The 71,749-nt window shown below is 40.5% G+C and overlaps 2 protein-coding genes and 1 long non-coding RNA gene across 5 annotated transcripts; 2 read left to right on the top strand and 1 right to left on the bottom strand.

The window, feature by feature from the left end:
- Positions 1-3,288: 3,288 nt before the first annotated feature.
- TFAP2B (transcription factor AP-2 beta) lies at positions 3,289-32,450 on the top strand. 3 transcript variants are annotated; one of them, XR_004245727.2, is made up of 10 exons: positions 3,289-3,348; positions 3,775-3,911; positions 7,009-7,035; positions 8,281-8,739; positions 13,460-13,520; positions 20,894-21,113; positions 22,806-22,924; positions 24,988-25,129; positions 27,935-29,295; positions 30,542-32,349. XR_004245727.2 is itself a non-coding variant. In XM_032141075.2 (9 exons), exons 2-9 carry the CDS (start codon positions 3,831-3,833, stop codon positions 28,233-28,235), a joined length of 1,410 nt encoding a protein of 469 aa, XP_031996966.1. In that variant the 5' UTR covers positions 3,289-3,348; positions 3,775-3,830; the 3' UTR covers positions 28,236-29,312. The 3 variants fall into 3 exon arrangements, 2 of the variants coding, with proteins under 2 accessions (XP_031996966.1, XP_031996968.1); XM_032141075.2 differs by lacking the exon at positions 30,542-32,349 and having other exon boundaries at positions 27,935-29,312; XM_032141077.1 differs by lacking the exon at positions 7,009-7,035 and having other exon boundaries at positions 27,935-32,450.
- A 3,011-nt stretch (positions 32,451-35,461) lies between these two features.
- LOC131382121 (uncharacterized) lies at positions 35,462-45,650 on the top strand. The gene is made up of 3 exons (XR_009211311.1): positions 35,462-35,666; positions 37,497-37,587; positions 45,543-45,650. It is a non-coding gene; the product is annotated as an uncharacterized LOC131382121 (long non-coding RNA).
- On the bottom strand, positions 42,028-42,435 carry LOC116460336 (small ribosomal subunit protein eS17-like). The gene has a single exon (XM_032753985.1). It carries the CDS (start codon positions 42,433-42,435, stop codon positions 42,028-42,030), a length of 408 nt encoding a protein of 135 aa, XP_032609876.1.
- Positions 45,651-71,749: the final 26,099 nt, after the last annotated feature.

Below are 71,749 nucleotides of genomic sequence, written 5' to 3' on the forward strand. Positions count from 1 at the left end.
CTTATTGCAAATCCCTGGTTGTTAGAAGCCTCCACTTTCCTGACCCCCCGCTAAGTGTTTTGAGACAATGATAAGTTAAATTGTTTACGAAGCAATAGTACCACATATATTTTCCCACAGATATTATTTTAATAAATTTTCACAATCATTTCCATTTTGCAGTTCAGTACACTGAACCTCAGGCTATTAAATAGCCTGCCCCACCGCCTTGAATGAGAAAGGCCAGGGTGCAAACTTGACACAATAATTCTAATTCTTGACTTTTCTAATTTTATTATTTTTGTGGGTTGGGTAGATGGAAAGGGGAAACCCAGGGAGACTGTGTAATGGATAAAGAAAAGGTGGTACAGTGGGCATCTGCCAAGGAAGATAGCTCATGGAGTCTTAACCCACAGGTGCAAAAGTGAGGGCTAGTGGAAGGAAGGAAGTCAAATAAATTTAGATAATTCATAATTAGATTTTTAGAAGAAAGATGAAAGAAGACATGAAAGTGCTCCTAGTTGACCTTGATTTAATAATGATATTTTTCTGTTACATTTTTTAAAAAACAGTCCCGAACCTACTTCGAAAATCACCAGCAGAGGGCTTCATGCTGGGTGCATTTGCTTTTAATTATAGACTCCGACACTTACTGAATAATATTCCCTCTAAATAAATAATATTCCCTCTAAAAAAAAAGAGAGGGTATCAATAATTCTTTTCTTTGCTGTTTTAAACTGAAATAAATGCAAATGAAAGAGGAAAGTACGAGTGTTAACTATCTGGGATGTCTGAAGTGCGGTTCCACCTAGGAGTGCATGTGCGTATCCTGAAAAAGAAATATGGACATCAGGCAAGATAACGAGGAAAATGCATATTTTACTCGTTTAATTTCCTTCAAATCCAGAATTTGTTTTGCCTTTGTGTTTCCATTTATTGAGTTATTGCGGGAATATTTTCCCTACGTCATGTGATTGAGCGATAACGCGAAAGGCAATAGAAAGTAAAAGCAAGAGAGGTAGGTTCAAGTTAGGAAAAATTTTCTCCGTAGCGGCTGAGCTTTTATTGTGCGTTTCTTCCGGCGTTTGAACTTTTTAGATGCTAGAACGATCGTTTCTAAAATTAGTAAATATTATAAGAAGTGAACTTTAAAAGTGTTCCTCTCAATAACAGGTTTTCAAGAACGGAAAGAAACCTTTGCCGAAAAAGAAGTCAAGGAGCCTTGCAGGGTTTGCGTCTATAAAATTCCGACAGAGGGCGCTGTTGCCCGTTCAATGACAGGGAACGCTCCATGGGAACGGTTAACCTTGCAATGTCTAGGACTTTTCGAATAACGCCCACGTTAAAAAAAAATTAACTAGGATTTTAATTATGGTTATGTATTTTGAAGGTATTTCTCTATATATATGTGTATATTTTTAGGTTTATGCTTCATTCTTAATAAAACCAGGTTTGTTAATTTTCAGGTTTCCTAAAGAACTTAAATTTTAACCAAATATCTCAAGATATTTCCATTTTAAAAAATACCTAATACTAGCATAAAACAAAATTACATATAAAAAGTTTGAAATTATTCATATATAAGGCTATAAAATCGTTATACTAACACAATACATTACATTATTTTAATTTATGTGTAAAATTATCTCTTGCAGGTTTTGTTTTGTTAAATCTCAGAGTTTATTTATTTTAGACTAGGCAATAATATACCAAAAAGATATTAAAAGGTGTTAAAGGCATTTAGAGAAAAAAAGTAAGATTTTTCCAAATGCATTTTATTTGGGTTGTAATGATCTTTAGGTAATAACAACGATAGAATTATTGATTTGAAAGGGAGAAAACAATTATTTCCATTAATGAAATGTCTTGTGTCTGGAGAATCTGAATTTCCAAGTCTATAATATTTATCTTTCAGAGTATTGATCTGGCACTGATTTTAGTTCTAGAAGTCAGCGGGTGTGGAACCCGTTTCAAGTCCCACCACACAATAAGATTAAGAAAAATCCCTTCCCATCTCCTAACTAGCTCTGGAAGCAAAGAAGAAAATCTTTGCTGATGCTCCTAGTGAAAAATCTGTATAGATTGTGTATGATTTAAGGTTAACATTTAAAGGGAAGAAAGGAATGGAGAGAGAAAGGAAGGAAGGAAAAGGGAAATGAAGGAAAAAAAAAGGAAAACAAAAAGAACGGAGGAAGAGGAGAAAAGGAAAGACGAAACATAAAAAATTCAACCGGAAATAAAGGGTTTATTTCTGAAGTTCCTTCTGAAGCACCTTCTTTGTGTTCTTTTCCTTTGACTTATCTTTAAAAATTAAATTAAAAATCTGCAGAATTGTTTATTCTGCACTTCATGAAGCTTCTCCTTGGTTTTGATTGAATCGACGTCCAACACGGTTGCCCGGAGCCCTCTACTCAAACAGCGTCCATCCCTGTTCGCGCAGAGCTGCACACAGCAGTCCTGGATTTAAAGACAATCACCCTTTGCAGATTCACTCTCACCAGGCTTAATAACTCCCACCCCAAATTGCCCCATCCCTCCTCGGTCCCTCCTGGCATTTCTCGTCTGTCTCAGGGACAGAGATCTTCTTCTGGGCGTCTGTTCTGGCTACGAGGAGCTCTCACAGAGGGGATGGGAAAAGGGGGAACAGGGGAACAGATGAGTATTCATTTCATGATAAAATTCAGAATCCCTGCGCCTTAAATGGTGCCCATTTTCTAAGTCTGGTTAATATTGTTCTTGTTGCTGATGATGTTTTCCTTTTTAAAAAACTGTATGAATCACCTTATTAAGAAAAATTATACAAAAAAAAGAAACTCCACATGCACTAAAATATTTTTCACTATCTCTTTGAAGACATTCTGCTTAAACCTTTTCAAAGATTTGGGTGGCCCTTTCTTGACTCTCCATGATTAAAACTACTTACAAGTCATACACAACAGATGCAAATATAAAATGTCCTTGGCCTCTGCAAAGAAGGCTCAAAATTAACCTTGTGTGAACGTGTGCGTACGTTGCTTCCAACATCTGAAAAAAACTTGATAAAATGGAGACTCCAGCCAAGAGGAATGGTGCATGGAATCCGTTGAAAATGCACACAAACAACAGCTAAAACAACAAGCAGCACAAACTGAGGTGTATTTAAGTTTCCAAAGGTGTTAGGCAAAATGACCAGAAAATATTAGAAATGGTCACCAATGGTGGCTAGCTTTTTTGTTCTATGGTGACAGAGATAAAGTTAAAAAAAAAAAAAAGTTGTGTAGTCATCAACACAGAGAGATAGTCCTTAAAATCCCCCATATCCAGCCTTTCAAAATACTCTCTTCCGGGACATACATGAATAGGAGGGAGCTTTTGTGTTTAAAAATCTTGGTAAGTGTCCCCCTTTAAAATCTACATAGAAAATAGGGGACTGATGGCCCCTGGTTTCTCATTATGAATTGCAAAGACTTCAGTTAGTGGCTACAATGATTTGTCATTTTCGGTATAGAGGTTTTAAAATGTATGTATTATATTAACCACCCTGAACAACTCTCTGTTAAATGCACATTTGGAGTCTGCAGACTGTGTGACCCAGAGGTGCTTATATAACTATATGTGGGTGTCTGGGTGTAAATACGGGTTTATGATTTTTATAATATATATGTCTGTGGGTTGCATCTAACTCCTGTGTGTGCAATAATGTTTTTTCTCTTTGCTGAGGCTAACTTGTCCAGCCTATTGTTTGAGACAACAGATATAAGTTGCGATGGGAGAGGAGCGTCGGATTTGGTGTGTATCCCCCATTTCCAATTATAGATGGATCATTACAGACAGCGGAGTCCTGAGAAGCCAGACATCTGCTCCTCACATGAATGCACTCACCTCCTAGAGACCAGGCTGCCATCATGCTCTGGAAGCTCGTGGAGAATGTCAAGTACGAAGATATCTATGAGGTGAGTCGACACCCCCAGATGCATCTTAGAGCTTTGCAGATAGAGAATTTGAGCTTCTTGATACCCCAACTGATATATATTTTTAAGCTATTTACTCGTAGCTTTCCGGTCGGTTTTCTCAGCTTTCTTTAACTTTTAGAAAAGCTGGCTAGGGAAGGCTTCGCTGTTCTGAAAAGGGACTTTAAGGTTGAAATCTGACAACTTTAATTTAGTAATGTTTTTATTTATTTTATTTTTCTTTCTCTTTTCCTCACCTCCCCCCACCCCACCCTTTTAAGCTCTGATGGGGAATGTGGTGCTACTGAATATGGGCACGCTGTCAGAGAAAATCGAGATTCTGATAAAGGCAGGGGCTTTTCACGTTTTAAGTGTGGAAGAGAATTGGGTTTTCAAGCCTCATTTTTAACAGACTCGGGCTTTTAATTTTTATTTTCAATAAAATTTCTGAAATTGATAACAAATGGTTCCAAGTAGAGGACAGAGAATTAGCGGGAAAGAGGTAGATGGATGGAGATACGGATGGATAGAGCAAAATCGAAGAAGTCGTAGCAGTTTGTTATTTTCTGTTTTCTTGTGTTTTGCTTCCTTGAGGGTCACTGTGTCCGAACAGAAATCGCAGCCGCCCCGTGTGGGCATCTTTCACGGAAATTTCTGCCCACGTTCAATGAGCACGGGTCTCTAGCACTGAGGCTAGCTCAACTCTTCGGGGCAGAAGTTGCGCCCAGCCCGGAGGAGGCCAGCCGCCTCCGGGGCCGGGATCGCCCTCGCCAAAGCCCTTTTCCGGCTCGGGCGAGGGCTGACGCGGAGGCCAGGCGGCTCCGCTACTCGCGGGCGCGGCGGACGAGGCGGGCGAGGCGGGCGAGGCGGGCGAGGCGCGGGGCGCGCGGCGGGCCGGGCTGGGGACCGGGAAGCCCGCGGAGCCTCGCTCTTAAGCGAATGGCCTGGGACAGCCCCATGTGGTTGCCAGGGGAAGGGAGGAAGGGAAGGCTCTGCTGAGACGTCGAGGGAGGAAATAAAAACTTCGGAAAGGCGAAGCGGAGTTAGAAAAGGGAGGAAGTGGAGGCGGGCGAAGCCGGCCGTGGAGATTGCTAAGAGGAAAAGTTGGAGAGAAAAGGAAGGAAGAGAAGCAGACTCCCGGGTGGCGGGCGCGGGCCGCTAGGTCAGACCAAAGGTGGAGGGATGCAGACGCTCCCCAAAGAGCCGAGAAAGACACGCGACCCCTCCGGATCGGGACAGCTCCTGAAAGCCCGGCGGGGAGCCGCCTCGAAGATCCTAAGAGTGGGCCACTCACAGGCGCGGCCGGCAAGCCCCTGGGGGACTCGGGCTCCGACGAGCGCCCACAGGCAGCGCCTGGCGCCCACACCTCCTGCGCGCCCCGAATCCTAATGTTGGGGTGTGTGTATATGTGGAGGTGTATAGGAGAGAGGAGGAGGAGAGAAGAGAGGAGAGGGAGAAAAGCAAGAGAGAGCGCGAGAGCGCAGAGAGGAGAGAGATTCGTCTTGTTGCTGAATGATGCTTGGGGTTTCCTTTCCTCTTTGTGGTTGTGTATCGACTGTAACGAAGAGCCGCGCCTAAGCGCCTGGTGGTGATTGTTTCGGTTCGGCCTCCTTTTCTTTCCTTAACAGGCGGGATAATGGTAAAGTCGAAGGCGCTAGAACTATCCTAAAGAATATTAGCTCCCAAAGTGGGCATGACATTAGCAAGCGTGGGGCCATGGTGAAAACAGCTCAAGGTATATGTATGCAGAGGCATTTCAGTGGGTTCTAAAAAGTAACCAGGGTAACACTCGTTCTTTACAGAAAGTAAAGTAGCCAAATGGAAAAGGAAGGAGGGAGAGAAAAAAGGAGGGAGGGAGAGAGGAAGAGGGAGGGGCGGAGTGGAAGGGAGGGAAGAGAGAAGAGAAAAGAGGGGAGGGAGAGAGAGAAAGAGAAAGAAACAGGGAGAGAGAGGGAATATTGCAGGTGGTCCTGTCTGCCTAAATTTTCTGCTCAAAAAACAGAATCCGCAGCTCGGTGGAAGGAGCCTATTTAAGTCTGGACTAAGGTTGAACTTTAACAGAAATGGCAGTCAGGCCAGTTGAACGGGTTCCTGAAACATCCAAAAAGGTTTTCTGTTGCCTCTGGCTTTGCCTGGAAAGGATAAGTTTAGTGTATTTGAAGATTGATGGCGTGTGTTTTAAATTGAGGTAAAAATCGCAAACTATGTGAGCACTAAACAGGAAAAGGCTGCACAAGGAATGAAAAGCCTCCATCTCGCTTCTGTCCTTTAACAAATGAGCATAATCTTCCACATTTAGCAAAAGTCTGCGAAAGTCACTGTAAATAACCAGGCCCACCAATTTTCTTTTCTCTCGCCTCCAAATGATGAAGCAATCTTTTTTATTTTGTTTTTGTAATCCTCACACAAAGCACCCAGGGCGATCAATTCCTCCGGATTAGGAAAGTCTCTCTCCAGGTAGGAGGACACCTCCATTCTATACAACCTCCCAGCACTGTTCTACCTCACTGCCTTATCCAAAGGGGCAGGGGCTGCTTTACTCGTGTCCCCGGCACAGTTAATTGAAGTTCTGCCTCTTTCCTGCTAAACTTTTTCCCCAGTCTGCCTTTGCCAGCCCCCTCGTCTGATTACATCTAGTAATTCTCCACTGAATGAACGTCATTTACAATAGTAGGGGAGCTCTGCGCTCGCTGCTGCTTCACGCTCCATTTGTCCTCCATTCTCCCTTTAAAGTACTCGTGTAATATTAATAGTCATGAATATCAATTATTATGAGGCGGTGTAGGCAAGCGGAGGGAGGAAGGGGCGCCCGAGCAGTCTGAGCCCAGCTTCGGGTGGAAGAGGACTGCATCTGGAGCCCCGAAGAACGGCAGAAGAAAAGAGGCCAAAAAGACAGCAAAGAGACAGATGAATAGTTCTGTCTGTGTGTGACAGGCATCGGGGGGGGGGGGGTGTAATTTTTTTTTTTTTTTGATGGCTTGTCCTGGAAACACATCAAGCTCAGCTCCTGTGTCCAGCTCGCTTCTCTGCTGGACTCCTTGATTTTTTTTTTTTTTAATCATTGTTTGATTTTGAGCAGTAACCAGGCTTTTTTTTCCAGATGTTAGTCCACACCTATTCATCCATGGTGAGTTTGGATTCACGTGTTACCAGAATTGCATGCTCCCTCCTCTCACTGTCTCTCTGTCTCTGCGTCTCTGTGTGTGTGTGTCTCACACTCTCTGTCTCTCTCTGTCTTCCTTTGAGCGCCTTTGGCTTGGTAATTTAGCACCATAATTGGACGAGGCTGCAGCTGCTTCTCTCTGCATTGTGTGTTCTCCGTCTGAGCTCCATGAGTCAGCTGGGAAGGGAGAGGCCGAAAAGAAAAACTTTTTATTTGCCATTGCAGTTTGGAAATTTAGGTGACTATTTCTGTAGAAAGAACCATGGGGAGTTTACCATGGTGTTTCCAGAGAAGAGAGGGAGAAACAAAGTCCACCTCCCTCATATACACACCTCCCCCTTCTTCTTTCACTTAGTTCACACTCCAGATAGGACCAGGAATAAGTTGTCTGGGCTTTTATTTCCCCCCACCCCAACTTTAGGTCCTTCATTTTCACACCCTGAGTATAACAGCATTAGATATAGAAAAACAGTCTTAGAAATAACTCCTGTGAACCACAACTCAACTTAATTCAACATTGGCTTAGGATATGATTTCGCATGAGATCCATTTCAATGAAACACTATTTAAGTTATTTAATTTCTCCTGGGGAGGGAGGAGTGACTGGGAACTCAGACCAGGAGGATTCCTTGGAGCTCTTGGAATGGTCAGGTTGTGTGGAAAGCTCCTCCTGATCAGACAGCTGCATTTCCAGCTAAGGCAGAAGTTGGATTTTAATCGGGGGAGCAGCACAGCAAATACTATGAAGTTTTATTTGTTGTGATTTGTACCTCTGTAAGTCAGAAAAAAGTAGTTAAAAACACCCAGAGGAGCAAACACCATATGTAAGACTCCTACAATTTTAATTAAGGCATTTAGAATCTCCATCCATACACACTGTTCCTGTACCCCTGCCTTTTGCCTGCTTTGCACTCCCCAAAAGGCGGCTAAAATGTTATAGTTAAGTGGGTGATTCCTTTCCCATTTTCTCCCCAAGCCTGGGGTTTGAAATTGCTGAAATCATGTGGCCCTCTGAGTCAACTTGGGGGTCTAAGTTTCAGATCCTTGCTTCCCTTGTCCCGGGAAGAGCGTACAAAAGCCGGGCTTCTCCATTTGTCACTTGTATTTTTTTTCTTCCTCTCTGCACTCTCTGTCTCTCTCTGCCTCTGTCTCTCTCTCTTTCTCTGTCTCCTTCTCTGGCTGTCTGTCCCTTCCTCTCTCCGCTCCCAGGACCGGCACGATGGTGTCCCGAGCCACAGCTCGCGGCTCTCCCAGCTGGGCTCGGTGTCCCAAGGACCCTACTCGAGCGCCCCGCCGCTGTCCCACACCCCGTCGTCGGACTTCCAGCCGCCCTACTTCCCACCCCCCTACCAGCCGCTCCCCTACCACCAGAGCCAGGACCCCTACTCCCACGTCAACGACCCCTACTCCCTGAACCCACTGCACCAGCCCCAGCAGCATCCCTGGGGGCAACGGCAGCGGCAAGAAGTGGGTTCGGAAGCCGGCTCTCTCCTGCCCCAGCCTCGGGCCGCCTTGCCCCAGCTCTCGGGCCTTGACCCCCGGAGGGACTACCACTCGGTCCGCCGGCCGGACGTGCTGTTGCATTCGGCGCACCACGGCCTGGACGCGGGCATGGGTGACAGCCTCTCGCTGCACGGCCTCGGCCATCCCGGAATGGAAGACGTGCAGGTAACCACAAACAAACAAAAAAGACCACGAATAAGGAATGCTTCTGGAGGGGGGAAGGGCAGGAGAGGGCAGCTCTGTCTCTTTTTGGGGGAGTTTGTTCCCATGTTTAGAACAGGACTAGACAGTCATATAGAACTGTTTATGTGTGTCTGTATGTATGGCTCTATAGTGGCGATTTCCAGAGATCTAATTATGATAATCCAAACCACGAGAAATTAAATCTTGAAGAAGAAAAATATGTATTTGTTTTGATACCTTAAGATTATTAGAATAAAGGCGAATGCTTTTGTCCTGCCTCAGCTACCACCTCCTGCATATTCTCTAAGTGCTTTGTGGAAGCAAGCTTGGTACCGCTTCTTTACCAACACACACACCCCATAGTGGGGCTGTCCTGCTGACTTGGCAGGTGAAAACCTGGCTGCCTAGAGGCTAGAGCTTCAGCATGAAGGTCCAGGGGCCTCTGTATGCTCCAGAGGTTGCTGCTGGATTTGCAAAGATTTTGCTAAGCATGACAATGAGCTATGATCATCTAAGCCAGGTCTTGCTTTGAATGTCTCATAAGACACAGAGCTTTTTCCCAAGATAGAGTTGCAGTCCTCATCTGAGAAATAGAATATATGTGAAGGAGAAACTCAGAACGCCGTAATTCGGGAGTCCATGATGGTAGATACCATTTTGGAAATTCTTTTCACTTTTTGGTTCATTAAGTGACTGTAGTGTAATATCCTCCACCTCCCTCTCCTGGCCTCTGCCTATATTAACACTCTTCTCTCCCCACTGCCATCATCCCAGTTGAGAGGCATCACGTGTTTATTTCTTAAAACAAAAGGCTCAAAACACTCCCCCTACCCACCCACTATCCCATCTGCAGTCTACACAATGGAGCCTGATTTGGTTGAGAATACTTGGTTAAACTAAACAAAGACACATCAAAGAAATGATTCCTAAAAACTGTTTGGGTGATTCTAAGCAGGTCTGCTTTTTCACCCTAAGTTAAATAGTCGGCAGAAAAGATAAATATAGTTTACAGGTATGTAATTGACACTTCAGTTTCATTGGCATAGTTGTATTTATTATGCATCCTTTGACATACCTCTGAAGCAAAGGAAAATAAAATGGGAAAGAGAAGAGGGTGCACAAGTCATTCTTCTGTACCTTGCTGAAAAAAAATAGTTTTAAATAGTTAAAATGTGGTGACAGCATCAAATGCTGTCTCTGTATGGTCTATGATTGTTTATTGTTTTAAAAGAAATTCAGTTATTTATTTTTTAAAAAAGGACAGAATTACCAGATTTGTGCCTGGATTTACTGATAGTAATAAGAGTGATGATGGTTTTGTTGATTTAACTGAGCTTGACTGTTCCTGTCTAGAGATATTGCTCATTTCTGAATATCATATGAGAAAGGAAGTATTTAATAGTTTTTTTTTAATGCATTGGGGTAATATGTGTCTCGGGGGGAAAAGTTTTTAAATTAACCTTTCTGAGTATGGTTCAAAGTGCTGGATAATGAAAGTAGATCAACTCATCACCATTACTGTTGGTGATGCTAATGCCGGCCCTGTCACCACCACCCTACAGGCCAAGTGACTCTAGCGAAGGAACTCAGAAATTTTTCTCCCAGAAGAAGGAGCAGATTTCTTTAGTTAAATGTTTTTAAAGAAATAATTGAGAGAGTTTTTTGTGTTTGGTGAAATGCAACGTCTGAGAGAAAAACAGGGCCAGATCAGTGCACATTTGGGAGAATAGTCTTGTCAAAGCGTCGGAAAGGATTTAGTGTTTGTGTGAACAGAGCACCTCGGGGCCAAGTTGTTGCTGTCGGGCATACAGACCACAGAGGTGGAGAGCTGAAAGGAGAAAAGCAGCAGGCAGCACATGGAGCCACTTGCAGGCTCCCCACTCACCCGACCCCCACCCGGTTCCTCCCCTGCTTTATCTCATTTCGTCACCTGCCGGGAGGCCTACGGGACCTTCTTGGGACGACCCCTATAGTGCAAGGGACACACCCTGCTCCTGTCCCTAGAGGGAAACAGCAAAGACAGGGATGGTCTCTGCCTCCGCAGAGATGATAGACCTCCTGAGGCCAGGGTGAAGTTGACTGATGGAGGGCAGGTGACAAAGACCAGGGGTTATGTTTCCAGGACCAGAGTCTCGATCGAATCCAAAGGCTTCCAATCATCTGCTCAACACAGAAGGATCCACTTTCGAGTTAGGGATCTGGGGTGCGGGGGCTAAAGTTACACAAGCAGGTTGGGATTTCAGCGCTCTTCCTGCAGCTATCGAATGGGTGGCCTGCACTGGTCCAGTCTTTAAAAGGACCAGAGAGTGCTTAGGCCTGGACCTTAAAGTTACTTGTTCCGATCTCAAGGACCTCGTGTGTGTTCCAGATCCCCCTGAGTCAGGGAGCTGGCAGACCCTGAGGGTGCTGCCCTGCCTATGGGTCGAGGGTTTTTTTGTGTGACCCAGATGCACCACACTCAGGGCCACAGCCCCCACCATGAGAGAAGAGAAAGAGGAGAGCTAATTAACCAAATGCTTCTAATATTTTTTTTAAATGAAACTATAAAACCCTGTCAATTTCTATTTCAATTTACTCACAGGGGCTATTAAACTAGCAAATCACTGTTTGGGTTCTGGGTATGCTACATTTCACCCATTGTGCATGCGTGCGCGCGCGTGTGTGTGTGTGTGTGTGTGTGTGTGTGTGTCTGGTTGGGGAGGGGGCTACAAGTGTTAAAAACTCAGGAAAACACCTACAGAGAGAGAGACAGAAGGAGTGAAATGACACCTAGTTTGGGATTTCTTTAGTTGCCATGTACACCTCTTTTCTTCTTCCCATCTTTGCTCTCTTACCTCCCATCACCTCTACCACCCATGAATATAAACATATAAGGATATTCAGTCAACTCCCCCCAAACACATACACACACTCAAACACACCCGAGTGTCTTAAAGCAACCCCTGGTATCACTTTTAACTAAAGAAGTCTAGTAATTACGAGTCTAAGTTGTTTTTCTGAGCTTCCGCATGCAGTCCTAATTAAATCTTTACGATCCTCCCTGTGACGATTAAGCGCCAGCATGCTGCGTGAATATCCTGTACAAAAACCCAGCAGGCGGCCGTAATTAGATAGAAAATCAGACAAGAGCCTTCTCATTAACTACCACAACTACCCCACGTCGCTGATGAGGCGTTTATACATATTTACGTACAAAAGTGAGGGTAAGGTGTGAGGGCTCCCAGGTCCAGGCCAGTGTAAGTCAGGGTCTGGCTGCCCAAGGCACAGGAGAATATTTCTGTTCTGCCTGGACACATTGTCACTGTATACACATGATCATAGAAAGGTGTGAATCGTGTGTGTTTGTGTGTGGCAGGGTCCCCTGAGGAGTTATGAACAAGTTACATGAAATATTTTTAAAACACCTTTTTACTATTAAGATGTGCATGGCTTGTTGCAGCAAGGATAACAGTTCCTATGGAGAATAACAATTTTGCTCACCTCTCTGAGAACAAAAGAGTGACTATTAAACATGAAAAGAAACAAATTAACATGCCCCCTCTATGATTCTATCATCTCATTTCTAAAGTTTTGCTTGTTTGGGGTAGACAGTCCTTTCCTTGTGATGAACTCACACTGAGAGGATGCAGCATGAGTCGGTGTGAGTGCTGTGAAAACAGCTCCTCACGCTCAAGCCCTTTGCTTTTTACTTCTCTATAAAGTTGATAACAATTTGGTCCCAACTTAGGTTTTGAAGGGTCAAGAAAGTAGCTGTAGATTTTAGAAAGACCTAGCACTTATTTTCTTGGTGGGGAGAGAAAGGGAATCTACTGCTTTTGGACGCCCTGGGATGCACAGCCAGAACTGTTCATGTGTATTCTGACAGTAAGAAACTTGCTCCAACGGCTGTTTCCTCTCAGAAGTGCTACCAGTGCTCAGAGTTGAAACTTTCCTTCTCTGGAATGAAACTGTGGCAAAGAAGATGAACGTTCCTTGTGATTACCTAGGTGCTGACTGGGAGGATCTAGACCTTTGTGGGTGTCTGCTTGTCTGTAGTTACTGCCTTCCTAACAGGTGTGCTCCTTGCTGGGAAGCAGCATCAGCAGGACTGGGAGGAAGGGTCAATGGTGAAGGTTCCTCCAAGAGACTGTCATTGTGCAGCAGGAAGCTCGTAGTTTACAGGAACGTGTATGGGCTGTGATGGGTGTGCAGTCCTAGAGGCTCGCAAACATGCTCCTATGTGTTGCTGTTTGCATTCCATTCCAAATCGCTCAGACTTTAATTAAAATCCCATAATGTAAACTATTATGTATTGTAAAATGGCTCTGGGTTTAAGATGCACTGGGATAGAATGGAAAACACAAATTGCTCTTACTAATATTAGTGAAAATCTGTCAGCTGTTGCCAAATTTTTACAATTCATAAGAGCAAATAATATAAAGGTTTATCTGTCTAATATCTACGTTTTATATAGTAGCTAAACCAATGTTGCATCCCAGATGTCTCTCAAAGTTTTCTTTCTCCACTTCTTCCATTGGAAAAATTTATAATTTGAGTAAATTTCATTTCTATGTCGATTTGGAGGTAATAATAATAATAAAACAGCCCTTTGTGAATTAATATAAATGGAAATAACAGAAACTCCAGTTTGGAATAACATGATTTATGTGTGCAATTCTTTAATATCCAGTCAATTTGAATAGTGATATTTTTATATTCACAGTCAGTTGAAGATGCCAATAACAGCGGCATGAATCTATTGGACCAGTCTGTCATTAAAAAAGGTATGGATTATTCCCCCAAAAAGTAAGCAAAGTTTTCTCATGCATTAACGTCCTTATGATGAGTTTTCACTTTGGGGGAATTCATTATTTGGCAAGACATAAATGTTTGTTCACAATTATAGGACAATGGCTGTCAGATTAGGGGAAAGGGCATGTTGGGAAGACGGAAGTTGGGCAAGGGGGAATGAAAACCTCAGACACAAATTCAGATGAGTGAGACAGACTGTTGCAATTTTTCTCATGGCATATTTGGTAGCCATTTTCGATACATCTTAAATAATTGAGCTATCATCATGTGTGGAATTGGCTGGTAAACACTGGTTTCAAGAAGGTGCTACAATTATTTCAGTGATAACTGGAGTTTGCTGAGTTAAATCCTATGTTATTGAGATAGCTCTTTCTTCATTTTGTATTTGATTTTTTTGGTGATAATTTTGTTTCCAGTTCTCTATGTTTTATGAGTTGTTTTTAATTTATTTTTTCATTGTGCCAAATGTGTTGCTAAATATGCGCATCCTGAGAAGCTGAGACAGCCTATGCACATTTCTAAATCTTCCTACATATGCATTCATGATTTAGTGTGACTGTGGAATCACCCCATACTGTTAAAGGGCATGTGATATTAACAAATGTTTGCAGTCTCTTGTACAGCTGTAAGCAAAATAATTAACTAATTAAACTAATTAAATGTAATTACAATAACTCATTTTGGTCGTATTGCAGCTGCTTAATTTTTTCTCCTTTTCTCTGACAGTCACTGAGAGAATGCCTGGCGATTAGCGTAGCTGCTGAGAGGCCTGAATGTCACTCACATGCCACAAATTTAGGAGCTTAAATGTGTAAACAGTGCAATCTTTAATTATCACAGAAACTGGCATTGAAGATAAAATTTTAATACTGTAACCCTTTCTTATGGATGTTGGAGAAATTCTGTCCCTATATTTAGTGTCAACAATCCCCAGCTTTCAATCATTTATGATTCACTTGAGCCACTTGACATTCAACAAAAACAGTTAAAAGAAAAAATGCTTTGGGAAGTAATTCATCCAGACTCAAATGGGATAGTAGGAGGGTTGTGGAATAAGGATTCCAAACAGGGTGAGGTATTCTAAATTGTCTTCTTTTACAAAGGCAGGAAGAGTAGCTTTGAAAGGTGGGTGGGGGAAGCTGTACTTGAAATGATGCCATTCGGCCTTGGAATGAATATCTTAAAGTATAGTAAGGTTTGGGGCATAACTATTTATTTTAGTGGTTGCTTAAAACATCTCTCTCTCTCTCTCATCTTTAAATAATATTGTTTTGGCTTTTAATGCCAGCTTTTGGGTTTGCTAGGATACCCAGGCTCGGTGCTTAAATTTGCAACTGTGCTGACTGACAGCTCACTTTTCCCGTTTTCTCTTGGGTCTCCTCTTTTCGGTTAATTGCTGGTTGATTAGGGTGGGGTCGGGGAGGAGCTTCTCCATTGGCTTTTTTCGGTTTGTTTTAGTTCCTCCTCCCTTTTCATGGAAAGCTAGAACCCCTTAGCTCAGGGTTCTGTATCCTAGCAACATCATTTGGGCTGGTAGGGGAACATGCCCAACAGATGACCAATCAGAAATGTTATTAATAGCCAGTCCAATAAAAATATTTGTAACTTAGCTTGCCTAGCAAAACAGAGCTGAAGATTTTCTTAGATGTGGGATGCTTTGGTTTCAGAGCTTCTATATGTTTGTCAGCGAAATGTGAATATTTATGTGCAAGGTTGTCTCCAGGAATAAGAAAAGGAAAATAATGGCTAAAGTTGATGGTTCTGTTTTTAGAAACAGAAGAGTACATTTTATGTCCCCCCAAATGTACAGCTTTTTAAAAAATGTGCAGCTTAAAATATTTAAGTAGCATCCCAGTTACTTTAATTGATTCAGAGGGTGTGGTATGAATATGATGAAATGGTAGGTCAATTGCATTATTTAGTATTTGACATATTTGCTTTATTACATGAAGAAAAGATCCTGTCTTTTTTTTTCTTTAGAGAGCCATAGGCAAAATAAGAATACGAGGTTGATTTACTTTTCTAACTCACTATAAGCCACTTAAAGTTGTGGTGGGTTCATTAGCCCCTTCCCTGCACCCTAGTCTCTTTGCTCACCATCTCCCCAATTATGAGAGACGTTTCCAAGAGATTAATTTTGTAAAAGAGGTGAGAAAGCCTTGTGAACTAAATATTCTAAATTTCAACACATGGAAGAAGGCTTAGTTTCTTAATATATTTTCTAATGGGCTTTTAGGCAGATAAAAAAATTCTACCTCATTAGTAAAAGATTGGCAAGTGGTCTAGGTTTGGGGGTCTCTGACTCTGTGTTTACGAAGCTAGAAGACTTAGGCATAAATGACACATGTCTCTATCTCTACGTCTCTTTCTCCAGTTATGGTAAGGCCCCTTCTAAAATTTAACCAGTCTAATTTTTCACCTGTGTTTATATCACCCCATAGCTTATGGGCTCCCTCTCTTGTTATGTTTGCTATCTGGGCTTAGCTGACATTTCTGAAGTAATTTAGTTAAGGGGAAATGAGTTGTTCCCAGTAGAGAGAGCAAACGAGTGGAGTGAAGGTAGCCAGCGTGATAAATGGCTCTTTCATTTGAAGATCTCCAGAGCTCGTTTACGGCTAATTTTCTGTATTGGCCCCCTTTGAGCTATTAATGCAATCGGCAGGGACCGTGGCCCCTCTCCTCTTAGCTGCCCCATTAGAGCTCCCATTAAGCTGCCTAGTCTCAACTCCATGGCGGGAGTGGGCGGGGGGACTAATGAAAGGTGCTTTTTAAACTCTCCTAATCTAAACCGGCAGAGGGTGGTTAATACGATTTGAAGGGGGCTGGTCAATGAGCAATCAATAAAGTAATAATGAGAAGGATTTGGTACATTAACAGTCTAAAAATCCAACGAGACATTAAAAAATCATTCTTAACTCTCAGTTCCATTAAGATTAGAAATCTGGGGGGAGGAAGAGAGTGTACCCAGCTAATAAAAATGATCACTGCCACCATCATGTTGCTTAACTCAAAAAAAGGCTCACTTAAACTTTAAGAAAAGGTTTTTGGTGCAATAAGAGGCCAATATGCAATCTGTTTAACACCTTAGACAGCAGAAAATATGCCGGGATTTCTTGGAAAGGCTAGCGTGGCTGGAATCCAAGGTTCAAATGTTGTGACTGTGGGGCATTTTCATTGGTCTTAGGGATATCCTGTTTGGTTAGTTTCAGTTCAACCTCCATTCTCTCCCACTTTCCTTCCCGTTAGTTCTGGCCCCTTCCCCACATAAACACTTTGATTGGTGTGGATTTTCTTTCATGGGAAATAAAGAAATTGCCAACTTTCTATTACAATTGATTCTGTTGGGATTCTTCTGACCTAGAAGGTAAAATGCTCTGAGAGTCTGTCAGAGTCTCTGAATGGTATGGGTTTCCTCTCAAAAGGAAGAAGTTCCCATTTCCAGGTTGGACTTGGATCCCAATAGCTATTTATCAACTAGAGACCCTGAGAAACACTGCAGCCACTCTTTCAAAGTCAGGCAGGTTAGACATTCTTCTTCAACACTCCAAGTGCTGAAACTGAGACAGACAGTAAATGACTTTCTCAAGGTCCTATACACCATGTAAGTGATGAGACCCAACTCCGTTTCCAGCCTTTTAGCCTTTTAGACTCTGTCCCTATAAGATGCCAATACTGGATGTTTGAGTTTTTTAATATCCCTGCTTTATTTGTGGAAATTATTTAATTTTTCTTTCCACAATTTCAGTCCCCACACTTATACATGCACTATAGTTGTGGAATAAAATTTTACGCTCAGGTACATGAGGAAGTGTTTGGATCTGAGGAAAGGGTGCTTTGCTGGTGAGAAAAAGAGTGCTAACTTTTAGGGGCCACTTTGAGTCAATGCTAAGCCTCCTGGTTGTTTCCCAATGTCATTTACATCTTTAGGTCAAGAGGGCCTTTCGAAGGGACTTACCCCATGAATCTATAAGATAGGTTCATTTCTTCCCTTCTCCTCACCAGCAGATCGAATCAAACACAAAGTTCTCAAAACTATAATTTCACACTTAAGTTTAAAGAGTAGAGATTAAAAGCTAGCCTATTAACACTTTAGCTCTTCTATAGTCCACTAATGAATAATATTTTCTCTAATCATTTTTCTTTCCTCTCTCTTAAATAAAACTCCAGCCAGGTTAATGAAATATTGATGTTTTTAGCCTTTTTTTTTTACTTCTCCCCAGCATAATGCAGCAAAAAAGGGAGGGGAATGAGTTTTGTGGGTGTTACATCCAGAACTTGGCCTTGACACCCAACTGGGAACTGAAGAGGAAAAAAAACACTTTTAATGTATGAACAGAAAATTGTAAACACGTAAAGAACTGAAAGCTTCATGCTGAGCTTTGCCATGCCCCATTTCCTTACTATTTCCTGCTGTCGCTTTAAACCTATCTCAGTCATCTCTGGGTTCCATGAGCAGGAACGGTGTGCTCATAATTACTAACAAATCAACCAGGCCCTGTTGAGCTCTGGGTTTATTGATAAACTGGAAGAAAGCAGAAGGGAAAAGACAAAGAAAGTAGAATATGGGGTTAATCAGGTGAGCTAAGCAGGTGTGAAAGTGGAAAGGAAAGTAGACGATGATGGAGTTATGGACCTAAAGGAAAGTTGGGACAAGAAATGTGTCAGATCTAGTCTAGGGGACCAATACTAAGGAGAGAGGTTTAGAACATGAGGATAGGAGGCTGGGAACACAATTGTGATACTTAAATTAGAAAATGGAAATATAGTCCAAAGCACATCTTCTGACATTGTCGGTGCTTTGACTGGAGGGGGAGAAAACAAAAACAAAAACAAAAACAAAACCTTCCCAGAGAGGGCAGTGTACTGACAGAAGCTGACTGGACTGGGGGTATGCAGGTGATAATGTATATACAGAAAGGTACTCAACCCATGGCAGTGAGCAATATACATTCTCCAAAGGAAATAGCTCCTGTCAGGTGAATCAGGCAATTAACAATAGCGAAATTACAGGGTGGTTTATAACATTTCTTTAAAGGCCCGGCTTTTCCAGAGGTTTAGCTTCTGGGACAGGGAGAAGCAGGTAAGATTCCAATACTCAGTGGGTATTTGGTTATCCACTGTAGGAAGCAGGAACTGAATTTAGTACTTTCAGCTTAGTGGAGTTGGTTGTTATTTAAAAAAATATTCTAAATAGTATTTAGAGATAAATATGTTGCTAAGTATAGAGGTGAGATTTTTATATAATTTATTTCTATAATTCATATAATGTTAAAATTACAAAGGGCCATCTATATTTTGGAAAATAAGTTTTTCCAAGTTTTCATAATGCCAACTCCCATGATTGTCAATTATTTGTTTATAATGCCTTCACTATGAGTCTGAATTATGGATATCAGCACTGTTGTGAAGAATAAGATAGATTGAAATATATGCCCCCACCAATCACCTGGCTATTAAGTGACTTTAACTTCACATTTTACTCAAATCTGATTAACATTCACACTTCAACTTTTCATTGATTCATTCTTAAATGGGAATCAGATTCACTGATGAGAAAATGAGGCAAATAAAAAAGAAGGAACACCTTTCTATATCCCCTGTCCCCACCCCATGACAGTGCAGAATATCTACTCTGTTGCCAACATCATTCATCCATCTGGGACAAGGTTTTGGGCTCTGTGGACAGATCCATAGATCCTAAAGTGCCTACCAGGTAGTAGCAGAAGGGAATGCTTTAGTCTCCTCATCCACTCTTGTAATAAAGCTCTTTTCCACAAGGTGTTTGTAAAGGATCTAATGAAATTCACAGTAAATAAAAGATTTGGGACCAACCTGGCTTTTAGGAGTCTCTAAACAACTATGGAGGTTTGTATACTGGAATCTGTGGTAGAGAGAATAAACAGAGAAATACACAGTATTGGTTAGTCTGTTCCATAGAAGGGAGGTTATGCATCTTGTTTGATATATAGGGTTCTAGGCTCCAGCTGACAGAAACAGCATATCTTTCCTCCACACAATTACAGAGTGAGATAGACTTTATCAAATAGGTAGGGTTGGAAACCTCTTTTTTCACACCAGATGAATGTTTCCATAGATTTTTTGGACTGGTGATCAACAAATACCATGAAGATTTGGAGGCCTCATATCCCAGTGGAAGAAGCAAAGTTACAGGGAAAGTCAGGAGGTATAGTCACCTGTTCAGGGGCCTGTAAAACCTACATAAAGAAAATGGGCTTAAGCAGTGAAGTCCAAGGGACAATACTGCCAGGGAACTGGGAGATTGACTGTTCCTCATTCCCAGCCTTCTGGTTCCACTGAGCCTAGCCTCTTTCTGACATGCAGATGACACTGAAACACAATTAAGCAGAAATACAGGCTGGAGAGGCTGAATGCACCAGGGTAGCAGTGGCAACCAGCTGTCAACTCTTATTAACTTCTGCATAAAACATACCTTGAGTGCGGTTTGTTATCAACTACTTGCCGAAAAGAAACAACTGGGGCAAGGCAAGACCGCCGCTCATATGAATTAGAGTGATTGGTTGATTGATCAGGGCACCTGTTGTAAATCATAACTGCTCCAAACAATCACCAGCCGGTGCTTTAATTTGTAAACAAAATTCATGTCACTGCAGAATTGCTTTCACTGAAGATGAGCATTTGGGTTCCTTTCTAAATGAATCTGTTGTTATTACTTAGGGAAGAATGGAGCCTACTTTAAAGAGTTGAGCAGCTCTTTTAGGCCCAGCTCCCCAGCTCAATGGTATTATTTGTCTGTTCTTGGGCATAGTATCTGATAGGGTCCAGCCTCATTATCCTTTCTAGTTATGACCATAGATCTGGGCCCAATAGGAAAGGAGGAAGGGGTTTCCATTGGAATTACCATTTTATATCACTGCATGGTGATAATCACCGTCAGGCTTCAGCACCAAATGAGATAGGCATTATTATACTCAGGAGACGGATAAGGAAACTGAGGAGGTTCAGACAGAGTCGATCAGCTGTCTAAGGTCACAGAGTTAGCACACGATGGAATAGGATTTGCCTGGTTCCCAGCACAGTCCAAACTCTGGGTTGTTTGATTTCTTGATTTGGGTAGTAAGCAGGACAGTAGCAAATGACACTCATATGTCTACACTCGAAGTAAGTTTCCAGAGGAGGTCTGGCTTTGCCGTCTGTTTTTTGACAGCACTCTGAACGCACTGCAGCCCCACTGGAACAAACACTTCCTCCCTCAGCTTTACACTTGGCGTCTGTCCTGTGGCCTCACACAGAGACACATTCTATCAGCCAGTCACCAGGATCGAAACTTGGTCACCTTTAAGGCAATTTTTTTCTCTCTTTCTAGTTCCGGTTCCTCCCAAATCGGTGACTTCTCTAATGATGAATAAAGACGGCTTCCTGGGAGGCATGTCTGTCAACACTGGCGAGGTGTTTTGCTCCGTCCCAGGCCGTTTGTCTCTGCTCAGTTCAACTTCGAAGTACAAAGTAACTGTGGGAGAAGTTCAGAGACGGCTGTCGCCTCCTGAATGCCTCAATGCATCTCTCCTCGGCGGAGTCCTCAGAAGGTAACCCCACCACCAAAAACAAAAACAAAAACAAAAAACAAATAAAAATAAACCACCAGTTTTTATTTATTGGACAGTGAGGAGAAGGTTCCAGCAAAACCCAATCTGCAGTCTGACGCAGTTGCCTAGCAACCGGGTGGCCCGAGCATTGCTTTCGCGCAGCGCTTGTGAGGATCCGCGGCCGCCACGTGCTCGCCCACAAACTCTAGTGCCCTTGCACCCAGGCCTGCCCGCGCCGCGCACGTTCTACCGCAGATTTTGCCGCCCTGGGAACCTTTCACTTTCCTGGCCCTGCGCCTGGCGTCTCTCTTCCTCTCACCCCTAGGACATCTCAGGGGGTATTCTCCAGCCTGAGTACAAAGCAAAACTAACACCCCCCCGCCCCCCCAAAAAAACCCATAAGTTTCATGAAGCAACTCTCTTCATACCTTCAGTGTACTCTTTCTCTTTTATTGCATGTTTTAAATGCAGTTGGCACCCAGTGAAATTGGTCTTTCAACCTGCTGATGCACTGTAACCCAGGTTGATAAACTCTTTTTCTAAATTTGTGACATCCCTCCTTCAATAACACCACCACCAATAATAGCAATAATACCACTTTAGAAGTATTTATAGGTATTCCTGGGAGCCATTCAGGTGCTTCACAGTATTCCACAGCCCAGAGACTGACTCCTCCTCGTGGAAATGGGAGAGAATGTGGCTTTTATCTTAAGATGTAATGCCTCCCTTGAAGTCCCTGCCAATGCCTGAACACTTTGGCAGTGTCCCTGATATGAAAGTGACTTTGTATGAGACAAAACTTTCCAAGATAACCCGTTTTGGGGGGTTGACAGTCCTTTTCTTTCCTAAAAGTGACTGTATGAATAGTACAGCAAAACAGATGACAGTAACTGAGGATTTTTACTTGTACTTTTGTCCATACTTTAGCACATACAAGGAGAATATTGGGAGAAATTAAGGGTGTGACCCAGAAACTTTCTCATTTTCAATCCTCTTGCTCTGCTCTCCTTTGATTCAGTTTTCAAGTGAGTGCTTTGAGCCTCAGAGTGTGGAAGTTTCCAGTCGCCCCCTGAACATTAAGCCTGTGTATATAAACTTGCTGAGATGAAGTAAAATAATCAATATAAAGTGCTTATCACATAACTACACTTCCAAAAGTGTTAGTTTTACTGTTATTATGATCATCACCATTTCTATTTCAGTCTGCTCTCTCCTTTTAACATAACACCATATACAGCAACTCTTGACCCCTTCCTCATAAAGCCCACCTGTTGCAGCAAGTGCGCTCTCCTCTCTGAGCCACTTGGCTCTTTCCCTCTTTTCGGCAAGGTTGTGCTTGCCCAGTTTCTGCTCACCTCAGTGACTCCATGACAAGGAAGGAACATGCACGTGCGTGTGCAGCTTCTACCTTCTCTAGACCCATAACCTACACCTAATTATTCCCATCTGGTATCCTTTTTTTTCTTTTCTCACAAGATAAAAAAAGAAAACTCAGTTAAAAAATTTCTCTGTATTGCAGAAATTAAGCAAACCTCAGCAAACTATCAGCAAATAACCAAAAGGAAGGGGGAAAAATGTGCTAACCTCGAGTTAAAACCTCTTCAAGCTCCACTGGGCTTTAGATTGCTAAGTCTAAACTTTGTTTCAGGAACACTCTAAGGTTAATCAGAATGTTAATTCTTGCAATTTCAGAGCCAAATCGAAAAATGGGGGGAGATCTTTGCGAGAAAGGCTAGAAAAAATTGGTTTGAATTTACCCGCGGGCAGGCGCAAAGCAGCAAATGTCACGTTACTCACCTCTCTGGTGGAAGGTAAGCAAGATGTGTGGCCATTTCACGAAGTGGCTGAGCTTAACTGTCGGCTGGAGGCTGACATTTTACACATTTCATGATTAACTGGAAATCATTGTGATTGTTGTGCTCTTATGAGCTGGATGTCAAGCGGCTGCTTGAGAGAGGTTCAAAGGTCCTTTTACTTAGAGGAAGCCAGCAGTTGTAGACAGGGCAAGGGAAGTATATGAGATTTCCTGTGCTCTGAAAAGTGCTCAGGTCCAGCCTCCAAGCCAAAGCAGGGGTCACTCCTGCTGCCACGTGCAGGACATCCTCTATGTGAACTCTTGCAAGAGTAACTCTTTAAGCAATAATTCATTCTATAGCCCTTCACCTTGACAGATTTGAATTGTCAGTAGTAGAAAACACATTGCATTCATGACCCCTAATGGTTATTTTAAAACTTTTGTCACTCCTAGGGCCAAATCTGCAGATTACCTGGGACATGTCGTTATTGAAATATTGATAGCTTAGTAAGGCCAATGATAGCTAGGGGAAGATTGGGGAGGAGGGGCGAAGAAATATGTAGGGGAGTCCGGTATTATCTTCAATGTAGATTCATCAATTGTGAATTAAAGGGTGATAATTGCAATAAGCACCTTATAATTTACTCATCAGTTTGGGTTTGGGGATGATATTTGTGGTATGTAATAAACAAAATCATCTACACAGTCTAGAACAAGAAGATCTGCAGTTGAATTTGTGGGAAATAATATGAAGTACAGTCAGATGGTCCTAACAGAGGAAGATGCAGAATTTTCTCTAGCATCTAGCTTGTAGGTCTTGTGTTTTAATTCCATTTGTATGGGTGTAATATGATGACGCTCCTGTAGAGAGTTGGTTTTAGAAGATGGAACATTAAAATATTTAAGCAGCAATCATTAATCATCACAGTTACAGGCCTTATACTTGGCCATTTTTAAGGCAAAGTTGCTTGGCCCGAACACCCTCCAGAGGCAGGAATCACTGAAATTTCCAGACCACACTTACTAGTGGTTGACTCTCAGCCTGGAAGTTTCACATTTTACCCTTCAGGGAATTGCTAATATCATAGTCCTCATTTTGAAAAGCAATCAAGGTAACCTTAGCTCAAGACAGGGATTTTAGTGGAGAAGGGAGGAAACTGGAAACGCCACTAAAATTCCAATATTTGTTTGGCAGTTTTTGGTTTTGTGACTCCTTGTAAGCACCATGCCTGAAGTCTTTTGTTGTTGTGATAATAATGATTAAAAGTAAGTCATCCTCCTTAAAAATAATGTAGCTATGGGGTATTTCAACATATCTGTTTTTCACATATGGGGTCTTTCCTTGAACCCCAAAAGGCTGTGTTTAAAGGGTAATAATGCTTTACTTGAAAGGGGCTTTCACATAAACTGAGTAATACCTTAGATACCCCAGTTTTCTGTAACTACTGTGTCATCTTTGTGCAGTGAAAAGTCCTGAAGTAGGAGGATGATGACAGGAACCTCTGAAGGGGAGAAACCTGAAACTTGACTAGCAGGAAAAGTGACAAGGAGAATTATTATTTCATTGCAGATAGAAATACTCTTTCCATATACATTTTACATATAGTCTTTAATATATGTGGACATATATATACATGGGCTTGTTTTTATATATTTGTTGGAATACAATTGTAGCAAGATGATGGTGACTTTTAAATTTTATTTAAAGCAAGTGTGACAGGTGCTTTAAAAAGAAAGAGGAATCTGGTTTAAATGTCCAGCCAAATGTCCAAATTCAATTATAAGGTGGCTCTTGACAAAAAGATTAGGGTGTAGGAGACCCCGTAGCTATTCAGGCGATGTCTAGCTAGGACTTGGCTCAGGGAAAGGCAGGAAAGAGAGACAGGAGCAAAGTTGGTCCCACCAGTTTTAATTATAGCTTGAGAATCATTTTTCCTTTAGGCATCTCTCACCTTTGCTTTTGGCTCCAACAGCTGGCCTTCTCTGGAAATACTAACAAAGCTGACAAAGGAATGTCTCCTGCCCTGGGATATTTAGGGCCTGGGTGCTGATTATTACCTTTACTGCTCTCTTTTTCAGGAGAAGCTGTTCACTTAGCTCGGGATTTTGGGTACATTTGCGAAACGGAGTTTCCCGCCAAAGCCGTCTCTGAGTATTTGAACCGGCAGCACACAGACCCGAGTGACCTGCACTCCCGAAAGAATATGCTGTTGGCCACCAAGTGAGTTTATTAGACTCTGGGCCCTCATCTCACTCCCAGCTGGCTAGGCCGCCCGACTTTGGAGTAGGTGATGGGGAGGGGCAGAGAAAGAATCCAGAGGGTTGTCTACAAGTAGCATTTGCAGCCTCTGGCAAGCAAGGTGGGCAGAGTTGATGGGCTACAGGTGTGTCTCAGGTGTCCTCTCTGGGGAAAATGGCTTTGTTAATCCGAATCCAGGCTTCTTACAATTCTCTTCTATCACTCTGGGGATGTCAGGCAGATCTTTTCTGAGTGAGTTCTTGTTCCAGCTCTTCCCTGGATCCGAAGGTGCATTTTTCTGCCTGGATTTCACATCTATCTCTCTGTCGTAGCCACATAGCCATGTGGGCTCGCTCAGGGTGTCTATAAAACCCACGTGTACCCATCTCTACCCACAGCTCTAATTACTCCGTTTCCAATGTTGCTGTTTGTCATCTTCCACAGACTTGTAAAATTTACTACAACTCCAGAGGGGAAAATAGTAAATCTCTGGCTAAATTTAGGTCTAGAGCTCATTTGAACTTTTACAGTGGGTTTTCTATTTATTTGATTTACTCCTGTCTTTGGCTTCAGTGTCATATTGTTGGTGTTTTATGGCCGGCTCAGGCCTGCAGTGGGCGGCGCTGCGTGCGCCCGCACGTTTCTCTTGCAGGCGCGGCCCAAACAGCGGCGCTCATTTATTTAGTGCTGGAGGACGCGGTTTGTCCCGTTGACAGCGTAATTTAAAGAAATATATGGAAGGCTGAAAAATCATTTGCTCAAATTTGTCCAGATGTTTTTGAGACGTGATTGGAATTTGATTGCCCCTTTCCGCAGGGTCAAAAAATATTAATGTCCCAGAACTTTAATTGCTTACAGACCCTGGTTTGGGCTTTGAAGATTTAAAATGTTTGACTCTAAGCATTTGTTCTCCTCAGTTCAGAATATCTTTTTTGGCACTTTGGTAATGAGTACAAACTTAAGGAAAGACTTTACCCATCTCTCCCAATGATCAAAACCTGGCATCCACCCTCTTTCTTGAAGGTTTTCATCTGCTGTATCCACCAGCAGTATAATAGATATTTGTCAGTAGATTGCCCTCCTACCCCTTGCACTGGTGTCTGGTGAGGTGCGGGGTGGGGGTGGGGGTGGGGGATCAGTTGTGCTTTACAAAAGAGGAAGGGTACTTTAGGGAAAAAAATAAAACCAAAGTGTATAAATCAGATAGGACAGATAGGACCCACAAATGACTCTCATTTCTCTAAAGTATGCATCTAACTACTCCCTGTCCAAGCACTGTGGCTTCTCTTAGACCAGCACTTCTGAACCTAGGGTATCAGAATCAGCTGGTGAGCTTTTTCAAGACATTTCTGTATGGGGCTGTCCTCAAATCTTCTAAATTGGAATTACTGGAGGTGGGGGCCTGGGAGTGTGTGTTTGAACCCCACAGGTGTTTCTAAGGTGTACCTCTTAAGAGCTTAAAAACTGCCCCACTTTGGTCAGAACGCTTATCTATTTCTTCCTGATTGTGAGGATGTATGTGTGTATTTCAAAGGGAGAATCGAGGGTGCCTGTTAGTGTTCCCTATCCACCCACCTTAAAAGCAGCAACTGTTTAGCTGCTGTGACTGGATGGTATTCCTTATCAGATTTAGCCACTATCCCAAAGTGGCAGCATCCTAGGAAAGGATGCCCCAGGGTTCTTCGAGTCCAATCACCTGCCCTGTTTACCTGTTGGCTAGGCCAGGTGTGGCCAGGTATCTGTCAGTCAGGCCAACCTATTGTGGGTCTAGGACTGGGGTGCTGTAGGTTTGTTTTTTTTCTAAACCCCACAGACCCATAGGCTGGGTACAGGCAGGTGGACATGAGAAATCTGCCCATCTATGAAAAGCTGTGGCCTTTGGGATGCTGTGTGTCTGCCTGCCAGCCATTTGACCTTTAGGGCTAAAACCATCCCATCCAGCTCCTATATTAAAATTTCTCAAATAAGCTCAATCCATAGGTAGGCACGCAGGATTTCTAAGGCTGGGAGATTGCTCTAAATTGTAGGTGGCTTGAGGAAATAAAAACCTTCAACAAATAAAAATCTATCCTCCCTAGTGTCTTAACAGCCTACCTTTAGGTTTTGTTTATACTATATGGGATCCTTTTATATTGACAACAGTCTGGTTATACAAAGATTTTCAGTACCCTACACTTAGAAGAAAGAAAGGGAGGAAAGGCACAAACTATCTCCCTCCCCCAATGCTGCAGGTAAACAGGTTTTTGCTTTGAATGGAATCAGCACTCTCTAGAATAAACAGTTTCTTGCCCTGAGCCATGGAAGGCTCCAGCAATCTGCTTCAGTGCCAGGGATAGGCTTGTGGCCGAGGGGCCTAAATCTTTCAGGGCTTTTTGCTCCTGATCACCAAGAGGTTGGAGAGGTGGGAGGGACGCGGGGGAAATAGCTCAAAAGAAACGCCAGGTAAGAGCTCAACATTATGAAGTATTCAAAATCAACCGCTAAAGCCTAGCGAATGTCCCAAAGCAGAGTCCACGCGGTCCTGGAATGGAGGGGAAAAAGGCTGAAGTCGGGGGAAGGCAAGGCTTTGGGGTGGAAGGGGTGCATTACCTCCCCACCCCCGCTTTCCTTTCAGTCCCAGCTGCTCGAGAAGGGAGAGCGCTGGGAAAGGAAACAGAGCGGAATCGCCCACATTAGCCTCGCTCTTCGGTGACCCGGCGCCTCTGGGCTTGTGTGAGCGTCTCCTTTCTAATGCCAATGACAACGACACTGAGGGTGATTTTCTGTGCCTCGCCCACCCCTTTGCAGGCAACTTTGTAAAGAATTTACGGATCTACTGGCGCAGGACAGGACACCGATCGGGAACAGCCGACCCAGCCCCATCCTGGAGCCGGGGATCCAGAGCTGCCTCACGCACTTCAGCCTCATCACGCACGGCTTCGGCGCCCCGGCCATTTGCGCCGCGCTCACGGCCCTGCAGAACTATCTCACCGAGGCGCTCAAAGGCATGGACAAGATGTTCTTGAACAACAGCACCACTAACAGGCACACGTCTGGGGAAGGCCCAGGTAGTAAAACTGGCGACAAGGAGGAGAAACACAGGAAATGAAAAATTTTTAAAAAAAGAAGGAAAAATGTTTTAAATACAAAAGGAAAAACAGACAAAAATTTAATTTTAGCTTTAAAATATTGGATTGGCTTTGGAAGAATTATATTAGGTAGAACACACATACAATCAAAATTAAAAAAAAAAAGCTAAATACCTTAAAAAAAACTGAGGCGTACAACGGAGCAACAATATCGGTTCTCGGTGTCTATTTCAAGATACACTTGGAGACAACCGTCCGGATTTTCCACTTCGGTTCTTTCGAGTTTAGTAATACTGATAATAAAAGAAAACCATGATTTCCCCTTCCCTTTGGAAAATAAACATAAGACTAAACATGAGAAAAACGCTAACTTATTGGAAGAAAATCGGAGAAACGTTGGTGTCAATGCTTTGAGAGCTGGTTGACTGAGACGCACGAACTTTTTAATTTTAAATATATTTTTAGGAAACTCTCTCGCAGTCCCCGCCCTCCATCTCACCTCACCCGTCTCCCAGCCACCCTTTTCCATGTTACCCTCCCTTCCTCAGATTGTTACGGGAATCTTCTGGGATGAAAACGAGTGTGGTTGGCCCTTTTGCGTTGTTTCAGTCCTCTCGGTACCCCCCCTCCCAGCCCTGCGATCTTAACTCACCGGGACCGGCTCCCCGGCCGCTTGCATAATTAGGGAGGGCGAGGGCGGGGCGGGAGGCCTGCGGAGACCAGGCAGAGGCTGCAGTTTTTCGTGCCGGCCGACAGAGCAGGTTCTGGAGGCTGAGGAAAATCCGGACCAATAAGTTGATTCAGACTCATCATCAGTTCCTTTCAGAAATGTTACTAGCTCCCAGCCTTGCCAGCATCTGCATAGAGAGAATCTCACATTTATTATATTTGTGTCATATACTAATTTTATGAACTATAGTAAACACACACACACACACACACACTATGAATACGTTGATTAGTATGTAATTCCTTCGGAGGGGTATGTACCATTTCATTCTCTTCTGTTTTCCAAAGCTTTGCCCGCATGGTTTATGAGCTTCTTCAAAGAGGACTTGGGCTTCCTACACAATCTATAAGGTACAGAGAAAAAAAAATCCGATCCCTTTTTAATCAAAGCCTGTGTGTCAGAATTCTGCAGGTGCACTTCTTTAAAGAAGCTCAAAGGGAATAATTTAGAAAGTGGCCAATATGATGGAAGCAGCTTTGAATCTACATGCTAACATTCCTCAACACTCCAATTCCGGTGGAGGTGGCAGGGGAGGGGGTCTGCAAAATGAATTTTAAGGGAAAAGAGTAAGGATTCTTAGATCCCTATATTCTAATAGTATTGCCCTGCATTTAAAACTGATTTGATTTCCCTGGGTTCTTTGGTGATTGCTGTTTAAGCGAGGAAAGAAGCAGCTTTACGAGTGGACGTGGGGAGGAGGGCGGCACAAGCGCCCACATTTCTGTAACAATTGCTTTCTTAAAAGATGCTTTATGAATGAGGCATTTTTCCCTCCCAGACGTGCGCTTGTTTTGGCATATAATGGCAAAATAATGCAAAGTGAAGGGAGATGTATTTCAGCTTTGATTTTTACCGTCTGGATACATTGGGACTATTCCCAGTGGATAAAGTTTCATGCATTTAATATTTCTCACTTCTGGCAGCGCAGCTCCTTTCTTGGGCTCCATCTTTGCATTATCATGAAATAAGATCTGGAATCCATTGTCTGCACCTCCGCAAGAGCAGTGAGAAATTATCCCAGGACAGGGGTGAATGAGAGAGGTCTCTAAATATAGTGTAGATACACTCACCTATTTAACAAAGTAGACAAGATCTTTGCAATACCCCTCAAAGATAACGATATAGATGTTGTTCTGCAGGATTTATAGTTAGGACCCACTCAATTATCCAGGACTCCCGGTTTTGCGCCCCTCCCGGCTTGCCTTGGTGGGGGTGGGGACTGGAGGGGTGGGGATTGGGTTGGGGTTTTAGGAACCTGCTCAGAGCTTTGCCCATTTTTATTGAAAGAGGAAGGGGAAGTTAGGAAGCTGGTCTCAGGTCACCAAAAGGGCCCAAGCAATTGTTAGGGCCACACTGCAGCCCATCTCCAACCCCTAGCTTCGTTTAGCACTTCTGATCTTCAGGGCCCAGCCCTAGAACTGTTGAGAGGAATACAATGGCCAAGAACTAGACGTTATGGAGAGTGTAGTCACTCTCTTTTCCCAGCTCAGAGGCCTGCGCCTTCGTCCGAGAGCCTGGCCGATCGCATTAGATGTGTTCTGATTGCACAAGGCCAGGAGAGACCACACTGAAAACGATCGTCTCCTTTCCTTGCAGGGCAACGCGCCCCACGCGTGTGACGTGCGAGAGACGCGATGGACGCGCCTTGCTCTTACTGTGCAGGTCCTGAGAGCGTGTGGGCCACAGGCGCCCAGTCGTGTTGAGGACATAGAATCAGCCTCTGGAGGGGCTGCCGACTGCGCGGGCCCTTCCCGCTCTCGGTTTCACCCTAAGGGCTAAGGCGACCGAGAAAACCCCATTCTCCAGTAGGTAATGGGGCGGCGCCCGGTGGGCTGCAGGTGGAGAGGGCTCCCAGCGCTGCCAGCGGCCACCCCGGGCGCCTGCTCCTGGAGGGAGAGTGGCCTAGAAATATCCAAGGAATCCGAAGCTTCCCCTCCTCCACCTCTGCCAGTACGGAAACACCCCACCTTCACAATCCTAAAGCGGGGAGATGGGATGGGAATTGTCTTACTTGCCAAAGCAGGGTACCTTCATTGCCAGACGCCCTCATTTGTGTGTTCCTCCTTGCTCCAGCGAGATAGAACCTTTTGCGCCCCCAACTCCGTTTCGTGGAGTGAGCCCACTACCCCTTCTCCCTCCCTCACTTCTCCTTTCATGTAGGACCCCTGCCCCCTTGCTTTCCTTAGCCGGGCCCGCTACATTTATCTGATAATTGAGTTATTAAAAGATTTGGTTTCCTTGGGCCTATAAATCAATAAACAGTAGGATTAACGCAATAGTTTGCCTTTTAAATCAAGGGAAACGTTTAAGGCAAGCCCCTTTGAGCTTTGTTTTCAAACCAAACAGGTGAGTTGCAGCTCTCCCCCCTGGCCCCTGCACTCTTCAGACATTTGGTCCCTGCCCACTCCTAAACGCTCAGTCCCAAAACAAAATAGCGAAAGACAGGAGGAGTCAGGATGTGGCAGTGCTGCCTTCACACTTTCCACTTCGCAAGTTCTTTTAAAGGTTCCAAAGATCTCCAGACCATTCTCTGCCTAACCCTGCCACCTCCTGCACGTATTGTAGGTCTCTGGGGAGCAAGAAATGTCCTGTTTGGGTGAGGATTCCGTCATCTAAAAAGATCTTTAACTTCTCCCCCAAAGTGGGAAGGTAACTTTCTGCCCCCTTTCCCCACCACCTTCACTCCTACACCCCCAATTACCTTGCATTTTCTTTCCTTCTTTCTGGCCTCCACACCCATAGCTTTCTCCACTCCCACTTAAAGAACCGAAGAGGCTTTCAAAGACCTGGCTGCTTTGTTTTCTTTGGCCAAGGAAGCCACTTTCTCTCAAGCAATTATTTCATATCCTATGAAAACTTTGGCCGAATGGAAAACTCGAAACCTCGAGCTTATCTACACACTGTTCCTCTGCTACAATGCGTTCCTAGTTAAGAGTGTTTATAGAGAATTTGTCATCACATCTGATATCCTGTACTTGTAATACATTATGTGGAAAGGAAATAACCTTAAACCATCTGATGTTGCCTCAAGAGCCCAAACGGCGTTTCCCCACCTTTGACGATGTGAAATTACTGGCTTAAAAAAAAAAGTATCAATTTTTTTTTTTAACGGAATGAACACTATCCTTCTTTAAATGCCAAAATCGACTCCTCTTTTGAGTTGGTCTCTAATTCTCTAACATCGTTTTTGCCACACAATCAAGAAATATCAATCTATTGACTCTTCACGAGAAGAGCTCTGGAGGGTATTCATGTTAAGTTTGTATATATTTATTTATGCTTAATTTAATGGGAATGTGTAAATATGGCGAGCAAGTAGTTTGGGATTATTTATCTGTGAATCTATACCTCTGTGAATGGGTGGTTAAAAAACCGCTTGACCCTAGATAGAATCCTATCTGAATTTTTCTGTTCTTTATAAACAAGCTGTTATGGTAATGGGTAGAAATTGGTTTATTGTTCAGTGTTAATCTGATTTACATAAATAAAAAGATTGTTGTGTTTTTGTTGTGTTTTCATCTTCAGTTTCTTAAATGTGGACAATGTTTTTAATTCTACCAACAGAGGAAAAGTATAAGAAGAAGTTTTTACTTTTTGTCCTCCCCCACCGAAGCACCCACAGCGCTTTCATTACAACAGAAATATAACAAATTTTGCTTCTCAGAAAAATGAACACTTTTTTCACTAGGAAGTGTTTTTGATTTTTTAAATTCCAAATTTACATTCTTTTCTCCTATTTCTAACCAGATTTGCAATAAAAGCTAATGTTAACTGAATCTTTTGGTTTCTTCTGCCCTTTACAAATCGAGGAGTCAGATTTACTTCCCAGGTAACTAGAGGACTCTGGGTCGCTGTCAGAGATGATGCTCCCTTCCCACTGTTCGTGGGTTGGCATTCTGGCATGGTGTTCTAAGAAGGAGATGGTGCACGGTGCAAGAGAAGTCTTCAGGGCTGGGTGTGGGCTCCTGCACCCCTCAACTTGGGATATGAAGGAGTTAACCCCCATTTCAGGATTGAACCTGACCCTGATCTCATTAGCAGTGCAAGGCCCTCCATAAACAATGGAGGAAAAAGCTCCCTCAATTGAGAAGAGGAAAAAAGTGTACATGTCTTAGGAAGTTGGGGGGCTCCTACATTAAGCTCAGAGGCTGCCTAGAGAAGCCAGAGCTTTTCACACCTGGGTTAATAGGCTTCAGCCAGGCCCTAATGGGCTGCAGTGATCAAACATCGTCTCAATCTGTATTTTATTCCAAGGCTTAGGTGTCTTCCTTGAGGCCAGGAAAGCAAAATCATCCACGATGTTATACAGTTTGGATGAGTCACTGTTCCTTTTTGTGCCTCGAGGTCTTTATCCATAAAAATAAATATGGACCTCTTAAGGTCCTTTACTTCATCAATATTGCCTATAGTTTAATTATAAAAAGCAGAAACAGCAAACTGTATATGAGTTTAAGGATAATTGGAAACGTTAAATCATGATGATCCCAGATTTATATATAAGAGTGCTTAGCATATAGTTTGTTTTCAGTTAATAATATGCCTCCCATACCAATTTTCTGTTTTTAAACATGAATCTTTTTCAATTGGACTTCCCTATAGGGAAAGGCAGAAGGAACAATGGAATCTGCTCTATGTGAGATTTCCCCCTTCCTGTCCTATTAATTAAAAGCAGGAAGATCATGGCTAGAACTATAAATAGTGGAATCAAAGAAAAGCAAAAATAAAAAAAATGGGGGGGGAATAAAAGGAAACAAGGAAGCAGAGAAAACCAAGGGATGTGTTCTTATGAGGACATACATTTATCTAGAAAAAAATAGATATGTTTTATTCTCTGGTTCAATTGTTACATTGAGTGTCCTTTTCATTTGCTTTACAGAGGATGGGAGTTGGTTACCACTGGGATTATACAAAGCAGGTGGTGGGTAATTTCCATATCCTATGGCAATTTTTCCTGCTCAAGGTTAGCACGAGCCCTTGATAAACCGACCTGCAATCTATTATCCCACAGGTAAGCTCCAGGATACTCCTACCCACCACCGCCACTTGGCAAAGAGAGGGTCTGAAACAATCACCTTTAGTAAGTAAAACCCAAGATTTTGAGGAGCCTGAAAATAACTGAAGGAAAGACCTGCCAAGAAGAACCAAAAAGGGAAAGAAAAGGGGTTGGAAGCTGGAGACAGCCTTGACTAAGACAGCCCTGGGCTGCGTGTCACAGCTCCCCGGCCCCTTTGTTACAGTGTTAGGAGGCTGTAGAGGGAGTAAGGAAAGAGCAGTAGCTAGAACCTCTAGGTCGTTGACCGGCCCAGTGCGGGGATCCTGAGACCGCCAGATCCGGTGGGCGACTTACGGTGCCCCACAACGCACCCGCCGGCCCGTGTTAGCGGGTTAAGGGCTTGATTAAAAATAGTGCGGGAAGGAAGACTCGATTTTTTTTTTTATGAAGCCACATTCCTTTTCTTCATTTGCAAATAACAGTTCGGTAGGGTTCCTCCCCAGGAACCCTGGGCGCCAGAGTTAGGAGCCACCTGAGAGTTGTTGGCCCGGTGGTAAGTGTCCTTTCCTGAGGGCGCTCACGGCTTCTCGGGGCAAGCTGCCTTCCATGCTTGGACTTCGAGGGCGGTTGTCTGTCATGTTGAAGCCTCAGAAATTAAACGTGCAGCTCACAAGTCCATTAATTTTAGCTTCCCATTAATCTATTTATAAGTGAGCCAGCGCTTGCTCTATAAATACAGTCCTATAAAATTGAACTCCTTCCCATAAATCTTCCAAGTTGTTTATTTACATGTATTCCCTGGCTCTCTAACGATCCTGGTGTAAACTTGGGGAAGACTCGGGCAGACTCGACCCACGACGGGGGGGTGCGCTCTCCTCCCGTTCCTCCCCGCCGGGATCGCGGCCTCCTAGGGGAGGGAGGAACTGCGCGCGGTCAGAGGGAGTGGATAAAAAAGGGAGGGCGAAAACTCATTTTTCCTTCTTGACTTTGTTTCCTTGTTTCTATCCTAAACTCGCAGTCTCCATATTTCCCATCACACGCTCCACGGTGATTTATATAGTCATAAACAGCATTCTTGCGACTGTAGCTCCTCTCATAGCTTGAGGTGAGCTCCTTTTTCACTTTCCTGGCAGCCACTACTTTAAATCAGGCCTCATAAATAACCCCATGGGCTTACTCAGGATGAGGTCAGTCAAACATCTCCCCAGGTCTACTTTCCCGGCCTGGGTCCCGCTATGCCCCTCCCCTGGGTCACATGCCGGCGCACTCCCACTGTCTTCAGGTTTCCAGAGCTCAATCACCGACACCAGTTGGGAGACTGGGTAATAACACACGCTCTGGGCACAGGGACTGCGGGCCAACGAACCGCGCATGCGCTGCGCCAGCCTGCGCCGAGCCGACGCACAAGGCGCCGGGAGCCCGCGTCTAGGCACGCTCTCCAGGTTGCCAAGCAGGGTGTCAACAAGCGCGCACGCGCGGACGCCCACGCAGGCGCACGCGCCGTGGCGCCCCCGGGCGTAACCCCAGCTGCTGGGACTGGCCAGGGCTCGCAGCTCGCCTGCTACAGTTTGTGGCGCGCCTTCGGGATCAGGGCACTGGGGTTTGAAGGGGCTGCAGCGTGGGAAGCCTTTAATTTTTTTTTTTTTTGTAAGCTGCGTGTGCCCAGATTGAGGAAGCAGTTTTGTCACACAAGTTCAACACATTCCACGGTGGTCACAAGCTAGCAAGGTCAGGTACTGATTTTTCGCCCACTTGTTCGAAAACCTATTAGTTCCTGCCCACCCTGCTCTTCGCTTTTCCTCCTCTCTCCTAAGGGCTGCAGCCTTCTGGAGTTGACTCAGGCGAGAGGCGTCCAGAGCCCAAATAGGGGTCACACCTGCTGTCGAGAGAGTCCTCTGCATAAAAATGCTCTTTAAAATTTTTAAAATCAGCATAATGGCCAATGGACTTAACAAAGCATGACTTGCCCAGGCTGCACGGAGGGCAACTCTGGCAGTCATCTGTAACTCGACCAGTTAACGTCCCGAACGTGCCTGTTCGCGGAGATATTAGCAAACGTTTCAAGGATGTGGCTGTCAGATGTCATTAGCCAACGCTTGCTCACCCAACCATTTGCCTAACGGGGAGGAGGGCATGGCCACGGCGTATAGGCGTAGAATTTGGGGGGAGGGAGGGGTGTCACAGTTTGTTCCCTGTAACAGCCACATGTCCCGAACTGTGCAGACATTTATCAAATGACTGGGGAAAAGCTGGCACATGACTGCTGGGGTACAAAGACGTGGAAAGGGGAGCTTCTCTGAGCCTGGGACTGAACATGCAAGTCATTCAAGTCTTCTCTAGTGTGGAAACTCCCCAAACGAGACAGGGCTACTGCGTAGAATAGGGTGGAGGATCGAGTCCAGTCACGGAGCCCTAGCACTTGCCATGTGAACCATAAGGCCCTGAACACTGGAAATTCAGCGTCCGGACTCTCAATCAGATGCCCTATAGCTCAGAAGCACCTGATTGCGCGGAAGGCTGGTGGTGGTTACGTGGGCAAAGAGAGTGCGACTCGAAATTCGAGTTTCTCGGATTTAGGAAATCCGATCTTTAGACAGTTTCTACACAGCGTTGGATTTTACTTCTAAACGGTCAGCTGCTTTTTTTAAGTTTGAAAAGGGTCAGGTAGGTGTTTCACAAAATGGCTGAGAAAGTACTAGGCAATGCAACGAAAACAAGTATAGAACCAAATCAAACCTCAGTGCTCCATTAGCTAGTCCTCGCCAAACAAATAAAAAACATACAAAAAATGCCAGTGCTAACTTTTGAGATTAAAGCATCAATCTTGGGAAGAATTTTGGGTAAATGTTATCCTCTCTGATACATGATTTGCCAAGTGACTAGGTGAAAGGCCCTTTTGGGGGACTATAGTTAGGGCTACTTACTCACTCTCATACACACAATATCACAATTTGGGAACTCCCCAATATCAGGACTAAATAAAAATCACAACAAAGTAGTGTTTGCCAATGTGAATTTTATGAGAGACGCATATGTTAAGCAGAAGGAATTTTTGTTGTTGTTTTTCTCATTGCTTAGGTTTTAAGGCTCTTGCTCCTCTTGCTTTAATATAGAATTCTTTTGGCCAGGGATTCCTAAAGATGGGGAACTATCAAGATTGGGGCAAAAGCAAGGCTTTTTAAAAATACGTTGTTACACATGCTTTTCCTTTTGCTATGTTTAGGGAGGCAGGAGAGGGGGTCACAGGCATGAGCCCTCCCAGTGAAATGAGACCCCTGAATGATGCGTTCACTTTTATGTTCAATCTAAATATTCTTTTCTTCTTCAAAAATGAAGACCATTCAAGACAATGGGGCCAAATAATCTAAAGAAGGATCAAGCTGATCTCGGTCCCTGTGACCTTTTACCCTTCCTTTAATTCTCAGGAGTGAACATCTGTGTTTGGAGCCAATGTCTGAAAGTAATAAAGACAATTAGAGCATTTTATTTTTTCTTGGGAGGGGGAGTTGGGTGCCAGTGTGCAGAGGTTAAATCTTTGTCTATGACACTGCTTTTCAGGATGAAACGAGTGGAATAACATCAACTAAGCCTTGCTGCTTCTCAGACCCTGAGGAATGGAGTGTACTAATTATGTACTCTGAAGATATAGGTAATTCATGTGTTTCTTCCCCATCTTTATTACTCTGTGGGCATTTAAAAAACGATCCTATCATATGTCACCTATACACACGAACAGAAGACAGTCTGCCTCTCTTCAACCTTGTTTGGGGTTTACTTTAAGATGCGAGGACTATTAAATTAGGTTCCGGAATACGTTTTCACTCTCTGATCAGTTTTGTGAAGGCACTTTCCTCTTTCATCCACCTAAAAACAAATTAAGTCAAACCAAACCCCAACCTTGACAAAACACTAATACTCACTACATGTTTGTCAATTTTTTGAAAAGTGCTTCAACCTTTAGTGTGTAAAACTGCAAAGTCCACTAATCTCAAGCCCATTTGAAAGGATCAAACATCTGAAAGAATAAGATATTCCAGAGATAACCAATTAGAGAAATGTATCTCCAAAACAAATGTCAACAGTGAAATAACACATTTTCTCAGTACATGTTGTCCTTATGGCACTCTGTTGTGGGTTTTTGATGATCCAAAGCTTGTCTCTTGGAAAGGATATACCTGCGATCTTGAATGAGCAAACCTATTACATATGCATGCAGAAAACTCCATAACAACTTAAAACTTTTGGGTGAAGTTAAGGTTGAAAAGTGACAAAATATCTCTCTCTATACCTCTATCTCTCTCTATGTATCTCAATGAATCACAATTGCAGTGAAACTTTTTTCCTAATGGATGTCATTTGGAAAAGCCATCCTATTTTTAATGTTCTAAAATTTGTAGAAGGGGATATGTCTAGTAACCAGAGTCTGAAACCTTAAAATGAGGGTAGAGTTTTCCTGTCAACTGGATACTGGATGGCTTCCCTGCATGTCATCACTCTAACATGGATACACAAACATGAGTTTGCAGTTGAATCATTCTACATTTAATCACATATGTGCACACATAGAAGACTGTTATCACTCATCATTTCTCCTTGATGTTAAACATGTGTTGGGAATTTTGGAATTCTGACTTCTCCAGGTCATATTTGTGACTTTGTTCTTACACATGCAGTTTAGAAACCTACAAGGTGATAACTAGGTTATTCTTCCTCTGTCCCATTTTTTTTTTTTTTTGCTGTTAATAACTCTGTCCTTCCTTTCCTCTCCCTCACTGACTCCCCCCTCCCCAGCATTCTGTCAAGCAATAGGCTGTAAAATAGTTATCCAGACCAGCAGCCAGGCAAGTGCCGTTTGAGAGTAATTTCTGCCCCAAGCATTTAGCCTAGGGCAAAGCAAGCGTGCTCTCTAACTGATCAACCTGGATATTTCATTATTCATTAATTTACTGTTTAACCAAATCCCACTCATTATCAGAGGCAACGCTTGGCAGAGCCCAGCGAACAGTAGCAGTTGGTGTCAGGCGTGGAGAATTGGCCCATTTGATCCTAGGCTGTTTTATTATTCAACACCACTGACTGAGAAAAAGGTCCATGAATAATAAAGAGCCAAAGCGTGTTTGAACTGAGAAGCATGACACAGCCTTACAAAACAGCAGTTAGAAAATTAAAGGCAAGGTGGCCCAGACTTTGCATTTTTTATCTTGGCTGTGGGCGCAGACATTTATATCCCTACATTGTTTTCAATGATTTTTTTTTTTTTCAAGTCTTTAAGACAGAGACATTTGTTTCAGTTCCACCCTTTCAAAACAGGCCATTGAAGAACTCAGGAGCAAACTTACACAGCAAGAAACAAACATGCCTCCAGATGGGAACTTGAAAATGTAATTTCTAACCTTATAATCAGTTAGGTCCTTTGTGGCCCTTCTCAGCTATAGGGAAGATTTGGGAGATTTTGATTCTCCTTTGGACTTGCCATCATCCATACCCTGGGTTGTTTTAATAATATAATTCATCATGCCAATCAAACACATGTTATATTCCTTTTCTATCCAGCTGATTCCTTGACAAGTCTTTGGGTCCGTAAACACCTGGCCACATAGGGTATATAGCAAGGGGTTTATGGGCCCTATAGGTAATATTTAAGGTCTCATTAATACAAAAGGAGGATTTATGAAATATATATGGATGGAGGGAGTAGAAGCACCTTTTCTGAATCTACACAGGCAACAGTGGTCATGAGTTCTCAGGCTCTGGTTAGGTCTGTAAGTGTACAGTTGAATTGAATACACTTGTTGGATCTATTAGTGGCAGGCCTGAAAGTATGGTGTCTCTAGGACTGATCTGTCTTGTCATTTATTCTAGTCATGCATCTTTTTAATCCATTGTTTATAGTCCTTGAATAAGTATGATGGAACTTAAAACTGTAATGATAACAGTACCCTTTTAATGTTTCCTTCTACTGCCTAGTAACATTTTATCTACACACAGCCTTACTTAGGCAGAAAAAATAGAGTGCAGGAGCTGTGGCTTTTTTATTTAGATAAGCAATAGCTGTGTAGGAAAAAGTTTCTGACTACCAACAAAGTCCACATGGGCTACCTATACCCATCAAAAGTAATATATAGCTGGGCATGGTGACACACACCTGTAATCCTAGCTACTCTGGAGGCTGAGGCAGGAGGGTTGCTTGAGCCCAAGAGTGCAAGACCAGCCTGGGAAATGTAGTAATACCCCTGTCTCAAAAAAAAAAAAAAAGGTAATATATATGATCTTCATAACTTGGCCAGGTAGAATGGCCAGGGTGCTAAATACTTAGAATGAGATGTAAAAGCTCCTGTTGAAAGGTGGTAGTGGTGAAACCAAATTTCAAGTGATTTTTAATATTGGCATCTGTAAACCAATGCCGAAAACACTAGAGGGATGTTAACTTTTTTACCTCAGGACATTCACTTGCTTGCTAATATGGTTTGGCTGTGTCCCAACCCAAATCTCACCTTGAATTGTAATAGTCCACACATGTCAAGGGCAGGGCCAGGTAGAGATAATTGAATCATGGGGGCAGTTTTCCCCTTATTGTTCTGGTGGTAGTGAATAAGTCTTACAAGATCTGATGATTTTATAAATGGGAATCCCCCTGCACAAGCTCTCTTGCCTGTGCCATGTAAGGCATGCCTTTGCTTCTCCTTTGCCTTCTGCCATGATTGTGAGGTCTCCCCAGCCATGCTGAACTGAATCCATTATACCTCTTTCCTTCATAAATTACCCAGTCTTGGGTATGTCTTTATTAGCAGTTTGAGAACAGACTAATACACTTGCCTTGGATGCATTTGGAAACTGTTGTTAATATGTTGAATTTAAAATAGGATGCAACATTAGCTTGGAAAGAGTTCTTTTAACATCATAAGATGTTTAAGAATGGCTTGTCCAACCTCATGCATGTAACTCTTGACAGAACTGCAATTATAACTTTGGTTTCAAAGTGCTCTTTCCTCTACAATAGATGTTAGAGCTTAGGTTTCTATTTTAGATATTAGTGTCAATTTTTTTCTAAATATCTTTCTATAGTTTTGAAGGAAAGAGAGCTTAAAAAAATTCTGATCCAATTGGAATGGAGTACAGTATTTTTAAACTTATAACTTTTTACTTTTATTTTTTATTTTTACAATTTTAACTTTTATTTTAGATTATGTGTTACATGCACAGGTTTTTTACATGGGTATATTGCAAGATGCTGAGGTTTGGGGTATGACTGAACCCATCATCCAGGTAGTAAGCATAGTTCCCAGTAGGTAGTTTTTCAAACTTTACCTCCCCACTCCATTTTATTTATTTATTTATTTATTTGATTCGGAGTGTCACTCTGTCACCCAGGCTGGAGTGCAGTGGTGTGATCTCAGCTCAGCGCAACCTCTGTCTCCTTGGTTCAAGCGATTCCACTGCTTGAGCCTCCCGAGTAGCGGAGGTTATAGGCGCCCTCCTCCATGCTTGGCTAATTTTTGTATTTTTAGTAAAGGCAGGCTTCCACATGTTGGCTAGGCTGGTCTCAAACTCCTGACCTCAAGTGATCCACCTTATACTCATCAAAAGTAACATATAGCAGGGAGCCACTGTGCCTGGCCTTCCCTCCCTCCCCGGTCTCGTTGTCCTCAGTGTTTATTGTTCTCATCTTTATGTAAATGTATACCCAATGTTTAGCTCTCACTTGTGAGAATATGAAGTATATTTGGTTTTCTGTTTCTGTATTAATTCAGTTAGAATAATGGCCTCCAGGTGCATCCATGTTGATACAAAGGACATGATTTTGTTCCTTTTTATGGCGGCATAGTATTCCACAGTGTATATGTACCACATTTTCTTTATTCAATTCACTGTCGATGGGCATCCAGGTTGATTCCATGTCTTTGCTATTGTGATTAATGCTTCAATGAACATACAGGGTCATGTGTATTTTTCATAGAATAATTTATTTTTCTTTTGGGTATATATATCCAGTAATGAGATTGCTTGGTCAAATGGTAGTTCTGTTTTTAGTTCTTTTTTTGTTGTTGTCCCAGATTTATTGAAAATAATACAGCATTGCAGAAAAGATTCAAACAGGTCTCCGAGGCATTTTGAAATTCATCCCAACTGTAGGCTGAGTGATCTGCAGGTTGGACAGACAGCCGAAGTCCAAAAGCTTCAGCATTTCCTTAGTGTCAGGATCTACTTCAATGATCTCCTGATCCAGGGCTGAGATCTCAGGAACATAATTGTCTCTCCTTTCTCTCACCTCCTCCTGCAGCTTGATGGAGATACCTCTTACTGGGCCTCTCTGAATCTGCTTCATCAGATGGGTGACATAGCCTGCTATCTTGTTGTGGAGCTTCTTGCTGGGGATAATGGCGATCTCCTTGCACATGCGCTTGTTCTTATGGAAGTCGTTGCCCAGGTGCATATAGTACTTTTCTATGATGACCCAGGCAGCATTCTTCATGGTTTTGGTGCAAACGTGGCCCATGTTGGTGAGTCCTTGGTAAAAGAGGTAGTTCTTTGAGAAATCTCCAAACTGCTTTCCACAGAGGCTGAACTAATTTAAATTCTCACCAACAGTGTATAAGTGTTTCCTTTTCTCCATAGCCTCACCAACATCTGTTGTTGTTTGACTTTCTCTTAACATCCATTCTGACTGGTATGAGATAATATCTCATTTTGGTTTTGATTTGCATGTCCCTGATGATTAGTGGTTTTGAGCATTTTTTTCATATGTTTATTGACTGCTTGTATGTCTTCTTTGAGAAGTGTCTGTTCATGTCCTTTGCTCACTTTTTAATGAGGTTATCTGTTTTTTGCTTATTAAATTGTTTAAGTTCCTCATAGATTCTGAATATTGGACCTTTGTTGGATATTTGTGAATATTTTCTCCCATTCTGTAGATTGTCTGTTTACTCCTGAGTAATTATTTTTAAAAACAGATCCTTTACAATGGATACTCTTTTGGTACACAATTTTTGGCATTACTTGCAAGAAGAGGGAAAAATTTTTCGTCTAACTTGGTTGGTATTGGAAAGTCAGAGTAATAAGATAAAGAACCCTGTTGTTTCCCTTCTCAATATGGGGTCCAAGTCATTCACCTATTATTATAAATAAAAGTGAGTGTAAGTTATTATAACTAAGTATGAACATGATTGAAACTTATGACAGATGAAGATAATGCTTTGACTTCTCAAGTCATACTAGCCCTGATTAAATCCACATCCTTGGGTTTGCCCACATGTGAAGAACTCTTGAAGTGAAGAAAATTAGATAAATATCAAACATTCATCCACTTGAGAATCACAAGGTCCTTATTCTCCTTTTTTTTTCCTAACCTTGCTCTAGGTTGAATTGAATCTGTATCAATTCAGTATCTTGAATTGATCCAGATATTGAATCTTTTTCCGAAGTGAGATGTGGTCTAGGACTTTAAAGATTCTCGGGTACCACTTTAAGTCTTTGGGATTTAGAACTTCAAAGGGTTGGGAAGAGCAGTGCATGGGAAGAACTTGTCATCATAATCCGTTTCTCTTCTAAGAGAAGATCTGTTGAAAATTTGGAAGGAGAAAAATTTGGCATTTTTTCTGGACTTCATGAATCATAAAGACAAACAGACTTAGTATAAATATTACTTCTCCTCAGAAAATGTCCTTTCCTAACTCCTCTACCTGTTATAATTACTCCTTTTTAACTTCTCTGTCAACTATTCTATTGCTGGCTGCACATTAGAATCACCTAATTTTTTTTAAAAAAATACCTAGTGCCTGGCTGGGCATGGTGGCTCACACCTGTAATCCCAACACTTTGGGAAGCTGAGGCGGGCAGATCACGAAGTCAGAGGATCGAGACCATCCTGGCTCACACGATGAAACCCCATCTCTACTAAAAATACAAAAAATTAGCTGGGTGTAGTGGCGGGCGCCTGTGGACCCAGCTACTCAGGAGGCTGAGGCAGGAGAATGGTGTGAACCCGGGAGGTGGAGTTTGCAGTGAGCCAAAATCGCACCACTGCACTCCAGCCCTGGGTGACAGAGCGAGACTTCATCTCCAAAAAAAAATACTAGTATCCTAGTGCCCAAGCCCCATCCTCTGTTTTAATTGATCTGGAACACTGATATTGCTTCAAAAAATCCCTAGATGATTTTAATGTGCAACTGGCATAGCAAAACAGTGCTGCATGTTCCCAGAGCACTTTATTTCATAACTTGACACTTACTCTTTTGCCCCATAGTTCTATAAAATTCTGTCTCCCTGGTCACTTCATATGATAGACTGAGTATAAAGACCACATCTTAGTCAACTTACATAAGACATAACCTCTAGGAGTTGCTTGCTCATTAAGTGAGTTCTCCTCCTCTTTCTCCTCCTCCCTACCTCCTCCTCCTCCTCCCTACCTCCTCCTCCTCCCTACCTCCTCCTCCTCCTCCCTACCTCCTCCTCGTCCTCCCTACTTCCTCCTCCTCCTTCCCCACCCCACCTCCTCCTCCTCCTTTTCTTCTCTTTCTCCTTCTCCTTCTTGTTGTGATGGAGTCTCACTCTGTTGTCCAGGCTGGAGTGCAGTGGCACGATCTTGGCTCACTGCAACCTCCACCTCCCAGGTTCAAGCAATCCTCCTGCCTCAGCTCCCCCTAGTATCTGGGATTACAGGCACATGCCAACATGCCCAGCTAATTTTTGTATTTTTAGTAGAGATGGGGTTTCGCCATGTTGGCCAGGCTAGCCTTGAACTCCTGACCTCAGGTGATCCACCCGCCTTGGCCTCCCAAAGTGCTAAGATTACAGGAGTGAGTCACTGTGCCCAGCCTAAATAAGTTCTTCTTTTTAAAAATCCCCAACACATTCTACTGAACAATCACTAGTTCTACAATCTGGGGCTACATCAGAAAATAAGACAGACCTAGTCCTTTACCTTATGAAATTTACAGTATTTTGTCCTTGAGGGCAAGTATATTGTCCTTGCATTTGCAAATCTATCTAGGGTTTGCTAATAGCTCACCAAGAGGCATCACAGTAGAACAAATAATTGTTAAGTGTGTGCTAGCCACTGTGCTAGGTGTTGGCTACAAGAGGGCAGATGATCCAAGCTACAGAGGTCTTGATTTGGACATACTGTTTTATCTGCCCTTAGGACTGACCCATTCTGTGTTTTCTAAAACTTGTATGTTTGTGAGATTTTCATTTAAACTCCGCTTACTTGACACATTAAATCACAAAGATTTTTAAAATCTAAAATATTCCTACAAATTGCTAAAAAAATCTTATGGTTTCAATGCCTAACCCTGCACTCTAAATGGTAAATAGAATGAATAGATGTTTGTAGATTGCTTCAATTTCAGTTTTACCCCAAGTGGGACACAGTACACTTTTTGGTAATAATGAACATAAAATATATAACTGGTTATTTCAATATGATATATGTCATCTTCATTTCCTTCTAAATCAAAGATAAGTATCCATTGCAGAGAAAATAATTAGAACATATTTGCCTTTCACTTTATGAAGTACTTTCATTACTTTAAATAACATCATCTGATCCTTGCACCAAGTCTGAGATGTAGGATGGTTACCAAAGCACTTCTCTTGATTTTACAGGTGAGGAAACCTAGGCTCAAGCTGACACTCAAGCTCACTTTGCAAGACAGTGGCAGAGCTGATAAGTTCAGTGCTCTTTCTGTCATCCCATACTGCTATAAATATAAGTATGCATCCATAGGCATCACATAAATATGCAAATACCAAATTTTGCTAAAATACTTGAAAAGCAAAAACAAAAAATCTAGTGCATTAATGTATTATAGCATAATATATGTTTTAGCAGCTTATTAATTTGCATTAGCTAGAGAAAGGTGTTCTTCTCACATTTGTGGGAAATTTGAACTATGTGATATTTTTAAAAGGATGAAGATTTACCTCTTTCAAGTATATAAAAGAAGTGGACCTGCAATAATTAAAGATTCCTTTTAGAGGTCCTTAGAGTGCCTACTTTGGTTAATACTTAAGAATGCTTTGCAATTATACTCTCAATTATCTGTGTGTAAATGGGTGTTTCTGAAGTACTTGAGGATGCTAACAACAGTATATTCTCTTAAACAGTCTACATATGCTCCCTATAAACTTTATTTACACTACAGATTTGTTCAGCAAGTCTTTTGTCCATTGATATGGTAAAGGAAAACTTCTGCTTAGCCAGACTTTCGGTAGATCAGAAATTCCGATTTAAGTGAGTCTGAATTAATGAGGTTTTACTTTATTTGCAATTTAATAGGTGTTGCCCCATATATCTGTCTTTACATACATGTATAACTTTATTAATATATATGTTTTTATACATTTAACAGTGCTCTGCAGAGCTACTGACTTGATTTATCAATGAACCTAAGACATTTCAATTTATTTTATAGTTTCTTAGCATAGATTTGCCTTAGTCCATCTGTAGCTGTGGAGGAAAAATTCTGTTTCCTTAAGTCCTTTTATGAGGGTGCCAAAAGGTATAAAAATATGAAGCCATTTAATAGCCAGGCTCTTTGAAACTACCAAGCACACACAGTGTGCGTGCTAAGTTTAATCACAGTGATGGATTTACATGTAATGTCTCAATTCCAGACTCCCTCATTAGTGCAGTCAATCTTGAAGTTCTCCCCGGTGAGAAGGGTGAAGGTGACTTCAACACCCCTGAGAGGACGGCTGGATATTGACAAGACCCAGAAAAAGACAGTGGGAAAAATCTCTACCATATGAGGCTATAATCCTAGCTGTGGTCAATGTGTTGAAAGCTTTATATTTCCTGACCACAGGATCTTTCTATAAAATGATCAGGGAGGAGGGATATTCCTAGGATTAGCCAGCTGGCTATTCCTATATGCTTATTAAAATTTCTGGAAGAAATGGTGGGGCCTTTAAACCCTTTTACAATAAGAGGACTATATCCGTTTGAGAAATCATAAGCTTTTCCCTCCTCCAACTATTTCATGCAGGAGGGCAGAATAAAATATTTTCAAACTTAAAATTTGACGGTTGCAGCAAAGAAATGGGAATACAGAAAATGGTGGTAAAAACAGCAGTAGCAGCAGAAGCAAGGAAAGAATCCAGATGTCACCTTTGCAGAAAGTCTTTTTCTCCTCTAAGGACCCGCAGGTCAGGCTTTTAAATTTTGGACAAAACACAGTTTTATTCCATGCCATGCAGAGTGTGGAGACAGCCTTGTCGTTTGGAGGCTGCATTTGGAACCTGCTGCCTCTTTGTATTCAACACCCACATGTTATTCCTCTAGCTTGCTGAGTGAATCCCTGCACAATAGTGGCATTAAAGAAAGCAAAGCACTGGCAATGCATTTGGCCTCTTTGTTTAGGAGAAAAAAACCAAGCAACTTAACACTTAACATTCATCAGAAGACACTGGGTCATCAGGAACAGGAACACTGTAGAAGTAGCATTAGAATTGGGTCCCTTTTACAATAAATCCTCGGAGTGTTTAGTCAATGGTACCAGATGCAGGAATATTGTGTTTTATAGTCTTCTTTCTTCTCTCTTCCTTATCCCCCTTCTCTTCTTCTTTTTGATAGAGATTTAGTAGGTGGAGCCAAGATGCATGCGCACACACACACACACACACACACACACACACAAACACTCTCTCTCTCTCTCTCCCTCTATGTGTGTGTGTCTCTGAATATATAGGTAGATCTCCATTTCCTTCTTCCTCTTCCTCTTCCTCTCCTGTAAATAGATCACTGAGCCAACCAGATCTTCATTTTCAGATGAGGACTCCCGGGATATACATAGAGGATATCCAGTGAACCTTCAGTATCTTGACATTTTATCATTCCATTTGAGACTGTGTATTTTCTTCTAACTGATATTTTCCGAATTTGACTGGGGCCTTGAATAAACTTGAAGGAAAAGCTTTTGTTGAAAAGTATAATTAAAACAATAATTAATATTTGTTTAGCTTTTGTACAGTTTATAGTGTGCCTTCATATATTTTATTTAATTCCCCACAACAATTTATCTAATATATTATGAACTACTTAGAATTAGTTAAGCAGAGGGCTGTTGAGGAAAGTTAATAGGCTTGTTCAGCAATAAGCAACTAAAGAGATTTAACCTGACCTTCTGGAAGTCTTCTAGTTGCCATTGGACATCCTGCCACACCAGAGTCCTCCAAATCGTAATAGAAAGTAAATTTGACTTATCAATTTGACCACAATAATTTAGGTGGATCATGAAAGAATGAATTAGCATATTTTGAAGGGTTGTGTGTATCTGAATTAGGATATTTTTAAAGGGATGTGTATAAGGGACCCAATTCTAATGCTACTTCTATAGTGTTCCTGATGACCCAGTATCTTCTGATGAATGTTAAGTGTGTTTTTAACCCTCTAGTTTCTGGGGGTGGGGTGTATATACACAAGTCAGGGTGGTAGTGCAGGAAGAGAGGGCACCGAGTTTTGGAAAGATCTCTGCTTTCTGGCATTTAATCATCAGGATTTAAGAGCATAGAAAGACAAAGAATACGTTAAATGATTGTCCAAAGGGGGAATGAGGGAGGGAATATAAGGATGGAAAAGAAAGCAAGATAGGACAGAATGGAGAAATAAAGGAAAGAATAGATTAACAAGTGAGAAAGTAAGTGAAATAGCTGGTAATACCACTGTTCTTTCTAACTCAAGGCTAATTTTGAGACCCTCAAAGATTATGTTAAAATTGACTCAGCCACATATTTAACATGAGTTTGAGACAAGAAAAGGCTTCCTTCACTCTAAATATTTCTTCTACCTGATTCTTGAATGCCAGAAATTCTCTTAACATGAGGCAAAGTTTTTCAGTTCTCTATTACAAATTAAAGATTTTTAAAGCACAAATCTACAGGTAAAACAGTACATTCGTATGAATGATTTTCTGTCAAAATAGAAAGATTAATTTCAGCTTATTTTTTGTTCAGATATATGGGATGTATTCACAATAAAATATTCTTTGTGTTTTCAATAATGAGATGGAGTTACCACTACACAAAAAATGAATGGAGTTACTGGAGACTCTAAAGAGATATTTTACAATTTGCACCTGGTTATATCCATGCAATTGCATATGGGCAAACAGGTTATTTATAGAGATGTCTTAGTAAATGTGATGTGTATAATAAGACAGTTTACTTTGAAGTAGCCTTTCTGACCTTCTCTCAAAGATACACATCTCAGATATATAGTCAGATGATGGATTTAGAGAGCAATGGTTTTTCTAAACAAAAGAGAAATTCCAAACCCTAAAGAAAGATTCAGAAAACTTTGTCTTGCTGGTAAATATTTTTATAAGCCTGAGCAAATGATTCAATTAATTTCAACATAGTAAACTCTACTATATAGAGGGCAATGCACTAGCTTCTGTAGAGGATAACAAGGTGAAGAGACACAGCTTTCTAGATCCAAAAGAACATAAAGTTGAGCTAAGGAGGCAATGCTATTTCTTAAGTTGGATAAGTTGAAGAGAAATAAAAAAAATGTATAATTTAAAGCTGAGTTGTCTTTCCCTTCCCTCCTGTTTCCTTCTCTTCTCTTTACCTTCTATCCTTTCATCCATCCTTTTTTTTTTATTTCTTCTTACATGTTTGTTTCCTTGAGTGCCAGCTTTGTTTTTACTCAAAGCAAGTTAGCAAGTCTGGCATTCATCAGTTAACAGAGATAATCCTTAGTTCCTAGAAAGGCTGATTTTTTTGTTGTTGTTGTAGTGAAATCATGAAAACAAAGGCCTAGCATTCCAGGTTTATGCATGCCAATGTATCCAGTAAAAGAGGGGAAAGGCATGAATCTTCATGTAAGAAGTACTAGGTAATTAGAGATAGGTGACTTTACTATAAATTCAATTACCAGCTACTTGTGGCTTTAAGGGACTGTATCTTAGTTTATTCACTTATAAAATGGAAATATCATTTTATACTTGCCTCCCAGAGTTGCTGTGATGGTTAATATAATTAATATATGAAAAAGTGTTCCGTTTCAGTGCTACAAATGTTAGTTTACTAGGAGCCAGGATTTTTTCATTAACTAACATAGCACCTCACGTGAAATGAAAAATAAAAAGGAACCCTATTCTGTATTTTGTATGTGAAAAAAGAGGGACATAAATTGCTTTGGTTAAGGTTGCACATAAAGCCAATGACAGGAAAGCAAATCATCTTTACGTATTTTATTGTATTAGCTAGACTGGGTTGAATTTTGTCCTTCAAAATATATGTTTAAGTCCTAACTCTTGGCACCTGTGAAGGTGACCTGATTTTTTTTTTTTTTTTTTTTTATGAGTCTTGCAGATATAATTAAGGTAAGGATCTTGAGATGAGATCATCTGGGATTAGGGTGGGCCCTAAACTCAATGGTGGGTATCCTTAAAAGAGACAGAAAAGAAGATGCAAAGAGACCCAAAAAGAGAAGCCATGAGAAGACAGAGGCAGAAATTAAACTGCTGTGTCTTCAAGCCAAGGAATGACAGAAATTGAGGAGAGTCACCAGAAGCTAGGAGAGAGCCATAGAATAGGTTCTCTCCCAGAACCTCCAAAAGGAATCGCCTTACCAACATCTTATTTTCAGACTTCCAGATTTCAGAATGGTGAGAGACTAAATTTCTATTGTTTTAAGCCACCCAAAAGATTCTAATGCGAACTAAGTTTCAGACCTACTACTTGAGCATTGAGGGAAACAAATTTACCAAACTAGAGCTCATTATTTCTACTTAATGTCTGGCAGGTTGTTTTATAGGAAACTCTCACCTTACCTGTAGGCATGATTGATACCAACTTAGCTTCAGATAATGCTAAGAAAACTTTCATTGCAATGTCCTTTCAAGGAAATTAGCTCTAGAAATCACATAATTTTATGGATAGGCTAATAAATACATACTATGGGCAGTTTCTGGTTTAATTCGAGAATGTCCATCTAACAAAATATATTAGATTTAGACCAAAATGTGGGTTACTTTTCATTTACTCTCTAAACCAGAACTTGTTGGAAGTAAGAATATTCTTTTCAGATTTAACTAATTTATCATTAATAAGCTGTGTTCTTAAGCATATGGTCCTGCCAAATGCTACATTAGAAAAAGTTTCCTATGACTTGAAACCATTATCAGGATATTCATCTCTTACAGCTTTAAGATGCATGTTAGCATAGTAAATGCTCTGAGAAATCTTGCAATAAAAAAACTATTTATCCCTGTTTAAGAATTACTGGAATTTCTTTGAAAATAGAAGGCTGTTTTCCTTCTCTCGTATAATATCGATGGATAATACACAACGTAAGTGATCTCCAGAAAACTGTTTTTTAAAAATATATATTATTAGAGTTTTGTATGGTTAAAAGAGACTGTTAAAGAAGACAGCTTGAAGGGTTCACATTGGACAAATCTGGGACAATTTGCCATCAAAATGAGTAAGGATAGTAATGGGTTATAACCCATGGAAAATACAAAAATTGATAATTCCATACTAACAATCAATTAATTGATAATTAAGTAGAAGGAAAAGAGAAGAAAGCTCTTCCTGGTTGTAGAGTGCCAAGTAATAAATATAGAGAGAATGATAAGAATTTTTAAAAAATCACCATTTTGCAACTATCATTGTAAAAATTGATTTGGACAAGAGTCATCAATAGATCCTAAAACTAATGAGTACAATTTGATGGATGTCAAGTTATTTATATAATTTCAAGGCATGTCCCCAACTGATTACTTATTAATTGTAAGAGAAAAAATCTTATCCGTAGAAAACATTGGCTACCACTGTTTCAACAAGTACCATGTGCCTCCTCATGTGATATCCGGAGAAGAAGCCACATACTTTGACACTCTGCTGTTTGAAACTTGGAAAAAAAATACATAACTTGAATTTTATCACAAAGAAACATCAGGTAAACCCAAATTTAGGGACAGTGTAAAAAACAAGTGGCTTTCACTCTTCAAAAATATCAGTGCCGTGAAAGAGACTGGCCAAGGAACTATTTCTTTCAGATTTTAAAAGACTTGAAACTGAATGCAATTTATAATCCCAGAATAGAAGCTGGATCCAAGAAAAAATTGCTGTAAGGATTTATTGGAGAAACTGATGAAATTTAAATATAATCAATATATTGGAAAATAATGTTGCACAAATGTTTTCTAGTTTTGATAATTGTACTTTGATAAAGTGACATGATATGTGCAACTTATTCTTTTTTAAAATTATAATTACTTTTGAGACTGGATCTCATTTTGTTGCCCAGGCTGGAGTACAGTGGTATGATCATAGCTCACTGCAGTCTCGATCTCCAGGGCTCAACCATCCTCCCACCTTAGCCTGCCAAGTGGCTGGGACTACAGGCCTGTACTACCACACCTGGCTAATTTTTAAAATTTTTAGTAGAGATGACATCTCGCTATGTTGCCCAGATTGGTCTTGAACTCCTGAGCTCAAGCAATTATACTGCCTTGGCTTTTCAAAGTGTTGGCGTTACAGGTGTGAGCCACTGCACCTGGCAAAATTAATATTACTTTTGATTGACAAATCATAATCACATGTACTTACAGGGTAAAATGTAATGCACATATATATACACACACACACACACACACACACACACACACAGGGTAGAGCTTAGTTTTAAATATTTTACGAGAACGTGAGAGAAGGAGAAAGAAAGGAAGGAAGGTAACAAAATGAGGTAAAATGGTGAATCTGTGAATATGGGAATGATTTCTTCTGAAATCACTTGTGTAAGTTTGATAATGTTTCTACATAAAAATGTTGTAAAAAGTGGAAAAAGCATTGTTTTTTTCAGAGAGAATTTCCTGCTGCTAAAGAGAGGAAAATCGAATTGTGTATTTGGACTGTGTTTCTACAACTAATAACTTTTCATCTCTCACTAGTGAATAAGAGTAACAGGCTTAGATGCTGTCATATTTATTTACATTAAATACAAAAAACTAGCAGTGTTGAAGGTTTGGATTGGTCAAACAACATAGCTCACACATTTGTAATATGTAATATTGTGTTCTCAGCATAAACATATAATGCAAGATACTCTACAATGGGCTAGGCCTGGGTCAGATATCATTTTGTTTAACATGCAAACAAACACAAAAATCTTGATTGAAAACCTAATCTGTGACCTTTTGGTAGAATTTTCTCTCTTTAAAAATGATCAAATGGAATTATTTGAAATATATATAAAGACACTTTATAAAGATACAAAAATATTAAGAACAATTAATTGCTCATAATAGAATGAAATAGATGTACTTACTAAATCATGAAATTACACACAGCTGTAGACAAAACAAACTCTAAGTAATATTTGGGAACAGTGATATTAAGTTCTGTGTTATTTCTTAATTTCTTCCCAACAAAGCCAGCAGCAGATGTGCCTAGAAAAACATCTCTGCTGTGGTTCAGGTCCAGACACTCAAGTTTTCTATTACCGCTGGAGTCCACATCAGTCCGTACCCATGTGCCCATGTTGATGTGTTGCATCTTACAGTGGTCCATAGAGGCCTTGTCACACTTCTGTCATACTTATATATGAATTACGTAGAATTCTTTGTCTCTCTGCCTGTGACAATAGAGTTTAGCATTTGCAGTGCAAAATCCTTATCTACTGGTATCTGTATACTGGTAAATAAAGCCTTATCTGCTGGCTTTAGCTATTTGCTTCCTATCTCCTACTACATGGATTCCTGTTAATACTGGAAATGTGATTAGCCTCCCATTTGGTACTTGTTTGGTTATTCTATACCTGCCTAGAAACACTTTCTTTTTCTTTTCTTTTTTTTTTTTTTTTTTTGCTGTAGCTGTGGAGAGACTTTGAAGATATTCCTGGATTTTAGGGGTGGGAAACAAAACAAATTTCAGGCTGAGCACTAGTTAAAAAAGTGTCTCCACCACTACTCAGAAGTAATTTACTTTATTGTTAACTTCCTGTGTTTTGCTATCAACAACCCCCCATGACATCAGCAGCCCTTGGTTAAAAGCTGTTCACAGATTCCTTGACAGGCTTTTGCTGTTTAACTGTTTCAGGCTCACTTAAATATGTCATCTACACATGCCTCCCAGTGATTTCACTGGGTTTTCCCACGAAAAAGGTCCTAGATCTAAACTAAAATCTTCAAAGACACACCTGTTTTAAAAAGTAGCAGGTTTAGAATTTAGCTAGAGGAAAAAATGTGAAAATGCGCAGAACCCATGGGGCTCTCTTGAAATTCTTTACTGTCAAGATTTCATCATAACACAGGACACAGCTGGGTAGTACCGTGGGACTAGGAAATTTAGGATTGAGAAGGGGGAACATGGGTTTTTTTCTGCCTCTATATAAACATTCTGATTCCTGTCTTATTCTCTGACAACTAAGGATTGGACAATTGTCCAAGCCTCCACCAGAGAGTGATTTCTGCCGTATCTGAGTCAGTGCTGTAGCAGCATCAGTCAGAACATAGCCATTAGCAGGAACTGTCACAAATGTGGGGGCAGCAACATGGTAAGGGACAGTCTCCCTTCAGCAACAGTAATTCCTTGGGGTCTCCATAAACATAGCCTCCTATCAGGTTGGCTTACAGATTGCCATAGTGTTTACAGATTGTCCTGAAAATGAAGTGTCATGTGAGGGGGATCCTGGGGTGCAGCTCTTGAAATGAATTCAATATGAAAAATTAAAGTGATGTAAGACCTTAGTACAAGTCAAAAACCTATGCAGAATTGTAGACGAAAGGGTGTTAGTACTGTAAATTATGTTATCACAGATGGGGAACATTTATATCAGTCATTAGGGCTAGAGGATGAATTTATATAGGGTTAATTGATGAGCCACATTAAAAAAAAAAACTAATGTAGATAATAGATGAGTAGAGAATAGTACCCCTGGTGTTTGGGCCTGCAGCTGTCCTCTGGGTCATAGTAGGTAATAGTGAGGAAATTATTTTTAACTGTATGTGTAAGAAAATGCTGAATACCTTTTCCTCTAGACATCCTTGAACATCCTAAGTCATTACAGGTGCCAAAGCTATGTACAGATTTTAAAGCACTGCTTACAGATTCCAGAGGAGAAGGCCTGTGTGGTCTGTTTTACTGCAAGCACAGTAAAAATTAGTGGGCCCTATTTATTCATTATTAATCTGGTGGCAGAGATGTATCTTAATTCCTGATGGGTTTTACATGCTGCTGCTATTATTTGTTGGGAAATTTTCCTTTTTTTTTTCCTATTAAATCTTCATTCCAGGAGTTGTGTTTATTTGGCACTAAGTTAAAAGGAGAGGATGTTGTTAAAAGAAGGGACCACTTTACTGTTCCTCTTAACACTGCATCTCAGTACCTACTGCTACTAAAATCCAATTGATTCAGTCTCTGAAGTCTGTCATCAAAGGTTAATTCAGAAACTATTAGAATTTGCAGATGTAATTTTTTAATCTAAAAATATATATCAGGGTCAAATCGTTGAAGTTTTGTACAACAAATTTCTGTTCTGTAGGTTTTGGTAATAGGGTAGTTGGCATATTGCATTTTGATTTCATTATTTTTCAATGGTATTTATAGAGTACTTTAGACTTCCCATCCTAGAGGTATAAGGAATTTAGAAAAGCAACAAAACTTCTTCCAATAAAGAGTTCTGTGTACACTAATATGTACAAATAAGAGCATTTCAAATTGGTGCAGCTGATGAGCAATGTCTGAAGTATTAGAAGATTGAAGTGTCCAGACATTGGCCAGAGTGTATCTATCTGCTCTAAAATTGAAGTATGTACGCAAACAGAAATTTAATAAAATCCAAAGAGATAATAAATAGTACATTCTCTTCCAGAAGAGTAATAATTTAATTCCTAAGATTTTCCCTTTTCTCCGAAGAATTCAAGGAACTAGTAATGTTAAGCTCATTTGAAGCATTTGTACACTTCATATTATATAGGCATAATTGAGTGAACACTCCCTAAGATAACCCCGTTTCCTTTTAAACCCAGAACCCAAATAGACGTTTCTTTCTCGTATGTGCAAATATGTATTAGGACGTGCTATCCTATGTGCCTTGTACCTAACTCCCTGTTCCTTTAAGGGACTCAAAAAGACCATCTGTGGTATTGACATATTTTGATTTCAGTTGAAGATTCAGATGTCCTAGGAATACTGGAGTTTAGACCTGGAACTATACTGAGGGTACCTGGAAAGTCAGGTCGATACTATAGTGAGCTGGTTTTCCCCTCTTGTTACAGGTATTCTGGAGGTGGGGGGCAATGGCCACTCAATGTGCCCAGGACAACTTTGGATAGAGAACCATTTTATGACTCTCTAGAGTAAAAAGCTAATTTTTACTTAAGTTTGGGTGCACCCAACATTGATTTGACTTTCAGCTCTTTTACTATTATTATTATTATTGTTTTGCAAAGAATTTCGATGGTAGTGCAAAGCAGTATAGATTGTGTTAACTCATAGTTTTTCTTTCATTCAGCCATCTTCATTTTGGTTTTGCTTCTGGTTTGCCTGAAATAGACTCCCCAAATTGGGCTGCTCTGAAACTTGATGTAGGGGCTGCTGAACTCATGGGTACTCCAAAGACTTTTATGGCTCTGTTTTTTGCCCCTTCCTGTCTATCCCGATATTTAAACACTCAAGAATACTCAAATGTTCTTGAATATAAGGCTTTGTTTTTGTTGCCATCTAGGTAAGTTTTGTATAAGAATTCAATCTATTCCAACAGAAAAAGAATGCCTGTTACAGGTCAAGGGCTATGCATGAAACTCTTGATAAAAACAAGAGGGGCATGCTGTAACTCTTGAGAAAATCAGAGAAAAATAGAAAACAATGAAAACTAGCTACCGTTATGGTCTGATAAGTAGTTCCATTTCCTTATTATGATAATTTTTGAGAGAGTATACACTAAGCCTTATGATTATCATATCAACTTTTCCTCCTCAGGAAAATGGGACCACAACATTTTATTTTATTTTTATTTATTTTGTAGAGAAAGGGTCTTGTTATGTTGTCTAGGCTCATAAACTCCTGGCCTCAAGCAATCCTCCAGCCCTGGCCTCCTGAAGTGCTGGGATTACAGGCCACAACACATGTATTTTGATGACATTACAGTTGTTTCAGTAGATATCTGAAAGAATAATGATATGTGATTAGTAGGTATAATTAAGCTCTTGAGAAAAATAAAGCACTATATTAAATTTCTAAGCTATGAAAACAATGGAATAGCATATTATAGATTATTTTTATCAATGTGAGAAGGACTCCAGATCTGTGTTCATGATACTTGGGTTCCAGTGCTGGCTCTACCACTAAGTAGCCACATGACCTTGAAATTAGTTCATTCTCTTGACCTCCTTGGGACTTGGTTTCTTTGCCTATAAAATGAGGGGGCTTTTGTAGACAGTTGAACTTTATAGACTCTGTCAGCTCTTCAAGTCCATGCCTTTTGAAGGCATTTTGAGAAATAATAATCAATTAGCCTTCTTTATTTTTTAAAAAAATCTCCTGTGGGGGTGTGTACCCAGGTGACAGCTGGGGGCTCTATTTAGTCAACTTATTAGTGAAAATATTCCTGAGTTTGTTCAGAATATCTACAGATATGCTAATTGGCAGCTGCTCCATTCTTCTCAGGGAGCAATTCCAAGTGAAATATTTGGAATTGTGTTTGAAATACTTTTTCCTTATTTCTGCCTGGGGGATTTATGTAAAAGAATAAAAAATTTACCCTAAGTCAGAAAATTCTCTGGTCTGATCCACCTCTCCTAGGACTTTATGAGCAGGAGGGAAGGTTATGGCAGTTTTTCATTTTCTATGAGAATGTCAGAGCTTGGAACAGTAATGGAGTCTGGAATTGCCCTACATAAAAGTGTATGAAATTATCAGCAGAATGGGAGGGAAATGCAACAAGTGTGATGAGAGATATAAAAATAATTTTCCTATTACAAAGTACTTTTCTTTCTCCAAATGGCATTCAGGGATAATCCTCCCTGATATCCATGATGGGTATTTATCTGAGTATTAATATATTTCGTTGCAAATAACTTCATACTATATTATTATTGTGATAAACTCTCCTCTATCTGGAGCTTTCCCAAGTGGTGTAACACCCTAAGCAAAGCTGCTTCTGTCAACAATGCAGGTGGCTGTGGAGTTCTTTAGAACTCCAGACCACGGATGAGGCATTCCATGAAACATGACATCCAAAAACTAATAAAAATCATGAATTTTAAGTCTTGACTAAGTTTGCAAAGAAATGGGGATAAGGCAACTCAAGTATCCCAAGACAAGCCAACCACAGTGCCTCTAAGGAACTGGCATTCATATAACCCTAAGAATGTAAATTGAATAATAATTTTGTAGACTTTAAAGCCACGGCAGATGCCCGAGGTCAATATTAAATGCAGAAAAGAAGATACTGTGCTTAAAATTCAGCTATAGAAACTTGAAGACTTTGTCAGATGTCCAAGGCTTTCTCTAAGTAGAAAGAAACATATTCTGTTGAGCACATGCATGATACATTATACATGCAGACATTCTAAGGGTTTATGAGTGGTGGTAGAGTAATTATGGACTACTTTTCACAGAAAAGGCAAGAGGAAAGACAGAATAACATTTTAATGTCACAAATAGTTCAAAGACAAGCCTGAAACATTTTTAGAAAGGGAAGAATTTGAGCAGGAAGGAAGATACAGAGCCGTCCCCAAAGAGGCTTGCTCAGAGCAGAGAGCCCTCCAGATCATTCTCTGGAGAATGGTCTTAGCATTAGAAGGAGTCATTGAAGACCTGGAGCTTAAATTTCCTTTCTGCTGAATGTCTGTGTGGAAATACTGCTTCTTTTTTTCTGTGTTTGCTTTTTCTCTTTTAAAAGAAAAATATCAGTCCTGGCTATTCATTCCTCATTGGAGTTGTTTTACTATATAATGCCCACCAAAATTATTTGTATTCCACAGTTCTTAAGTCAAACCTATTTCAGTCAATTTCTATGTAATCAATTCCATTCCAAAACAAGGTCTATATTTCTAAATGCAAGGATCAATATTGGAACAAAAAAATTGCTCTTCTTGTTATTAAGCTAGTGAGATGCTTCTGTCAATTCTGGCATCCTTGTAGGGAAAACACATTACTTTTCCATGAATGAAAGCTGTGATGTAAATTAATAGCTTGGTAATTAGTTGTCTTGACTCGTAAAAAAAGGATGATGAGCAGCCTAGTGTTGTAAAAAGAACAGCAGCTTTGGAGTCAGGAAGGTCTGTCTATCTGTACCACTTACTAATTTGTTTGGTCTTAGGAAAGTTGCTTAAAATCTAAGCTTCGGTTTTCTCATCTAAAAAGTGCAGTTATAATATTTGCTTTATAGAAATGTTCCAAATGTTAAAGTGAGTAGGGAGTGTAAATCACTTAGCACAAAGCCTGGCAAATTACATAATTCAAGTCAATATTAGTTTAGCAAATCCCCCCTGCTCCAATTCTGGGAGTTATTTTCCTCAGCTATCCTTGACTCAGACAGTGTATTGGCAATGCAGCTGTATTGGGAACTGAACTGTTGTGCTCCCATCTTAATGGGCAGGGCTCCTAACATCTCCAGTCCTTTTTTTTTTTTTTTCAGCACCTGCTTCTTCCATTTCTCTTGCCTCAAGACAATGGATCTCTATCCTGAGGAGTTGTAAACTACTTCCACTTCATTTGTTGTGGAATGAAGAACCATGAACCATTCTTTCCAGGTGGCCTTCAATTAGAGCTTCAGAAGGGTAACTTAGAACCCTTAGACTATACCCTTTCTCTATCTCTTTTTCTACTTTTTTTGCCCTTAAACTTTAATTTTACTGTCATATTCTCTATTGTCTAGATCACTTAAATATTTTATTAGCTTTTTATATACTTTGGGTATTAATTATAAAATATGAGACTATATATAAACTTTAATTTCTATGGAATTACATTAATACCAATGTTTTTCATAGTTATGCATCCTGTTTCCTCCATTTAAACATAGCTCCTGGGTAGGGATTTGATTTAGTAATAGGTCGGAGATATACTATGTCACTGAGATTAGGGGTCTTCCAAACTAATGTCACTCATGATGAAACTTTTTTTTTAAATTTTATTATTATTATACTTTAAGTTTTAGGGTACATGTGCACAATGTGCAGGTTTGTTACATATGTATCCATGTGCCATTTTTTAAACTTTGGTCAACAACCTAAAATAGCTGAAGACTGAAGGCCTTCGATGTAAATTTGACTGATGTAACTGTATTATAATATGATAATGCAGCAGTTTGACTATAGCACCAATGCTGTGTTGGAAATATAAGTATGATGACTTTTTGCTATGTATTTTAAAGGGGTAGCAACACCTTGTAACCCTAGACATCTCAGGCCTGGAAGGCCTGGCCACTTGTCATGAGAGTTAGGGCTTTATCCAGTTGACTAGAGGGCCAGCTCTCTGGAACAGCCTGAGGCCACAACATGCTCCCAGGGTATGTTTGTTATACTCTGTAACCTGGTAACATTTTCTTAGCCTAGGTGCCCCTAAAAGAAGAGGCTGAGACAAGGGTTTGATATGGTTATTTTGGGAAGAAAGTCCACAGAACAGGGGTGAAGGACTAGAAAAAGTGAAATCAAGAACAATTTAAAAGCAATCAAAATGTGCATTACGGAACTGATCAATACTTTGCGAAATTTAGACCAAGGAAAGAAATGTATATCCTTCAGCTTCCAAGCTTCAGAATTGGTTCAGAATTGCTCCTGGAACATTTTGCCTTATACTTCCAAGTGTGCTCCTGCATCTGACTGGCTTTGTGCTTCTGCAGCACCCCTTGTGGGGACAGGGTATGGAAAGCAAATGGAATTTGGTGCAGTTGGAAAGAGCTCTTTCTGGATGCCTCGGAAACACCTGGAGAAAACAAAATGTCCCATAAGTGTAAGAAGTATTTAACACAGAAGTGCTCTTTTCCTTCAAGCCAGTCAAGGAAGGACCCAGGTTCCTTCGGGATCTGTCTGGAGTAGTGAAAAACCTAAATTTGGGACTTGACTCTGTAGTTAAAGTCCACAGCCATAGACTTTCATGTGCTATCTTAGTTGGGTTCCCCTGAAAGCAGAGCCTGCGATGAAAGTGTGGATGGAGGTAGTTTATTTGGGCATTTCCATCCCAGGGAGCCAGAGTTCAGGAGGAGGGGTTGATATAAGGAATGAGGGAGAGAAAATTAAAAGATATAAGAATGTGTGTTACTGATTAGGCCACCCTGCGGGGACTGGGGCTTGGTTTTGCCTGGACTTTTGAGGAGCAGCATGTAATGTGTCTCTTTCATTGTCCCCCAGGCTTAGGAAAGTTAAGTACATCTCCTTAGGTCACAGAGCTAATAAGTGGCAGAAGACAGATTTTTAATTCAGATCTGTGTGACTCTCAAAACCTTCTATTTAACTACTAAGCTGTAACGTTTGCCTATATGGCACATTTTTCTTATGATAATCTCATGTCTATTTAAAATCCCCCAGTCTAGAAGATAGAAGTCGGGTAAGAACAAAATTATCACATGTTCTTAGTGATCAGGCATAATTTGATGTCCACCTGACTGATTTTTAAAGATTATGTCATTATGTCATTTAATTCTATGTCCATAAGACTATCACCAGAATTTGAGATGATAAAAAATAGATTAGCCTACCACTATTCCCAGAATAGTAGACAGGAAATTTAACAGTTAAAATGTCTTGAAGGAAAGTATTACATGTTACATACACTAACATTGTTTTCCTTTATTTGTTTATTTACATGGAAAATGTCCAGAGAATACTCATGGTATAGTATGGAGGGGTATATGAGATATCATACAACTTGGACAATTTTTTGTGATGACAAGGAATAGAGCAGTTAAAACAATAATTTGATTACTCAATAATATTTTGATTCATCATAATATCAATGATATTTTTGGAATTGTCTAAGAGCGTGCTTGTGGCTTCATTGTTTATGTTGTAGGCAAGCTTAATTATCTGTGGATGGCTTTTTGATGTTAAAGGGGCAGTTGTTTGTCTGTCTTTGCTTAGGACCCACCTAAACAAAATTACAAAGGAACAATGTTTGCCGTTAATGTCTTAAGGCTTCGTTGTGGTCATGGTTTTCCCTTTATTCACACTCTCAAATGGCAAGTACATCTATTCTAGCAGGGGAGGCTTTGTGATCCATCATATATAGTCTGCTATGAACTTAAATAGGTGTATTTGTATTTATTACCCCTTGCCACATTCCTTATGCTGCAACAACCCTAAATTATCTTCACTAGCCTAAAAACAGTGTGGCTCTGATGTTGGCTCGATTAATGCGTCCCCCTTTTTCTGTAAGGCCCTCCTTCTTCCTCTTTGCTTGGCTATCTCCTCCTTATCTTTTGAGACTCAGCTCAGGGATAACTACTTCAAAAAGTCACCCTTGGTACTCTTGTCCTTGCCAGAGGTAGGAGACCCTCTTTTCTGGTCCCATAATGTTCTGTGTAGATACCTATTATTATACTTATTACATTACTTCACAGCTGTTATTTTCATTACATAGTGATTTTCTTGAGGGCAACAACTGTGTTCTCACATTCGTCAACTCAGGACCTAGTAAATAGAAGGCACTTTATATATGTCTGCTAAATTAAATATGAACTAAATTTAATATTTTAGGGGCAAGAATTCTTTCTCTAGCTCCTAAAACAATATCATAAAAAGGCTACTTCTTCTACTTGCCCCGGTGGAATATCAATATTTCCATTCTATAACTCTTGCACTCAGGGTTTATAACTCAGTGAAGAGTTAAATTTGATCTACATAATTTCATTTGATTAAAATAATTTTACATAATAGTGGGGGAGTTGAAATCCGTTGGAATGGAGTAGAAAATATGTTTCTGAATTTTAACTGACACGAGAAACCAATTTTCAAACCAAATAATATCCTTTGGTTTTAGTGACATTTTGTGCCAATTCTGAGTCATTGCATAGCTAACTGGAAGCTTCAGAATATTTAAAAAATATGCATGCTGTATGGATGGTGGGATGTCCAGAAACTTGTAACCTTGAACTTCTGTACTCACTGCTTCTTTCCCTGCTTTTTGCAATTCCTTCATATATGGGAAGATTACCATATATATGTAATCATTTATATTTGTAAGTTTGAACCTAGTGCTTAGGCAACCTACATAATTCTAAATTTTAAAGACTGCATAAATACATGCTCATGGATATTAAGGGAATTTTCAGCTCCCATTTCATACATAATCATGTCATGCATTCTGAAAGCACAGTGTTGGGGGAAAATCGCAAATCAAAGTCATTTAAAACTAACGCCATTAGTGAGAAAACTTTAATATTAAAATGGTAAACATCAATTATTGCTATCACTGTGACAGCTTGGTAGAATGAACTTAAAAGATGCGGGAACCTAGACAGTTAAAATACATGTTTTGTTGCATTTTAATTATTGGAGCTCTATATGTTGAAAAAACTGTTCAAACAAATATGCAGGTATACGCATGGTTTACTGAGTACTGAGTACTGCCACTGTTTTAGAAATATTTTCCTCTTTCTTCCTCCACTGTTATGTAGACTCTACTAATCTGCATTCAAAACTTACTTAAGACTGCATTTCAAACATTTTTCTTTTCAAAAGGCTTCCATGATTTATACTAGCTTGCTCTAATAATTTCTTTTTTTCTATTTCTAAGCATTTGTTTATCTAATTTATCGTGCATATTTTTCCAAACATATAATACTTTTTCACAATTTCACTCCACAGGTGAAATTTCTTTCTGTCTGTCTCTCAAGCCTCAGCCTTACTTATAAAGCCTCCAACAGGTAATTCAGGACATTTTCCTTTCCTTCAACTCAATTGATGATGAGAGGCCCCCAAATACATCTGCAAAATATCTTTACAGTAACATTTAGATTAGTATTTGATTGAATAACTAGACCGTGGTCTAGTTTTTGTGGCATATCACAAATGCCATCAACTACATTTACATTCTGATGGAGAGTCAGGAGGGTTATAAGGTGTGCATTAATGAAGCCAGTGAGTAAAATGATAATCCAGAAACTATGCGGTACTGTTGGAATTCAAGACATATGCAAGGTTATTAAAGTACTGAGGTTAATCTGAGAAGGTTTAAAGCTGGGCCTTGAGCAAGAATTGAGTATGACAGTTGAATCTGGAAAAGAGGTCATGGAAAATGTTCCAGATTATGAGAGAGGTATAAGTATGGGCAGATGGGTAAGACAAAAAGGTAAAGGACAGGAATTAAATTAGGTTGATTGACAGGAGTTATGAACTTACATTCCTTTATGGGCTAGGCAGGCAATGTAAATTATCAAAGTGGGAAAACATCTAAAACAACTAGGAGTGGTGAGAACTGGGCTGACCAGGAGAGCTTGTACCCACCTTAAAGTCATCAAATTAAAACAAGCAGACAAAAAGCACTGTTTCAGCCAAACAAAATATACTGGGAGCTTCAACAAAGGTACCCACACAGAAAATGCCACTTAGCAGCTCTGTGACCTTGGGTAAATTATTTAATTACTCTGAACCTCAGTTTTCTCATTTTTAAACTAGTGGTAATAATAGTACCCCCTTGATAGGGTAAAATGCTAGTACATGAAAGTGCTTAAAAAGGGCATGCAACATAGTAAGTGTTAGTTGTTTAATTTTTTAGTAAGTGCTAGTTGTTTTTGGCCTCTTTCCCCATCCCCCAGCCCCTCCACCCTCAGGGTATACTATCTGTATCTATATATCTATCTATATCTGTATCTATAACCAACTAGTTTAAACTATGTTAAATTGATAGAGGTACAAATAGAAAAAAAGTTTTTTTTTTTCCTTCTAACCATTGTTTTCAAACATGCTCTGATAAATCTTCTTTCTTTACACCTTGTCTGTAACTTGAACAGACCCATTTCTTTCCTAGTCATTCATAGGCATTAAAGCATCTAATTTTCAGGTATTTAAAAGTTCATTCCAATCCAAAACTTAAGTTCCATTGAATTTCCCTCCCTACTCCCCTCCCTTTTTTTCCTGCTTTCCTTCCTCCCTTCCTTTCTTCTCCCCTCCTCTTCCCTTCCCTCCTCCCTTCCTATCCCCTTTTCTCTCTTCCTTTCCCCTCCCCTCCCCTTCCTGTACAGGTATTTTTTGAGTGCTTAGTCTGTCCTAAGCTGGCAGGAAGTTTTTAGAGGAGGATAAGGGTGGGGTTTCAGTGCCCAGAATACTGAGATAATGAGAAGTACTTGCTGTCTATCGGGATACATAGGAGGTGTATGTAGATCAATACTGAGGCATCAGGGATGTCTTTCTGTATGAAGTAATGTCTAATTTAAAACCTGAATCATAAATAAACATTAGCTAAGTGGGTGAGGAGGGACAATAAGAGTACAGAGAGAATTTCTGGCCATGGGAATAGTAGATGTAACAATAAAAATTAGAACATGCTGTTTTCTGGGAACTACAAGTATTTCACTATGGCTAGAAGAAAAGTGCAGGCAGTTAAATAAGAGGCATGAAAAAAATGCGGCATTATACATACCTTAAATATTTTTTAAAAAAAGGAGGCTTAAAGTGTTTTATGTCACTTTTCTGTGGCCGAGTAGGCAGTATAGCTAGAACCAGGTTCTCCTTTGTCTCCTTCCTGTTTCACTGAGCTCACATCATGACATACCCCAGGACCATCCTGCCTCCTCTTTATTAATACTAATGAAAGAGAGAGACAAATGAAGACTCTGATTCCACTCATCCCTTCACTTAGAGAACCCATGGGAAAAGAGCATTTTCCTAAGTCATAGCTTTCAGAGGGAATGTTCTGCAGACAAAGCCATTCAGAGGGGGATATTCTGACTGTGTGGATACAACCCACTTTTTTATTTGGTCTTCTATTTTTTTAATGTTATTTAATTCTTTTGATCATTGGATTCTTTTGTTTCTTTAAACTTTTAGGAGCTTTGCTTTTTAGGTCTCCATTATTGTGAACCTGGCCTATCTGAGGGAGGGGTGCAAAATTCTTTTTCCTCACTGGTTCCTTACTGGTGGCCTGTAGTGCAGGCATTTTTCAGGAGCCATTCTCTCATGCCTGACTTGGACTGTGTTCTATGGGGATCTTGCTGCATTTTAGCATTTTAATTTCCATTTCTGCAGCATAATGCTATTGATTCATTCAAAACCTTGTTCTCTGTATCATATTTTATATGTTGGTTATATACTTTTTAGAGGTTTAAAATATATGGTCACAACCTAGTAATACAAATAATGACATGATCCATACTTGTACTTTGGTCCGAATTGCCTTTATATACTCAAGAAAAAAAAGTTCTGTTCGCAAAATAATTTTTTTTTTGAGACAAGGTCTTGCTCTGTCTCCCAGGCTGGAGTGCAGTGGTGTGATCTTGGCTCACTGCAGCCTCTGCCTGCCAGGTTCAAGCAATTCTCCTGCCTCAGCCTCCCGAGTAGTTGGGATTACAGGCACATGCCACCATGCTCCACTAATTTTTGTATTGTTACTGGAGACAATAATCACCATATTGGCCAGGCTGGTCTCGAACTCCTAATCTCAAGTGATCCACCCATCTTGGCCTCCTAAAGTGCTGGGATTACAGGTGTGAGCTTAAAAATAAGCCAGTTTCTTGTAATATAAGTGTGGTTTCAGCTGTAGAGTTTGCATATTGCAGAAAAGTTGGCTTTAGCAGTTGTGGAGAGCTGTCATATTTGCAAAAGTATTTTAAATCAGAATATCAATACTGTTATCTAGAAGTGGGATGACTGAATTATGCGATAGTTCTTTTTCTAATTTTTTCTTCAAAAGTATTCTTAATGCATTAATCTTTATAGGATCCCACACCAGACAGTAAGTAAAAATATACACTGTACCAATCACAATGACTACTTGAATCTTCACATTCACTTGCAAATTGGCCAACTCATGTATTTGCAGAAATCTTTTAGACCTATGGAGTTTAAATCTATAGACCGAGAATTTCTAGGGCTTAGCATAATTATTTATTAAGTATTGGCTTAATTGAATTTACTTGAATTCAGAAGTGGTGTCAGGAACCAATAGTTCCATTTTTGGAGAGAAGCAGCAGTAAAAGTTATGAAACAGAGAAGAAAAAGTAGGTTGATGAAAACTATGCCTGAATTGTTTGAATTTTATAAGTCTATGTTAACTATAAATAGTGAAAAATTCTTTAGAGAATGAAGTATGTTCATAGAGTAAATAAAAGAAGATAAATATACTTAAACATCCTAGAAATTTATAAGCTGGGACAAGACCCATTCTCTTTGAGCCTTAGAGCCTCTTCTGTAGGATTGATAATTTTTTAAAATTCTAGATAATTTCATGGGACCCTTTCTGCCTAAAAAATCATGGATTTTGTGATTTTAAATTTTCTCTTCATCAAATACACAACCAAAGATTATTTATTCGTGTGTGTGTGTGTGTGTGTGTGTGTGTGTATGTGCTGTCTTCCTGTTAAGATCTTCTTATCCTAAAGTGAAATTGTACAGCCAAAGTATAACCCTCCAAGGAATCTGTGGAAATACTGACAGATTTAGCAGCAGGAATAAATTCTAGGGGTTCATCTTGGAGTTCAGATGAAGACATTGAAAACCCTGGGGCAACTCTGAGAGAGATTATATTATTAAAGGAATTTGGATAGAATATAAAGTATTGCAAAGCAGCATCTCCTGTGCAGAGGGACTGTTTGGAAGATATAGTGAGGAGTGCTCAATGTCACAGGGGAGTGCCCTTTGAGATCTCTGCTAGGGACTTTGGAGGAGGGCAGTGTAGAACCATGAATCAGAAAGCACATGTGTGCAGTGGTTGTTAATTATGTACCCTCTTGAATAGTTAGGAGAAACTTAATCTAAGTCCTATATTCCAACCAGAACAAATACTTTTGTTTGAGGCATAGTTGTAGTACACTCCCACGGTACTTAGCACAGAGCACATACTAGGTGCCCAATAGCTACTTGTGGAGTGATGATGTGAATGACTACTGGAAATCAATCAAGGGGGCTATATGTCTTGACCTGCAGCACTGAGAAATAAGAGGGAAGTGGAAAGACAGTGAGGAGAAGGGCTGAGATATTAATGTTAGGTTCTGTGAACAGATGCAGTGGCTATGAACCAAACAATTATGTTAGTAAAGAGCCAACCTGAGAAGAATTAAAGTGTGTCTTTGTGCCATACAGGTAGCTGATACAGGTAGTAGCTGCCTTCTACCTGATGGGCAAGTCAGAAAGCTAGAAGAAACAGTTTAAGTCTGAGGTCATTTGCCCTATTCTTCTTATGGAGCTGAAAATTCGTTAATATTTGTACCAGAGACTCAAGTAACAAACCTGGATAATTTTTTAAAAGAAGATACATGTTCTTGGATTTCTAGCAAAATAGACCAAATCTGAAAGGCACTGTCTTAATACCAATGATCCAATTAGACATTGATCATTGCAAAGGGGCTTGGATGTTGCAGATCGCTAGGAACAGGCTTCCTTGAAATGGCCAGAAATAGAATGGTATTGGTCTTCATGTAGCTTGTTGTTTCTGAATGCTTTGTGGTTGCTTCCTAGGACCAAGTGTTGTATGCTTGTGTATGTATGTGTATGTATGTGTGGTTATTCAGAAATGATTTTCCTACCAAGTCAAGTAATAGACAAAGTAAACACAGAATATTCTGTTCTTGTTGAACTAAATAGTGTGGTTTTTCAAAGGAACAACAATCAAAAGTGGTGGAAATCACTCATTTGCACATTTGCTTCCAATGAAATTAGAAACATTGAAACAAGTATCTGTGGGACTTTTCAACCTTCTGGAATTCTAGTCTATTGTGTTTGAAATAATAGTTCCTGGAACATCATAAGTACTTGAAAAATATTTGTTAAATGATTGAATGAGTGTTTTCTCCAACTGCATTTTTGAAAGCTTAATAATTCTCCCTCTATATTTAAAAACGGGAATGCCCTTATTTCTACAAGAGGAAAGGATTTGGGTATCTATGGAGGGCTTGTCTATGCCAGGAACTTTGCCAATAACTTTATATTATTTCAATTAGTTCCTACAACAACACTGTGAGGCAGGTGTTTTCACCATATTTTACAAAAGAAAATTAAAGCTCTGCATGATCAAATAGCACAGAGTCCCAGAATGGTGGACTCAGGATTTCCTTGTGAGTTAAAGGATTTACATCTCCAATGAACTGGTTCTCTGGGAATCAAACTCAGGCCACACAATGAAAGTGCAGAACCTTAACTACAAGACTACAAGGTGGAGTAGGAGAATGATGATTCAGCTTGTTTGCTCTGGAGGGCTGTTTCCATTTAAACTGCAGTTCCCTATTTTTCTTTATTGCCTCTATGTGAATTAAGATGAAAACAATAGGAATATCTCTTCCATTTTCTCTTTCTAGAACTTCCTTCATTATTCTCATTTCCAAAAATCAGTCTGGTAAAAGCTGTACAAGTACTTATCATAGATGTAGAGAAGACTACGGAAATTATTTTTGAGAAACAACAGCACTTTTCTCAGAATGCTCTGTAAATATTTGAAACAGTCATGAGAAAGCATGATTCCAGGACTGAGATCAGGTTCAGGAAATTAAGTGATTCTTCTAGTTTTCATTGGAAATGAAATGTTTTCCACTTTTCATATTATCTTATTGACATTTAAAGCATCTTGTTGAGATGTGAGAATATAGACGCTAGAGCCGTACTGCTAGTATTTGCATCGCAACTCCTCCGCTTATTGGCTGCTGAACTTCAGAGAGTTACTTAAACTCTGTTTCTCAGTCTCCTTCTCTATAAGATGGGGATACTCATAGAAACACATGGGACTTTTATGAGAATTAAATAAGTTAAGTTTCATAAAGCACTTAGAATACCATCTGGCACAGAGTATGCTCTATCTAATATTTGTTAAATAATTATGTCAAACTATCTGTCCCTAAAAATATATTGAAAAAAACTCCTTCATACAAACTAATCTCAAAATTTCATTTATTTTCTGTTCTTAGAGTGAAAGTAAGATAGAATCAGACTTCAAATGAAGACCCTATATGCTTTCAACATAAAAAAATTAAAATATTTGATTATCAGTATGTCTTACCGTTTCATTTGCCTGATTAAAATTGGGACAGAGCGAGTTTATTCTTTTGAGTTTATCATCTGTCTACTTGCAGACAAGCGTCACAGTGACCAGTACCAAGCTTTAATTTTACTGAGTACGGATTAGGAGGTAGGGATTTGGCAAGAGCAAAAGTACTGGACAACACTGAATTACAAAAGATAAAATAGTTTCTGAAGTTTGAACTATATACAAAATGGTTACATTAACATAATTGACATGATAATCTCCACTGAAATATATGTTTTAAAAAACTTGAATTTCTATGCGTTAGGCAGTTACATTTTCTAGATGACTGTATTTCAACTCAGGAAAGAAATGGCTGAAAGGACTGAGTTGATACCTGGGCAAGATATCAAGAAATATGTTTTCAACCCTCTTCTCCACACACAGTCTAGCAATAGCATTTATTCAGAATCTGTTCCTAGTGCAGACTTGGATTGTATACATTTTAGAAAATGTGCAGAAGATAGACAAGATGGAGGCAAAGGACATGGACATTGTCTGGACTGAATTACCTGTGTTACCTCTTTGGAATCCAGGCTTCTGTATTCTGTGGTAATCATGTCATATCATTTAAAATAGCCTGACTTTTTATCTCAGTGTTCCATTGAGGGCTAGAGACACTCCAAGTTAGGAGTACACATATTCACTTTTAGGAGGTATGCTCTTAGTTTGCTAACCAGTCCAGGGAGACTTCCAAGTATACAGATCAAATGGTGATGTCAGGATATTTAGCATTCAGAGGGGAAGAGAAGAAAGCTAATATTGAGATACGTCTGGCCTAGATTCCTGCCTGCCAGTGGTGAATATCACTATCAAATACAGAGACATTGGAGCATCAATCTGTGCTTTCTCTGTGGCCCATTTGGTGCTCCAGTGAACACCTGATTCCTTTAAGTATTAATTTTGGCAATTTAAACTAGTTTATCTGTCAGAGAGCCAAATATGTTTAATGTTTCGCCAATTCATACTGGGGGTCAGATTATTAACTGAATCAGATACAATTATTAAAAACTGTCTCACAAGGTCAGGAGATTGAGACCATCCTGGCTAACATGGTGAAACCCCATCTCTACTAAAAATACAAAAAATTAGCTGGGCGTGGTGGTGGGCACCTGTAGTCCCAGCTACTCCGGAGGCTGAGGCAGGAGAATGACATGAACCCAGGAGGCAGAGCTTGCAGTGAGCCGAGATGGGGCCACTGCACTCCAGCCTGGGGGACAGAGGGAGACTCCGTCTCGAAAAAAAAAAAAATTGTCTTTTTCCTATGGAATATTTTGTGTTTTTTCATGTAAATTTTGAGAAGATAAGGATTGGGTTCCATATTCCTCTGCTAAGCCACCGCATATTATTGGAAAAATCACTAAATCTCTCTGGGCTTCAGAATTTTTATTTCAGAGTCGCAGAGAGTATACCATTTCTTGGCCACTTGCATATGTTAGAATGATGTAAGAAGTCTTACCTAAAAATGTTCTTTAAAGATGGGTAGGTTAAAGGTTTGAACATTAAAATAACAAAAAAATTATCTAGTTTATTTTAAAATTCATTTTTAGAATATTGGAGTTGACATTGATGTTAGAGATCTTGCAGTCTCTGCCTCTTCCAATTAAAGATGAGGAAACTCATGACTTGCCTTCTCTATTTAGCAGAAGCAAAACTAGAACCCAGGGCTCCTGACAGAGCCACACAGCCTC

This window comes from Hylobates moloch, unplaced genomic scaffold, assembly GCF_009828535.3.
Source record: "Hylobates moloch isolate HMO894 unplaced genomic scaffold, HMol_V3 SCAFFOLD_20, whole genome shotgun sequence".
NCBI lineage: Eukaryota > Metazoa > Chordata > Mammalia > Primates > Hylobatidae > Hylobates > Hylobates moloch.

Bases quoted from the DNA above. Each gene is read 5' to 3' on its own strand.
- LOC116460336 (XM_032753985.1), bottom strand. From the start codon at position 42,435: ATGGGCCACGTTTGCACCAAAACCATGAAGAATGCTGCCTGGGTCATC.
- TFAP2B (XM_032141075.2), top strand. From the start codon at position 3,831: ATGCACTCACCTCCTAGAGACCAGGCTGCCATCATGCTCTGGAAGCTC. The intron at 3,912-7,008 runs GTGAGTCGACAC...TTTTTTTTCCAG, and splicing joins AGTACGAAGATATCTATGAG to ATGTTAGTCCACACCTATTC. The intron at 21,114-22,805 runs GTAACCCCACCA...TTGCAATTTCAG, and splicing joins CTCGGCGGAGTCCTCAGAAG to AGCCAAATCGAAAAATGGGG.